This window comes from Lygodium microphyllum, chromosome 1, assembly GCF_053477565.2.
Source record: "Lygodium microphyllum isolate KBCC chromosome 1, Lygodium_microphyllum_v1.1.10, whole genome shotgun sequence".
NCBI classification, from domain to species: Eukaryota; Viridiplantae; Streptophyta; class Polypodiopsida; order Schizaeales; family Lygodiaceae; genus Lygodium; species Lygodium microphyllum.
Window position 1 is genome coordinate 175,232,324 of NC_141135.1, and position 72,089 is coordinate 175,304,412.

The 72,089-nt window shown below is 41.7% G+C and overlaps 1 protein-coding gene and 1 pseudogene across 1 annotated transcript; one reads left to right on the plus strand and one right to left on the minus strand.

Annotated features, from left to right (window-relative positions):
• Positions 1 to 19,120: 19,120 nt before the first annotated feature.
• LOC148041994 (jasmonoyl--L-amino acid synthetase JAR1-like) lies at positions 19,121 to 21,405 on the minus strand. The gene is made up of 2 exons (XM_087688942.1): positions 20,594 to 21,405; positions 19,121 to 19,755 (listed from the first exon to the last, which is right to left on the minus strand). The coding sequence occupies exons 1-2, from the start codon at positions 21,264 to 21,266 to the stop codon at positions 19,121 to 19,123; spliced, it is 1,308 nt and encodes a 435-aa protein (XP_087545068.1). The 5' UTR covers positions 21,267 to 21,405.
• Positions 21,406 to 71,614: 50,209 nt separating this feature from the next.
• Positions 71,615 to 72,089, plus strand: part of LOC148041995 (IN2-2 protein-like) — a 1,348-nt pseudogene continuing 873 nt past the window's right edge.

Consider the following 72,089-nt stretch of genomic DNA (forward strand, 5'->3'; position numbering starts at 1 on the left):
CAAGGCTATGATTAACGAGTCTCAAAGCCAGTCAATTATTGTTAGTGGTGAGAGTGGTGTAGGCAAGACAGAGACAACAAAACTTATCATGCAATATTTGACTTATATGGGTGGAAGGGCTGTTACAGATGGACGAATAGTCGAACAACAGGTTCTGGATTCAAATCTGCTTCTTGAGGCTTTTGGCAATGCAAAAACAGTAAGAAACGACAATTCGAGGTGAGCTAGAGCAGACATATACAGGAAATATCTTGATTGCAGTCAACCCCTTTGCTAAATTGTCGCATCTGTATGATTCACATATGATGGAACAATATAGGGAAGCTCCATTAAGGGAGTGCTCAATTGGGAGTGGCTGGGCCGCTTTTTTGGAAAAAAAAAAGCAAGGAGCGGGAAAAATGTGACTGGGGAAAAATCTGCACTCTCAGCAGCATTCTGTACCTTGAACAAGACTGTATACCCGTGAAGCTGCTGCACGAAGCTAAAGGCCATATCATCTCCATCGAGCTCAAGAGCGGAAAGATCTATCGGGGATCCCTTATCAAATCCGAGGATAACTGGAAGTCTGGAATTGCCAGCGCGAGAACATCACTTACACCACAAAGGATGGCAGAGTCTCGTAATTGAAGCTCTATCGGGGGAGCAAAGTGAAGTAGGAGGAAAAACGATGATGTGGTTGCAGTAATTGAGGCCACAGGGGTTCCTAACGAATGCCTGAGAGAGGTATTAACTCAGTTACCGAAGCTTATTTTCATAAACTCAGTGCCCCTCGGTCGAGAAGGAGAAGAGAGCGTCTTCCTGTTCGGTCAATGTCTTCTCGTCTTCGGCATAATCCTATAGAAATCATTGTTGGATACTAGGAAGACATTTCAGCAAACAATCTTAAGGATTTAAGGCATTCGGTGCTGCCCACTACTTTCTCAAGATGTAGAAAACCAATGTACTGGTTGTATTTTTACTAATTTTGGGCGGTGATTTTGTTGTGAGTCCATTCTATTTTCTACGAAGAAGGTTCAAGGGATAATGTTGGTCACATAAGGCTTCACAATTGTGTTGCGATTCTTTGCCATGATGTGGCAAATGGCCCGAAATTTTTCAAAAGCCTCCAGATCTTGAAATTCAATGCTACTCCTGTTGAGAAAGAAGTCCTCTCTATGCTCACCGTTCTTACTTCAACAATCAAAGAGGTAGACCTCATCTGCCTGCAGCCTAGTGCAGAATGCAAAGGGGGCTCTATCCAGCGCTTATTGGTGAAACATCTTCCACTTTCTGGTTATGATGCAGCTATCTGCACTTCTAAGTGGCAGAATTCTGGCAAAGTGCCTGGGGGAAGAAAAAGCAAGGATAGATTATGATGTGGGAATTACTGAACAGCCATAACGAATTCTACTTCCAGATGATAACTGCCAAGGATTGATACAATGATGCTGATTGGCGCATTACTTCTGGTATTGATTAAACACTCTTTCCACAGTAATCCTTCACTGCTTGCAACCAAGTTCTGCTTCCCCAAGGCTTAAACAATTGGATCAAACCTTTGGAATTGTGCGAAATTGACAATTACATGCATGTTTACCACTCATTACTTCCAAAAACCCTGAGAAACCATTGATGGATCTGGTTTGATTTGCCATTAAATCACTCTTCTGTACCTGAATACAAAGATGTCTTCTCGATCCTATTCTAACCTCTTAGATCTTACTTCAGATTACTTTGTTCCTTTGGGAGAGACATGCTGCTTATTGTTCCAATGGATATGTTGAATCAGTGGTTTTTTTTTTAAAATTCCGAGAGAAGCTTCATAGGAATTCAGATTACATGAAAAATTTGTTGACATGAGTTTTTGTCAAGCCATTTATTGGAGATACTCCCAATCAGATGTAGCTGATTGTATGTCTCATATTATCTGAAATTGAGCTTTCAAATTGAATCTGATCTCGCTAGATTGATCTTCTATCTTGAAATTTGTCAAGGTCTTCTGTAGATGCGACTTTGTTTTAAAAAAACCTTCGACATCTTTGGTGAACCCGATGTGTCGCATTTAAATTTCAGGATGAGAGATACTTTAGCATCAGTTTCAGCCTCTTCTACGATTCTTGCTTTGTCCTCTACTTCAGCTTCATCATCGACTGCTGCTTCAAATACTTCTACGGATGATTGGAAGCAAATTTTGCAGAATATGTCTATGTATATGCAGCTTCAAAATCAGCAAACACAATTGTATAAGCAGCAGCAGCAAGAGTTGCATCAACAACAGTTGTCTCAACAAAGGCAACTATATTCGGAGCAAGAGAATGCAATCAACGCAACTAAGGCGATTGAAGCAGTTGAGAATGAAAAGAAGCTATTTGATGGCCATAATGTATCGGCTTATTTGAAGACGTATGAGATCAAGATGGGATTTTTTGGAGTACCAACAGGACCTATGAGTAAATATTTCCTTCGCCTTGTCACACCTACCTTGAGGATAAAAGTGATTGATCTTTTCCTTCAAATTTCGCATTGGCAAGATTTTAAGAAGGCCCTGAAAGAGGAGTATTTTCTTGAGGACTTTGGGATGGCTACACGGCGGTCATTCCGAGAGTGGGTCTACATGCCAAACAAAGGTCTAGCTGCTTCAGAATTGATACGAGAATTTGAAGAGAGGTATAGTCAGCTTGATGCCATTGAACAAAGAGCATTAGATGTTGAGAAAGTTGAGCTTTTCTTGTAAGCTGCAGATCCTGCTCCTCAAGAAGAATTAGGAGAGCTTCTTGAGGATCGCACGAAGCCTATGGGTCTTAAAACGGATCCAAGGGGGAGAGAATGTAATGTTCTGATTTTTTTTCCCACGTGTGAACTACTTCTATAAGACATAGGGATAATTTTTCTTTTTATTAAATAAAGGTAAAATTTTTTCCCTCTCCTCCAGCCAACTGTCGAGCTGGAGGAAGAGGGGAATAGAATGTGAAGCAATCTCCTTGTTGGAGCTTGCTTACACTCTGAGGCATGCAGCTCGACGCGTGGGGAAGGGAGGATCTTATCTCCTCCCCCTATTTAAATCGTAGCCTTGGAAGAGAAGCGGAGGGAGGCGCTGGCCTTAATGCCATAGGAGGAGGCTCTGTAGCATCGTGAAGGGCGAGAGAGATCGAGGTCGGTGACTCCCTGCTGCTCCTGTGAGTGGAAAGGAAGTGCTGCAGAGGCCGATGTAGTTCCGCCATCTGCCACCACCAGCGGTCCGATTTCCGCCGCCGTCCGTCGACAGCCTCCAAACCCCCCCACGTGGAGATCTGAACCTCCCCCCCCCCCCCCCCCCCCCCACGTGGCTGTCGTGAGGCCTCTGGAAGCCTTGGAAGATTCCAAGGGTGGCCTCTGAAGCCTCCTTCCCGTGGCCTTTGAAAGTATCCCCCCTAAAATTCCCCCCTTAGGCTTCATAAACCCCCCTTTCCCCCCAAAAGAAGTCTGACCTTAAAGGTCTTATTCTTAACCCCCCTTTTAAATTCCTCTCTAAGGCTCCCTTAGGGCCTTTCCCCCCATAGAAGGTTTTCCCAAAGGGCCTTTTCCTCCCTCGTATTTTAAATCCCCCTTAGGCCCTTTCCTATAGCCTTAAGACTACCCCCCCCCCCCCCCCCCCCCCCCGGAATTCCCTCCTAAGACCTCCCTAAGCCCTTTTCCTTCCACCCCCTCAAAATTCCTCCCTAAGGGTTCCCTTAGGCCTTTCATGTTCTTTTTTTCTTTTCCCTCCTAGCCGTGGTTCGTGAGGGATTGTCAAAACAACCCCTACCCCCCGGAATTTCAAAGCCTTCATGTGCCCTTGCATATAACACCCATCCATGAAATTTCCTCCCTAAGGACCCTTATACTCCCTTTTCCTTTACACCTTTTATTCCCCATTCGTGTGAGTCTTTATAAGGCCACTAAGCCTTTCCCATGGCTTTAATGGGTCTTATCCGTGAAAGATTTTGAAACACCCCCTTTTTCGAAATCCCTGCTTCAAGGAGGAAGCCTTCTAAAACCGCTTTTGACGGACGGTGCAAGTTATTGCAAAAGGGAGCCACTGTGGAATTTCAAAAAGGAGTTGTAAAGCTGCATCCACGACAGAACGACTGCATTCGCGATGCCTCCTAAGAAAACCCAAGGCGCCACAGGGGGGTCGTCTCCTAGCATCCACGTGGATATCTCACCCCAAGTCCAAGTTTTCCTTCATCATTTTTATTTGGCATCGTTATAACTCAATCGTGCAAAGGATAATTGTTGAAAATAGGATGCATTTTTTTTGTCTTTAATGCTTTAGAAAAATTAGCTCACGACGAAGGAATTTAGTCGTTAATATTTTCAATAGAACAAGCAAAATAAAGAGAGCATAAATGCATTTCTAGTAAATAGCTTTATGCAATGCAATGAATTAAAATTAGATTAATGACCATTGTTATAAAACGGAATTAAAATAGTATACCTCGTTTAAACATGGAAGTGTAAACTGCATATCGCATTATTAACCCATATCCTCTTCGCAATGAATCATCATGGAAAGTGCTAGGAATCCTTAGGAAAGTGCAAGGCATGAAATGATTCTTACAATGCATAACTCTAGGCAATTACCGTTTGTCAACTGCATAAATTATCAAGTAAAAGGTTGCTTGTTTAGCATGAATTTTTTTGCAAGTTATAGGAAGATTAGTTGGAATCAACCTAACCTATGCCTAACCTTAATCGATAAGTTAAGGTTGAAAAATCAATTTATGTGTAGACAATGAGTCATGTGTTTATGAAATGTTAACGTAAATATCTTCAAGAGTTAAAGAAATTGGCACAAACCTAAACACCTCAACCCCGGAGTACTTGTTTAGAATGAGTTAAATTCCAAGAAATTCACTAGGTATTAATACATGACCTAATCATACGTATTGCTAAAACTAAAACTCCTATACCTTAAATACTTGCCCACATTCACCGAATGTAGGGACACTGAAACATATTTGGAAAGTGATCTAAGGTTTACCCTAAGAATCTTATGAGATGGAACTTGGAACCCTAGGACTAATGAGGTCAGCGTAGTGTAATCATAAACAGATTGTTTCGTGACTCCATTCGATGAGTAGAATAGTCTCATAGTTTGATGCGACACTTGCGCAACAAGTGCGGAGTCGTATAGTCTTGTGATTGGATCACAAGGGAATGGCCAATTCTCACCATGAGGATGGTAGGTCCTTACGCAAGTTATCTTGCAAGAGGATGAATTATCATCCTAATTTAGTATCTTTCTTGAGTAAAGAAGATTGCTTGGAAGCAATAGACCACCCGATAAATTGGAATAATCTTAAGGTTTGACCATGTCATGTTAATAGGGTACGCCCTAACCCAGGATATAGGGGATCATGCCAAGTCGCAAGTCATCCCGGATCAAGTGCTGAATGCATTCGAAAGGAAGGATTCAGTCCTTTGAAGTTTGCCAACAAAAACGACCAATGAAAATGTTTGTGTTTGTTACAGATTTAAGAGCACTGTTTGGATTTGTATGATCAATGAATAAAAAAGATAAATGGATATCTAATACTTCAGGTTGAAGGCCTGAAGGGAGAGGTAGCTTCAGCTACCCCCGACTGCCTGCCTAACCCTAACCAAGGGGGTTGTTAACCGCACCGGGAAAGTGGACTGAACCCGCCGTGAGAGGTCTCTCTGTTGAGTGCTACTTGGTGTAGGAGGACGCTTGGGTGCCAGGGGGGCTCTGGCCGTAAATCCCTTGCCTTCTGGGCCGTGCATAAGAGGCTAACTTGACTCGGGATTAGATCTTGAGGCCCACATACTAGTCTAGGGGGGAAACTTGGATTGGTAATCCTTGTGGATTGCTGGATAGCCTTCGGGCGGATTGTGGATAAGTCTACGGACTGGACTTTTTGTATTTCAAAGATAAATATGATAACCCGTTAATAAGGAACTTGTTTGACATTGTTTTTCTATATCAAGTGATATGATTACGTGAAAGAACCAGTGCCTAACGGGCTAATTAAAGAAGCTGATTGTTACATGTCCAACTAAATGTGCTAGGTAATAAAATAACTAAAAAAACCCGAGAAAAGTGCGGAGGATGGGCCATAGGTCCGTCCTACGGATGGGTGGTCCCGATTGGCCGAGAAAATTTCTCAAATGACGATGGTAGCCAGAAGATCATCAACGAACACAAACAACAAGAGCGTTGACCTAGAATTATGATTGATCCCGATTTACGTTATTTTAGGGGAACGGAATGGGACTATGCCTTATGGCAGAGAGGTTGAGCTTTGCATCCCTCTCGTTTTCCATTCTCCTTGAACCAAGTGCAACGTGAATCCGATTCGGACCTAGCGTTTCTACGTAAAGTAGTTCACTTGGGTCCGACGTTAGTTGCCATTGGAAAATGATCAATAAGGAAAATCCTAATTCAGGTCGATCCTAAGTTGGAACGGTCGGAATACTTCTGCTACGTGGCAGACGTGGAAAGCCCTAGATCGCAAACCCCGTAACATTCCATGGGAGTGCCGGGCGGAGCTTTCTAGACATCCTTTCCGATAGATTGCTAAGACGTGTCTTGAAGATACAAGTGGACACGTTACAGGAAGAAGGTAAAGATGAATCTTCAAATGATCATGGATGCAAATTCTTTGTAGCTTCCCATATTAGAGATATTGAGAGGATTCTTTGCAGACTAGAAATAGTAAATTTGACATTGTCAAGGTTGAAGTCTATTTTTAGTGCCATAGAAGTTTTGATTGTTGGTCATATGTGTGGATATTATGGCAAGAAGCCTTCTCCTGGGAAGGTTGATGCTATAGAAAAGGTTGTGGAGGCTTGCTCCTCTACTTTGAAGGTTCGTAGGTTTCTTGGAGCTTGTGTGTCTTATCTTATTTAGATTTCTCACTTTGCTCATATTATAGATGATCTTTATCAGGTCTTGAGAAAAGGACAACGTTTTTCTTGGGAGATAAAACATACTAAATCCATGCAAAAACTAAAGAAATTATTGAGAGCTGCTCCGACTCTTCGAAATGCAAATTATGAGTGCGGAAGACCTATTTTGCTTACTGTTGATACTAGTCCTATTGGCATTGGATGGGCTGTTGGCCAAGATGATGAAGATGGGAATAGGTATGCTATTCGGTTAGGGGAAAAAGTTCTAAATGAGCAACAATGAAGGTATCCTCAAGTTAAAAGAGATCCCTTTAGAGTTGCCACGGCTCTCAATAATGATAGAGAGTACTTCATTGGAGTTGCTGTGGTGGCTGAGACTGATTGTTTACCTCTTCTAGGTATGATCATAAGTTGTTCTACTCTAGATATTGCCATGCTTAGGTGGATTGGGTACATATAATCCATGAGTCCTAAGTTCACGCATATAGCAAGTAAAGACAACCCAGTAGCCAATATACTTTCAGGAGTAAGATATGATGATATGGATTTTTCTTATATTCAGGATGCTAATGATGGGGAAAATATTTCATCCATACATGCTGATCATATTTGTCATGCGATTGCTGTGGAAAGCTTTGATGAGACTGTGTATTCAGGAGAGTATTTGCAAATTGGTCGTTCTTTGACTACTATATACTGATGGAAACTTCAAGAAGATTAGAAGAAAAGCTTATGGTTTTTTCTTGCGAAGTGGGCTACTTAGGAAGCATCCATGAAAGCGAGGAGGTTAGCCATTGAGAATTGTTTGTGATAAAGCTTCACAGGTGTGTATCATGAAAGAATTCCATGAAAGTCTTTGGGCTGGGCATCGAGCTATTTGGGCGACCTATAAGAAGATCAAAGAGCACTATTGGTGGAGAGTAATGTATAGAGATATCTCATAGTTTGGTTAGATGTGTGCTAATTGTTGGTTGTTCTCTTCAGTGAGGCATAGAGATGAGCTTCATCCTACATAATTGCTATGTATTTATTACAAGTGGGTTCTTGATTTGATTACTATGCCTGTTGGTTTATTGCAAATGCACTATATTGCTTTGGCACGAGAAGATCTCACAAATCAAGTGGAAGGAAGAGCATTACAAACAAAGTCTACATCTGTGGTTTGTAAGTTTCTGTTGGAGGATGTTATTTGCAGGTATGAATGTATTGGAAAAGTTACTGAAGATAGAGGTGAGTTGGATGCTGATGAGGCTAGGGAGTTTTACCATGGCAGCAAGAAGACATGTCTAGAGAAGATATTTGGACTCTTCGTATTTGTCACGACCCGAAGATATTGAGAGAGCAATTCAAAAGCTCAAAGAGGCTAGAATTCACAACAAAGGCCACTTCGATAGTAGACACAGATTAAGGCCTAAAGAGATTAAAGAGGGAGATTGGGTGTTGGTCTATGATAGCGGTCTAGATGATTAGTATAGTGCTATCCGCAAAGTTTCCAAATGATGGTTTGGGCCTTATTTAGTGCAACATGTCCATGACAATGCTGCATATTCCTTAGCATAACTTGATGGTATGGCCTTCCAGATTCTGATTGCGGAGAAGAGAATCAAACCGATCAAGAGAAGAGATGCTACAGCCTTAGTCGAGGAGTCGGATGATGCAAATTACCAAGGACTTGAGCCAAGAGAGCATGTGGACATCAAAGATGCTTTTGCAAAAGATGATGAGATTGTATTGACCATCCAATGTGATGGTGATGAGGATGGGTAGTTGTGGCCCATCCGGAGGATGTGCAGCTTGGAGGGGACGAATGTTGTGACATTGTGCATCTACCACTAGAAACGTGAGGGCGGAATTTTTTGCCAAAATTTTGGTCTCTTCTGTAAGTGTCATTATGAGTTTATTTTCCTTGTGTGTATCTTTTGTGTTTTGCATCTGCATGATGCACAAGCACATATAGTTAAGCTAGGCATAATTTCTTCAATGCATTCATAATTTTTGTGTGGAAGCATCACTCGATTGATTGCATAAGCATGGACTCTAAATGCAAATTGCATGAGTGATTAGACATGAAGTTCTTTTCTAGAGTATGTTCTTGATAGGGCACAATGCATGGAAAAATGGATCACATGAAGGTTTTCCAGTCTACAAAAGTGCCTTGTGTAATATGGACCGACAATCGATTGAAGCATTCTTCACATGACTATGTGATGTTTACAAGAGGACAAGCTCTGACTCCTCGCCATGTGACATCTCAAGTATGTATATTGCCAAATGATGCATTGATCTTGAATGGACAACAAAATTGAGTGGTTGACAAAACATCCTACCCTATTAAGATAGAGAAGCTTTTCACTTATGAGCCATGATCTTTGCATATGTAGGAAGAGTCTCACTATGATTTAGAGATCCAAACCCTTACAGTTAGACATTTCATTTGTCAAGGTTTTACTTGAATTTGTCAAAGAAGGTTGGGGCAGATTTCGTGTAGCAATTAGACTCTGTGAGCATGGTTTTAATACTATTCTCATCTTGAAGTTGTTCCCCACATGATCCTACACAACTACTGCATCAGGGAGGCATAGATACTGTCTTGGGAAAAATGACACAAGATGAATGGAGGATGGATCATTGCATCGAAATTTGATCTTAATGAACAATATTTGCTACTGGAGTGTAAAGTAGGGCTTACTCTTAATAACAATAGCCAAAACATGCATAGGGGAGGACGACAATGACATGATTGCACGTGTTGGCCTGCATGAGGATTTGGAGTTATTAATTCCATCCAACCGAAATTTATGGTACCGGATGCTTGATCATAGAAGGTGGCATTTTATGCAACAATAAAGTGATGAGGTAATTGGTGATGATAAATGAAAACGAAAATAAGGGATGCTTTTAAAGCTTCTGATTAGTGCTCCAAACATGAAAAAAAGAACAGAACGATAGTATTATTGCCATTCATTTCATGAGCAAGGAAGCTTTTCAGAAGCTTATAGGGTGGTAAAAATTTATAAAAGAGGACACAATTAACGAGCCCTAGAGTAGTGGAAGGGCGGGGTAAGCATGGACGAGGGACCTTTGAAAGTCAAATTCTTTATGTCGATGTTGCGACAAAGGGAAATGAGGAAGCGAAAGGGTGGGACAAAGCTGCTATAGAGGGAACGAACAAAAGGACGAAGAAAAGGGAGAAGAGACGAAGAAAAAGCTGCAGACGAGGATAGGATGGTAATCACGAGGCTACCAACAAAGAGGAAGGCATCAACGAACACTGGTTGAGGGACAACATGATGGTGATGCGACAGCGGAGGAGAGTAGTTGCTGTGACGAAGCCAAAGACAAAGGTGACAAAGCAAAAGATGACGACGAAGCTGAAGGAGAAGCCGGGAGAGACGACAACATAAAATAATAGAAGAACAAGAAGAGTGACAACACAGTAGGCCGACGGAAGAAGTTGTTATGAAGACAAAGCTTTGCATCATCAGCGAAGATGGCAGGCCAAAGGATGAGAAGACAACGGAGTGGGGAGGTCGAGCTATGAAGGTGAAACTAGGAGGGGGTCGGCCACCTTGCACCTTGACGCATGTGCGGCTCTCTTATGAAAATTATTCTATTGAGAAACCATTGGTAGCAGCAATCTCTGCAAGACTTGAAGCTAGCACTAAGCTCTACAAGGACTGCAGCACTATTGATGCAAGAAGATAGCAGAAAGGCGTAACCTACAAAAAGTCTGGAGTAGTTACCATGACACTAAATGCAAGAGCACCAAAGCTAAATTATCCAAGTCGAAGATCTAGCCCTCCCAAAGTGCCAAGATCTGCATTTCTATTTTGACAGATGCGACTTTTGTTTTTTGTTTCTCCTTGATACAATTTCTTCTCTTGGATCATGAATGCACACTTTCTTTCCTAGATTGTTGATTTATACTGAAGCGGAGCTATTGCTTTCTTTTTTCTGCGAGTCCAACTAACCTTGTGGCCTTGCCTTCAATTCAATTCTTTCACTATGGTGATGAAGATGTCTCATAAGTTTGAATTTAAGATGCCTCCAAACTGAAAATACTCCAAAATTTGGTCTTCAATTATCCACTGTCAAGGTTAAATGCCGTGTGAGAAGTCTTGATCCATTGAGCATAATTACAAAGGCAGCTCTCGTAAGAAGGAAAGGCGATCTCTTTGCCTTCAGCTTGCTCCCAATCATTATCAACAACAATCAAAACAACTTCTTTATTATGGTCTTCAATATGTACAACAAGTATACTCCATGCAATTATCTTGATTTGAGTACTCTTGATCCATTATTCTCATCTCCACTACAACAAAAAGGCTCCATAGATGCGCTTGTAGACGCAATATTTGAACTGTGTTAAAAAATGTTAGGCGCGTTTATTACCACATCTACTGCTGCGTCTAAAATTTCGCATCTACAAGCACGCTTATAGTAAAACCTACACGCACATATAGACACACCTATTGACGCGCTCCGTAAATATATAATCATATTTATAAAAAAGTAGATATATTCATATTCTGTGTCTATATACACGTGTAACTGCATGTCTAAAAACGTGTGTACTCTGAAAGTTTTTAACGATAATAGACGCACATTTTTCCTGCAATTTAGATACGCTCATAGATGCGCAAAATAGAGGCATTAACATCAAATTGTATGCTTATGGAAAACAGAGAAAGATTATTTCGAAGATTTTTGTAATGAAAACAAAACAATGTATGTAGAACACGAAATGTCATATATATAGATGAAACATTTTCACATGATGAGTTCTAGTGCTTGTGACCTCAAGCATAGTCATGGTCGCAAGCACTAGCTAAAAGTAATACATATCAAAAATGAAAACTACAAGCCAAGGGGAGGCATGCATGCATGGGGCTCCTCTACATCTCCTGAGAAGAGGCATCATCGTCGCTACCACTATCGGTGTCGGTGCCGCTACCGCTGCCGCCACCGCTACTGCTAGTCCCCCCTTCGCTATCCTCAACTGCATCAAGGTTAGCCTACACAAGGGATTAAGGTATATAAATACCATTACAAACAATAAATTAGAGTTACCTATACTTTTCATGTAAAAAATAAAACATACCTCTTCTAGTTGTGGAATCCTCATGGCACGATTATATTACTCCTCCATGATGAGTCCCTCCTCATAGAAATGCTGCCAAGTGGATGCCCGGTTAAGACCTTGATGTTAGCCTACCTCTCTAGGAGAAGACATCCTACCAATGATATGATACTATAAAACAACTTGAACATACAACATATTAGAACACACTACATAATGAATTGAAACAAATTACAAAATTTAATTTTAAAAAAGAAATCAAATAATACTTACAAACTCAGCCTCCCATGACTCCCTGCCACCCGATCCATAATGCGATGATCCCATGATTGCCATCTGGATACGTTGCGCCTCTGCATGTTGGCGACTTGTCCTTTTCTCTGCTGCTCTCTTCTTGGCCTCTTTCCACTCCCTGTAGTGGCAATTGGGTAGTTGACCATATCTAGGGTGCCCCTGCTCTTCTCTTTGCAGTGAATCCTTGGCGCGCGTTATAAGGTGAGACCTCTTGTTATGAAGCGCGTCTCTCACCTTTGACCATCCCCAATCATCTGAGAATCGTGAATTCTCGAGATTAGGATACCTTCTATGTAGTGCCCACAGCACCTCTTGCCACAAACCATTTTTTTGGTGCTTGAAGCGAATCATACAATCTTTATATGTTGCATGTACGACACTCCTCAAGTAGGCTATCACTTCCCTCCCCTCAGGGTTATGCAAGTTACCACCAACATCAGTGGACAGAGTAGTACATTTGTGGAGGATTACCTCTCTCATTTCCCGGTGAGGGTGATCAAGAGCCACCTCCTAGGCAACCCCCACAAAGCCCTCGACCTCCTCGTCCTCCTGCACGATTCTCCCTCCTCCCTCAACAGGCACTACCCTCTATCTCACTCGATGCATGTGCTTCTACAAATGCACGTGCTTCGACCCATCCATGTACTTTAATTGATCCATGTGTATCAGCTGATCTGTGTGTATGCATAGCGTGTGGAGTACCTGTTAGTAGAGGTGTACCAAAGTTTGGTGTGCCAAGGTTTGGTGTTTGTGTGGCAGTGCTAGGCAAAGATGTGATAGGTGTCCGAGACATGACACTAAAAACCTCCTCTGTAGTGGAAGGATGACCATGATAACTGGTCATCTCCCCCATGAATTACTCCTTATTCAGAAAACCTCCAAAAAAGCTACTAACACCTATAGAAAACTCTGCTAAGGTGTTGTTAATGCGTTCCAACTCAGGATCAGTGCTGGAAGATCCAGGATTCCACATCCACACAAGCAAAAATCCATTACTACCCTGTGCAAATAAAACATATTACATGCTGCCTTTATACCTGTATTTATAACCGCGTCAGTCAGCGCGTCTATTCCTACGTCTATACATGCGTCTACACTGTAATCTAGACGCGCTGACAAATGTGCACAGTCAGACCATATTTTGCAAATTGTTATAAAAAATGCGCAAAAAAACCTCCATAGATGATAGTCTATAGTATGTAAAGAGAGAGAGAGAGAGACAAACAGACAAAGAGAAAGCAAAAAAGATTGAGAGAGAGAAGAAGAACTCACCTTCTTTGCTTATTCCAATGGGTGGCGGCTAGGTTGCAAGCTTCTTGTCCTACTTCTCCCTTCCCTTGGTAGGTTGCTTGATTCTTCTTCTCTTCCTTGCTATTTGGCTCTTCCTTCCTCCTATCCTCTTTTTATTCTTATTTCCTTCCATCATTGTCTTCATGAAGTGATAGATAGACATGATTAGTGATGTCGAGCTCGAACTACACAAAACGCGCAAAAAATGTAGGAAAGCACTGGTTTGAAAAGAAAGCCACAACTTTTTTTAATTTTTTTTAATATTTGCATGGCGCGTTTGTAAGCGCGTGTAATTACACGTGTATATGTGCAGATAAGACATATTACACATGTTGATAGACACGCAATTATAATTAAACTGATTAGATGCTAGCTTTTGGTTGTTTTTAGATCAACATGACTTTCGTAGTCTTTCAATATCAAAATGTTTGCCTCCATGTTATAAGTATCAATGCATTTAGGGAATATGACATACATACCAAATGAAATCATATATGTCCTTATAATTCAGGTGTAATTATGTCATCATCTTCTACTAGTATGGGACATGCTGAGTCAACAAACAGTACATCCTCTAGTGAGGATGAGACATTGATTCTTCACAATCAAGACGCTTGGCTACGACGAAAAATCAAATGTATGTGTGATCGTTGTCGAGGATGTTTTTTTCGAGCACGTCAAATCACAATGTCACACCTCAGCATGTACGGAGAGTGGGACCAAGAAAAAGACCCAGTAATTTTTACTACTTTATTTGCACAAATATTATTGGTCTATGTTGCGTCTTCACCATTAAACAAAACCTCTTTTTTTTAATTGAGTAGGATGCGGTACCACATCCTCAAATGGTCCCTCCAGGGCATGGAGAGGCTGCAAAGCGTCGATACGAGGAGGCAGAGTCCTCAAGAAGAGTAGAGACTGATGACAATGATAGCAGCCCTTTTCAAATAACCCATCAAGTTTTGGAGGAAGAAATGGTCCCTCTAGGGCATCGAGAGGCTAGAAGCGTTGACTCGAGGAGGCAAAGTCCTCAAGAAGAGTAGAGACTGATGACGACAATAGCAGCCCTCTTCAAATGCCCCATCAAGTTTTGGAGGAAGAGATTTTGGACAACATGGTGCACAATTTATTTTCCTATGAGGTTTGGGGGGAGGGTGCCACTAGAGAGACAAATGACCCGCTACACATAGCGTCGAAAACTTTATTGTACGAAGGTTGCACCTACTCTGTTCTATGTGTATCTCTCAAGATACTGAACTTACAAACCATTTATGGATGGAGTAATGCTAGCTTGAATGCATTATTGAAGTATGTATCATTTGATATTAATTCATAAATACTTCTAGACAATATTCGCAGTTTGTTAACTTTGTTTGCACAATATAAGCAGGTTATTATCACAAATGCTTCCAAATGGAAATAAATTACCAACTAAAAGGGAGAAAGCAAGGTGTTTCTTGACATCTCTTGGAGGTATCGATTACATTAAAATCCATGCATGTTTCAATGATTCCATCTTGTTTCGTGGGGATCATGCATCTGCACGACAGTGTCCTATTTGTGGTGAACCACGATACAACCAGGAGATGAAATCAATGGATGTGCCTCGTAAGGTTTTGCGACATTTTCCTATTATTCCAGGTATTCAACTTATGTTTAAGTGTGAATCTATTGGGAGACTTATGTGAGTGCATCATTGTCCTATAGAGATTTCACTTTAAAGGGTATGTTGTTGTGGACCATGCATGACTTTCCAAGCTATGGAGAGTGTTCAGGTAGTTGCATACTCTATTTTATTCATTTTTAACCTTAATCAAATATATGTCATCATTAATCCACTTGTTTTTACAGGTTTAACTACATCAAGATATCATGCATATCCAATTTGCGGTCCCTCTCTGGTTTCTTCTAGACGAACACGCTTGAATAAGGTTATCTATGACAATCATAATCATTTTCTTCCTATTGACCACCCCAAATATGTACCCCCCACTAATGGAAGAACTCCATAATCTCTGACCATTCAAGATTGGAAGGACACTAGGACACACGCCAATGATCATCCTCCACTCGGCATGAGTCGGTAACTAGTTTACTTCTTTTGTTTGTCTTTAAAGTATACTCCATTATGAGAAGGAGAACTAATATATTGTTTGTGCCTTAGATTCTCTATATTTTTTCGTCTCCCATATTGGATTGAACTCAATATCAATCACCTGTTGGACCCCATGCATATATTCAAGAATGTTGCCTCTACATTATGGGATCACTTAATCGGGGCTCGTGATTCTGTCAATGTAAGGGAGGATTTATGTAGCATTGGACGTATGAGATGAGCCTGGCCACACATCGGACCCAGAGGAAAGATCGAGTTACCGCGTACACCTTGGATGTTGTCGAAGACCGAAGAAAAGATGGTGAAGCAGCAAATATGTAGCTTTCGAACTCCCATAGGATATATGAGATGCCTCAAGGGAGCCTTCATAAAGAAAAAGAAAAGAGATGTGGAGCAACTATCACGATTGGCACAAAATGATTCAAGTAAGGATTTTCATAGCCATAAATATATTAATTAGTGGAGTAACTATGTAGACTAATTAACAATGTATGAATATTTACATAGAGTTCATCCTTCGTACTAGCATATTCCATTGTGTTTTGAAATATGTGCATGATATCATTTACAAGATGGGTGAGCTCGCGAGGTATGTATACTTTATACTTATTTTTTAGTTTACATATTATGTACATTACATAGTAAACCCACTTGAATTTATGGACAAAACTAATCAATATTGTTCTGAATTGCATGTTGATAGATTTGTGAGTTTGAAGGAAATCGATCCAAATACATTGCAAGAGGCTCGAGTATTATCCATTGAGGTTGTTTGTTTGGTGGAAGAAACTTTTCCTCGCTCCATTTTGACTACTCAAGTACACTTACTCGTACATCTAATTGATGAGATCGCAATTTGTGGGGTAGTTCATACAAGGTGGATGTTTTTTCTAGAGCGCTTTATGAAAACCCTAAAAGATTTTGTAAGGCAAAATGCATGGCCCGAGGGAAGCATGGCTGAGAGTTGGTTAGTGCAATCATCCCTTGTACAAATCTCTGAATATCTTACTAAAGTGGACCCCTCTTTACCATGACTATGGAAAGATGATGAAGACTTGAGGATGACCTCTATAATACCTCAAGGAAAAGGAAGGAGCAAAGTGCTAATGAAAGAGGAACTTCGTAAGTTAAATGTATTTTGTGTGCTTAACAGCGAAGTAATGAGCAAATGGGTGACACTATATAAAGAAGCAAGAGCAAGAAGAGCAAGCGAAAGCCAAGCATTTCGTGCTAGACATGGACGTAATGTCCCATATCCAGAACATTTAAGTGCGCTTCCACGTCATGTTGATATTGATTGGCTACATGAAGAAATGGAGAAGATGAAAAAAGAGGAGGCGATGGATATATCGCAAGAAAAGTGGGAATAGGCACGAGGTTGCTTATCAAAGGTGAGACATACTTAATATTAAATTATCTTTAGTTATATATGATATAATAATTTCACATGTTTCATCTTTAACTAAATCATTAATATGATCTCAACAATGTACTACTAGTGCACATTGTTCAATGCTATTTGGTGTGAAGGCAAACATTTTCGAACTCAACGTATAGATGATAAGATAAATACCCAAGATTGTGGTATCCTTGAAAACTTCCAGGATACCAATGGCACCATGGAAGGTTATTGTGGCTTGATCCAAGATATTTTGAAGCTTAACTTTAGGCGATTTTATATATATGTACTAGATGTGAAGTGGTTTAAAAAGAAGTAGTAACAACGGGCGAGCATTGCAAATTAGACGTCATCCAAGTGGTTTTGTAGTGATTGACTCTACAAAATTTCACCAAGGCAAAAATGACACATTCGTACTACCTCAACAATGCGAGCAGGTATATTAGAAGCTATTTATTTTCATATATATTAGTTCTTGATACATTCTCAAAATACAATAAACATCTAATTGCTTACTTTTTGTTTTTTAAATGCAGGTTGTGTATCACCCAATGGTAAACAATAACCGATGGTGGCACGTCATCCCCATATCTAATCGTTCAAAACCAATATATGGCAATGCTACCAACATAGAGATAGTTGATGACAATCCAACAATCAATGATGATGCCATGATCGATGATATACATGATGCAGTGTAAGATGATCCCCGTGAGGATGTTCAAGGAAGTGTAGAAGAGGATAACAATATGGTTGCAGATGATGATGAAGAAATTGAGCATAGCAATACATCTGACAGTGGGATAGACTTATTTGTTTCATTGCCTATTGGTAACGTAGACCTAGAGGTAGATAGTATAGCAAGGGCCGATCTCATTGAAGATGAGATTGATCATTCATTGTAGCATATATAATTAGCTTTGAAAGATTGGATGTATATTTGTAATACTCAGAAAGAAGTAAAGTTGGTAATGTATTTAAAAAAATACTAGTTGTTAAGATGTTTGGTCATATTTAGGGACTTTATGAGAAATGAAAAATATGTACGTTTATTTTCGCATCTATAAGTGTGTTTAAAAACGCGGGTATATAGATGTGTTTTATATACTAGAGTCAATAGACGCGCTGATAAATGCGGCCGCTATTTCGCGTGTATAGTGCACGTCTATAGGGCCTTTCTCTTATAGTGCTCACTTAGTGTCCTTGTGACGAGCGACATTCATGAACCCTTGCACGAATCCCATGTGACAACGTCTATCTGTAGTAGACCAGCTTCTAATTCAACAAACTCATTATTTTTACTTGCATGGATTTAGTGTATTAACATATCATAAGCTTCCAATGGTCATGCATCAGAATGACCATTCAGGATATACACATATTTACTAATTTTACATGCATAGATTTGAGCTTAGTAACCATCTTAAGAACCTTATAATGGTCCTGCATAACAATGACCATGAATAAGAATTTCAATTTCTTTAAGAAAGTAACTAGATAATACCACCTAAGAATGAGCTTCTAACTCATTAGAGGATATACTTATGATGCTATGCATCACAACATGGGTTTAACTTTTAAATTTTTTACACATAGAGCAAAAAATCCATAAAGAATTGTGTTACTAATTGTGAAGTCATGATAGCACATTCATGATGAAGACTTTTAAGAAATAATGTTTGTAGTGAAAAATACATTGGTTAACTTGGTCATCATGACAATAACCATGTAAACTAAGTGAGATCAAATTTCTAGGCTTCCTTGAAAGAAAACTAATATTGCACTATGGGTTTGAATGTTCGACACATTGCATACTATACAATGATAAATCTAGTTATGTTAATGGAATGTGGCAAAGCTAAAATGTCCACTTGATGTGTTTTTTAAAAGAAATAAAAGGATATCTTTTGAGACAATACAACAAGGGGTTTTGTATTGTGTTATTGCAGCTCATTTGAGACAATGCAATAACCATGTAAACTAAGAGAGATCAAATTTATAAGTTTCCTTGAAACGAAACTAATATTTTAATGTTGGACACATTCCGTACTGTACAATAAGAATTCTAGTTATGTTAATGGAATGTGACCGAGCTAAAATGTCTACTTGATGTGTTTTTTAGAAGAAATGAAAGGACATCTTTTGAGACAATACAACGAGGGGTTTTGTATTGTGTTATTGCAGCTCCTTTGATGGCCATATATCGATCAAGGAGCCTTGAGAAAGTTCCCTGCCGTAGAACACATAACTCTAATGCACCTATGCTCTTCATTCTTCTTGAAGTGACATAGCCAGGTTCAATGAAGGAGCTATCCATTATGGTGGCACATTCATCAAACCAAGTTGATTGGACATTGTGTTCTTGGTTAGGAGTCTTGTTGAATAGTGTATTTTGGATGTTGTTATGATTATTAAGAGGATAGAGTGGCTTGCGTTGTGAACCTTGGACCTCCCAAAAGATTATATAATGGCCTGGTGCTTCCTTTTGATCAGCATAACTTGAATAATCTAATATATCCATGGTGTGTCCACTTAATGCAGCCAATCTAGTAGCTGCCTTTTTCATCACTATCTTCAAATCCTTTTCAGTGACCTTGTCAATGTTGACACTTAAGATGACATTTCTTCTACGCACATAGCTAAATTGGGGTGATTGGTTGAAGAAGCCGGTCACCTTGAGGACATCACCTAGCCTGTATCGATAGAGACCTATAAAAGCAAGCAGATAAACTAAATGTTAGAGCATGTAATAGAAGCTATATCCAAACACTATGGTCTATGCTAAGATTAATTAAGGTGTGTAGTTGTGCAATGCCGAGAAATCGTGGGATGTTTATCAATAATTAGTGCTAAGAAAGCATACATGTCAACTCTTGGCACTCATTTTGAAAGCATGGGAGCAAGTCTCTATAGAAATGAAATGCATGGGAAGCTATACAAGATGTCACAGTATTGTGTGCTCTTGAGTTCTTTGGGTTGATTTCCTACAACTAGGAACTTCCTAGATCTTTTGAAGCCCCCAAAATAGAACTGGCATGATGTGGCACCTTCTCTAGCTTAAGATTTTTTTTTTTGGTTAGACTTCAAGAAAGTCTAACAAGTCATACAACAACACTAACCTCATAAGGGAATGAATTAAAGGTCAAATGTGGAGCGAGGATGGTTCTACAATTTGTTAACATGTTATTTTTTGTCCCACTTGAAAGAAGGAAGACAAATGGGTAGTGTTTGTAAAACAACAATATCTTTTTTTTTGTGTATTGACTACAGTGTTCACGAAAAATCAAGGTCTAATGAACTATGAATTGCCAAAATTTCAATAGAACCTTCAAAATTTAAAGAAAATCTTTTAAAACTTCAGACTTTGTAATCGTTGAGTTATATGAACCTTCAAATTTTGAAATTGTTTAGCTATAAAAATGAGAGTATATTTACATCTAACTATATATTTCAAAAATCCTTTCAAAATTTGAGGTTTTTGTATGTGCTCCCGATAGTCATACCAGAAATGTCCTTTGTGAAGATTGAAAAAGGGGGGCATGTATACCTCCAGTAGTAGTCATGACGATTTCGTACTCTTGACCCACTTTGACGTCAGTTAAGCAAACCGGCTCACCGCCCTCGCAACGATGGGGCCTTGACAAAGGTATGAACTCAAAATAAGCCAGGCTGGGGATGACTGTGAAAGAGACGTCGGAAGGGCTCGACGTAGGGTCCAGGTTGACGCCGACCCAGCCCTCCGAGGCACCGTAGTCAGCGCTGACCACGGGAATCTCGGAGCCCGCGAAGTGCCGCAGTCGGTCCACGTAAGGTTCCATGGCTCCCGTGTTGATGGACAGCAGATACTTACACCGTGGCCACAGGCTGCGCACAGCCCCGAGCCAACACGTGTCAGCGCTCTCGGCTCTGGAGCATATCTCGCTGAGACGCGCCGCGAGCTCCGGGTTGGGCACAAGCAAGCCGGATACCGCCACTCTGAGTGACGGATCGGTGACGATGGAAGGGCTGAGCTGACCGCACCTTATGTCGTCGCAGAGGTCTCGCCATTGCCTCTCTAGCGAGCGGAAGGCCTCCAGGAGCGTGTAGGCGAAGATGGCGCTGATGATCTCGACCTGGTGCCTTTGCAGGAGGCCGCACAGCAGGTGGCAGTACATGGCCTGGCGGCAGTCCAATGCCAGCACAACCTCCTGAGGGCTGCATGGTCGCGCCTTGTTGCACATGAGCTGTCGTTGCTTGAATGCGTCGCCTCTTATGAGATGTGTCGTCCCAGTTCCGGCTCTCAGGCCGCCCTCGGTGGTGAAGAACTTGCCGCAGAAGGTGAACTCCAATATGCGTGCATCGGGAGAGAGCGGATACACCCTGGAGAGATGGGGCGATAAGATCCTTAGTAGGGAAATAAATATACATGAAGAAGAGAGCATGAGACCTCACGCGATTGGAGCATTGCTTGTTAAAGGAATTTTCAACTATCTTTTTATGTTGATTCAAAAAGTTCAGCTGACTCCAGCTGGCATTATTGTTTGAAGCTTTGACGAGCAAGACCAACAAGCATTCGTTCAGTATATTTCTCTGGTCGACGTTTATTTTACAAACAGCGATTTTCTACTCAATCAGCAATTTAAGCTGAGAAATACAAAGTAAATACTTGTTGAGGATATAAGCAGAGCTTAGGGTGAATAGCTTCAGCTACGAGTAAGACTCAATTGGGGGTCGTGCTCGTCGTAATTATGCATGCCTTCATGTTTACTTACCGCTCTCGCAGTAGGCCGCAGCGATTACTTGAGCTTACTTAATGGGCAGTGCTGATATATCATTACTAGTATTTGTCTAACAAGCCAGCAAATCAAGGTGAGCTGTATTACAGTCGATGTGTCTAATACTAGGCCGAACTTAGGTATTGCGCGTGGTGCTGGAGCTAAGATAATTACGCATGCCTTCATGTTGGCATCTTTACTTACCGCTCTCTGTAGGCCGCAGCAATACTGGCAACCTCAAGCGTGCCCTTCTTCAAGCCTTCGTAATAGGGGATGTACTTTCACGCCATCCGTAGTTCCGGAGCTGCAGTGTAATCAAAGCATACGATTCAGCACGCGCGTAATGCTTATTTCTTAACAAGAAAAAGTTGTCGACTTGAGCCACGCAATAAAAGTTTAAAGAGAACTTTAGCTGAAGAAGTGCATGTTGTATTCTGTCAGAAAAGTGTACAGAGAACTCTATAAGCATAAATGAGTGCATATATAGGATCATATGCTCAGATGCTGAAGAATACCTGCTGAATCTGAGGGCTTCCTGCAATAAATAATATTACCTTAGAGACATGGCGTCTATGGGAGCTCCCGTAAGGATCGCCGACCGATCCCCGTTGACGATCCTGTCGATGAAGGGCTTAACGTCTGCATGCGTGACCAGTGGCACCAGGCGCTTGAAGGAGGCCGCGTCCACCTTCTGCCCCGGGCGGAGGCCGCAGTTGCGCAGATACTCGCAGGATACGTTAGCCTCCAGGATTCTCTGCAGGACCCTCTTCTGAACCACCGCTGCATTTCCGGTCATGGCCTCGAAGCGACAGATGGCGGACTCCTTGCTCCTTAAGTTAAGAGATTGATCGCTGGGTAAGTTAGATACAGCAGAAGCAGGAAGCACACTGTTATTCCTATCATGATCGGCCGGCCGCGGGATCTTGCGATGAAGATGCAGGAGCTCGCGGTCACGATCATATGAATGGCCATCATCTGGTTTCATCTTGTTGGTATCGTTAAGGTGGTAACGGACAGCTGGGTCGGATGTAGCGACGTCGGGCACCAGGGGCGCAGGCATTGTTTATGCTGTGAATCAGCGAGATGACACGGAATAGAAAAGCACGTCCTTGGAATTGTAAGACGATGACACGGAACAGGAAGAAGCTCTTTCTTGCAAAGCTGTCTGTGAGCTGGGAGCTGAGACGATGAAGTGAGATCGGAGTGATATGATGTCTCTGATTATATACAAGATCTAGGCTGAGCATATGGCAGCCGTCAGCAGTCCAGCATATGGCAGCCGTCAGCAGTCCATTACGGGCTGCCACTGATCAATAGTGTCAAAACGACCCTCCAATAGTCAGCTCACCGGCCATTTCGTATGATAAACTAGTGCGGCTGCCTGCATCGCCAAAGGGACCCTGCTGGAGAGAGAGAGAGAGAGAGAGAGAGAGAGAGAGAGAGAGATATGGCTATAGATTAATTACCCATCTCATAGACAATGAGCCGCACTGAGCTGCACTGTGACGCACCGACCTGTTGGCTTCAACGAACGGCAAAGCCCCTGTTGGCCTCTTCTTAGTCCGTTGCCTACGGAGAATTCAATCTACTTTTCAATGCCAATAGCTTAATAGGAAAAGGCGGCTCTGCTTTATGAATACGTGGAAAAAAGATGATCATTGGTCTTGTCCATGGGCATTACTTTCCTAGAAATTTTGAGGGAAAGGAGAACTTGTGGGACCAGGCCTCGATTCTCAAGGGTGGCTGAACTTTTCCTTACAAATATTCTCAAATTGACGACAATTCGTTTGAAGGGTAATAGATTTGAAACTTTCTCTAAAAGGGTAATATCCTTTTTAACAGTAGCCTTGTAGTAGGAAAAAAGCCACTTTTGTAGCAATCTGGGCCCTCAATAAAAAATCCAAATTCTCAATCAAAGAGAATGATTAAGAGAAAATAGTTTCAAGGAGATGTAATCAACACAAGAGAGTATCAAAATTAGTAGAAAGGCTCTACATAAGCTACGAACTATATATTTTTATGCCCATCCTTAAGACCACTTTCACAAAAAATAAAAAACTTTTAGTGCTTCTTATCAAAACCACATCAAAATTTTCTTTATCAAGCTAAAACTTTCATGAAAGATAGATTGATATGTATTGCATGCATTCCCATCAAGAGAATTGCATTAGATAAAATTTGTTTATTTTTTAAAAAGCAGAGGCACCAAATAACATTATTGAGTGTTGTTCTGATAAATTTTCATGCACATTTGAACATCTAATTTGAAAAAAAGATCAACTTGAAACTTATTTTAAATATTTTATTGTTTTATCTTAAAATACTAATAGCAAATATAAAAATCTTGAACTCAAAATTGAAAATCAATCTTTTATTAATTTACATATAATATTCATTTGTATAACTATAAATTTTGTATAATTCAAGGACTTAAACCCTCTTCTTTATATTTTGAAGGTTCTTTTAGAAATTCTTAAAAAAAATTTCACATTTGACTGTGATTTTTTAGGAATATTATTATTTTAAAAAATCCACAAACCAAGGGAGTTAAACTGACAGGCTATTATATGAGGTCTTTACTAGTGAAAGAGCTCAGTTGAGGTATTTTGGCATTGTATGAGAGGGTTGTGGGCAAAGTACGGACACCAAAGGGCCTCTCGGCACCTATTTACTCCCACTACAAGGATTTGGGCCATTAGCGACACCGATTAGCGACGGCGGATAGCGGCGTCACTATTTGCGCAAATAGCAACGCAAATAGCGACGGGCCGCAGGGAAAAAACGCGGCCGAAACCCGAGCACGGTTTTCATTTCTTTTGGTTCATTGAGAGTTTTGAGAGCGAGAGCGAGGGAGAGAGCGACCGTCGTGAGAGAAGAAGAGGAAGAAGACTTGCCGCCGCCACAATCGCTACCGCCATTGTTCGCGAAGGAGAGGAGGAGCCTTCATCGCAAAGAGAAGCCGCCCCACGCTCGCCATATCTCATTGGTGAGTCTCCCTCTCTCTTTCTTTTGCTTGTTCAAGGTTTAAATCACTCTCTTTTGCTTGTTTAGGAGAGGAAATGAAAGAGAAAGAGAGGGAGAGGGAGAGAGAGGGAGAGGGAGAGGGAGAGAAAGAGAAAGAGAAAGAGAGGGAGAGTGCATTCTCTCTCTCCCTCTCCCTTTTGCTTGTTTAATGTTTAAATCACTTTCTTTTTTGCTTGTTTAGGAGAGGAAACGAGAGAGTAAGAGAGAGGGAGAGGGAGAGGGAGAGGGAGAGGGAGAGGGAGGGGGAGGAAATGAGAGAGGGAGAGAAATAGAAAGAGAGGGAGAGGGAGGGAGAGTGCATTCTCTCTCTCCCTCTCCCTTTTGCTTATTTAATGTTTAAATCACTTTCTTTTTTGCTTGTTTAGGAGAGGAAATGAGAGAGAAAGAGAGGGAGAGAAAGAGAGGGAGAGGGAGAGAAAGAGAAAGAGAGGGAGAGTGCACTCTCTCTCCCTCTCCCTTTTGCTTGTTTAATGTTTAAATCACTTTATTTTTTGCTTGTTTAGGAGAGGAAATGAGAGAGAAAGAGAGGGAGAGGGAGAGGGAGGGGAAGGAAATGAGAGAGGGAGAGAAAGAGAAAGAGAGGGAGAGTGCATTGTCTCTCTCCCTCTCCCTTTTGCTTGTTTAATGTTTAAATCACTTTATTTTTTGCTTGTTTAGGAAATGAGAGAGAAAGAGAGATAGAGAGGGAGAGAAAGAGAAAGAGAGGGAGAGGGAGAGGGAGAGAAACAGAGGGGAACGGAGAGGGAGAGGGAGGGGAAGGAAATGAGAGAGGGAGAGAAAGAGAACGAGAGGGAAAGGGAGAGGGTGAGAGAGAGAGAGTGCATTCTCTCTCTCACGACGGGTTTGGTTGTTTGTTTTTTGAATCACTTTCTTTTTTGCTTGTTTAGGAGAGGAAATGAGAGAGAAAGAGAGAAAGAGAGGGAGAGGGAGAGTGAGGGAGAGAAAGAGAGGGAGAGGGAGGGGAAGGAAATTTAAGATAATAGACTTATTGATAATGGTATGTAATGTGCTTTGCCATGGGCCACGTACATTGGTGACTCTTTAAGATGGCTTAAAAATGGTCAATTCCTTCATAATGTCCAAGTAGGGGATCTAATTGTGATATGCATAATTCATTGTTTTTGTATTAACTTTATAGGCATAACAAATTAGAAATCATTCCAACTAGTCAACGGAAGGACTAAAAGAAAATGATACCCTAGCTAATGGTCATTACGGTACTTCATCAAAATGAACCCAAAAGTATTGTTATAGAAGAAGAAAACCTTAAATTGAGTATATGATATTTTCTCTCAGGTCTTATGACTATGAGTAGAATTGATTGAAATAAATTTTATTACTATAGTTATTAAATTTCATAGATGGCGCGCATTAATTTTAATACGCGATCCTAAGACAAGAAAACCACATTTCTAAGATGCTTTTTGTTGAGACTGATTTATTATTAGACTAAGAGATCCTCAATGATGCTCAAAATGGATTACTTATACTCAAAGCCGAGATATAACAAATAATTATCTACCGGGACAAACAAATCCTTGAGCATGATACAAGGCCGAGATATAACATCGGAAAATCTCTCAACTACTATATACAATGCAAGATTTATGGTCAACTTGCAACTTGACGTACATCTCCATAAAGCTATCCATTTAAGCCTCGTTTGCTGTAATGTAGATAAGATGGAAAACGAAGAAGGTCTTATTGTTCAAGACCGCAAGACGTATCTTAATCAGCATGTCCCATGTCCTTGCTCTCAATGCAAGTTGGCAATTAGACGAAAACGTCGATTGTCTATAGAACACGTACGATTATTTGGCGAGTTTCAATCTGAGATCATTGATTAGGCGATTGCAGATTTTCAACAAACGGTAATTTGAAGTTAATATTAATCATGCATTGTACTCTCAAGCTAATTGAAAACCATACACAATAAGATTGGGTCTTGTTGGCAAATTTTCTATCCAGGGGGGTGATGTCTCGACCCAAGGGGGAGTGCACCCTTTGCGGCCAATTAGAAGAGTTCATGGACGTGCGATGGATGGATTGCAGGAGCCAATCCACTACTCGCAAGGCCCATCTATACCGTCAATGCCAGAGGAGACAGACAACCTTCCCGACCTACCTACAATCTTGGAGCCTGAGATGGAGGCAATGATCGATGCATTGATTCCCATGGATGTTGAGACATCTGATCCGCTTAGAGAGGAAGCATCCATACCATTATATGATGGGTGCCGAGTATCTCGGTTGAAGACATTTCTTGCACTCTTAAGTGTGCAAGCAAAATACGGTTGGAGCGATACGAGTGTGACTGAGTTATTCAGGTACCTTGCACATAGGCTTCATTGATTTTTTTTAAAACAATATTATTGCAAACATTTGTGTTTTTTCAAGGTGTTTTATGATTTTTTTCAGGTTATTGAAATATCATATATTACCACCTGCAAATACCATGCCTGAGTCTCGTGATGATGCATGACATGTTTTACGGAAGCTTGGCATGGACTACAATAACATCCATGCATGTATCAACGACTGCATATTGTTTCGAGATGAATACGAGACTATGGATACATGTCCAAAGTGTGGTGCTCACAGGTATCGACAGGACTTGCAAGGGCAAGCCATCCCTCAAAAAGTTCTCAGACACTTTCCGCTCATTCCCCGCATAAACCACATGTTTCGCACGTTTGCCATGGCAAGCTTGACAACGTGGCATGTGCAGAATAGGTCCACGGATGGAGTTCAATGAATATCAGCAGATTCGCGTGCATGGAGCCACATTGACTCTACCTTCCCAGGCTTTGCGCGAGAGCCAAGGAATCTTCGGCTCGGTCTCGCCATGGATGGTGTGAACCCATTCGGTCTGCGCTCGACTTCTTACCGTGTGTGGCCTATAGTGCTTGTCAACTACAACATCCCTCCATGGCTTTCTACGAAGAAAGGGCATCTCATCCTTAGCTTGATTGTCCCGGGCCGCTACAAAGTAAAAAATATGGACGTGTATCTTCATCCATTAGTCGATGAGCTTAAGATTTTGTGGGAGGAGGGGGTCACTATGCAAGATATGAGCAGGCGCGATGGTCGGCGGTCAGCCAACATTCGAGCCATTCTCATGTGGATGATGCATGACTTTCCGGGATTGGGAGAGTGCTCAGGTGAGCAGACCTTTGTTCTCGCTGATAATATCTATATTTTATTTCATTCAATCAAGTATTCACTAGGTCGTGGCTCGCCTTACAGGTCTGGTTACCTCAGGTTATCATGCATGTCCATTGTGTGGGCCACAGTTAGACTCTCGAAGGTCACGAACCATGAAGAAGATGGTATATCAAGGACACGCCTCTTTCTTGCCGGAGGATCATGAACTCAGGGAAGGTTTTCTTGGACGACCTCCAGCACGTATGAACGCTGCAAGCTGGTATGAGCTGAAAATGGTAAACCAACCACTTGTTGGATCCCATGCATATTTTCAAGAATGTGGGCAGCTTGCTATGGGACCACATCACAGGAAAGAGAGACACTATAGGGTCACGAATGGATTTAAAGGAGGTAGGTAAGATGGAGGCGCTTTGGCCGCAGTCGAGTGCTGAAGGGGGAGTGCAGCTTCCTCGCACTCCATAGGTTTTGTCTACCAAAGAAGAGCGCATTGTGAAGTAAGTAATCAAGTCTATCCGCACTCCGACGGGTATGATGTGTTCTCTCAGCTCCGCATTTTCTAAAGATGACCAAATGTTTGGGCTAAAATCCCATGATTGGCATAAGATATGTCAGGTTTGTGAACAGAATGGATTTTAATTAGAGTGGACATTTTGCAATTTGAAAAGTGACCATTATTCATAATGCTTTTTCATTTGTGGTAGTTTGTCCTACCGATCGCGATCGTAGGATGCCTTACTCCAGAAATTCGCGGGGCCATTTACAAGTTGTCGACTTTGGTGCAATGGATCTCACAGAAAGAGATTAAGATGTCCTCTATTGAATCCGCAAGGCGGGGAGCAGTTGAGACGGTCTGTCACTTTGAGAAATACCTGCCCACTAGCATGCTCACGATACAAGTTCACCTTCTTGTGCATCTTGTGGACGAAGTGGAGATTGCTGGACCTGTCCATATGCGATGGATGTTCTTCCTGGAGCACTTCATGAAAACCCTGAAAGGCTTTGTGCGACAACGAGCTCATCCAGAAGGTAGCATGGCAGAAGGTTGGTTGGTGTCAGAGGCGTTAGTGCTAATCTCACAATGGCTACCAATGGTGGAACCAGACAATGAAATGCTATGGACGCTGAAGGATGATGATAGGCTGACTGGAGATGTGGTGGTTGGAAATGGGGTAGAAAAAATAATGGATGCCTCAATGGAAGAGAAGGTGAATCGCTTTTGTATGTTGCACCATGCCTCCATGGAGACGTGGCTCGCCAAGTACCAGATTGCAAGGCAAGATCGTGAGGAAGCGCGAGCTGAATTCCGATGCAGTACGCGTCACCGACCGATTCGATATCCCGAAGGCATGGAGGAGATGCCGCGGTTTATGTCAACACGATGGTTGCATGGAGCCTTGACCGCAGCATCCAGCGAAGGGACAGAGGTCTCAATGGAGGAGTGGGAGTTCTCGAGGGGATGTAGTCCAAAGGTAATGAGGGGTTTAGAATGTGTCGTATCTAAATTTGCTTGCTACATCTAATTTGAGTGTTTCAATGTATAGTACAAAATATATAGTGCAGCGTGGTCACACGGACGGCATTTTCGCATGGAGCGTATTGACAAAATGCGCTCCACAATGGACTGTGATGTCATGGCAAGGTTTGAGCAAGAGAGCCGACGACAAGCAACGGATCCAAACATGGTTGTGGATGAGATGGAGTATTTTGAAAACTTGGAAAGTATTATTACGGTGGATTACCGTAGCTTCTCCATGATACTATTCGATGTGCAATGGTTCAAAGTGGTACTTGGAGGAGCTGGAGCAACAGTTCGACGAGGTCCATCTGAATTTCTCGAAATAGATTCCGAAAAAAAATGGATGGATTTGCGCGATACCTTTGTGTTGCCGGCCCATTGTGAACAGGTGCAAAGAGTCATTTGCTTGCTAATTGTAATACAGCATGGTTTATGTCACAATGGTTTGAACTCGCTTTGTAAGTGTTTGTGAACATGTAATCTTCTATCCAAACCCCCGACAACCTCGATAGTGATATGTTATACCTTCAACTCCTCGAGGTGCGAGAGTATATGATCAAAGCGATGTTCCAGGCATAGATGAAGAAAATATGCAAATAGAGGGGTCGATATTACAAGGGGTGGAGGCCACCCCAAGCTTGGAGCCCGCATCAGCTAACAATGATGGAAATACAGAAGTCCTAGAATTTTTTGAGAATGAGGCAGACTCGTTCTTTTGTGGTGACATGTCTATCGACCTTCCAGTGTATGCAGAGTTGTGTTAGGAGATTAACATGGGACCATAGAATACTTCATTCTTGGAGAATTGTATTACTCAATTCGTTGTTTAGATCTTCCATAAAGGTACATAAGATATGCATTTTAAGAGGGATTTTTCAAAAATGATTTATATTACTATGCTTTGTATAGTTTAAATTGATTATTCTAACATGATTTTTTATATGTGCAGGTGACATTTTCAGGATGAGTCAAGGGATGAGCGATGAGGAGTTTCAGGACATGATGGCACGCATGTCTCCAGATCAGCTCGCAAGATTCAGAGAGATGGCAGACCAGGAGTTGTCTCGTTCTTCATCAGGGCGCTCTGCTAGATCTGCTTCAGCGCGATCAGATGCTTCAGCTTCGAGCAGACGATCTCGACGCTCACGACTTGGGCCAGAGGGAGGGACTACAGGAGGATCATGGGGGTGCTGCTGTGGAGACACGGACGTGGAGTCTCCATCTTGTTGTTTAGCTAGAGCTGCGTCACCTCCAGGATTTGTCACACCTGTGGGAACGTCTACTCCAGTTACTTCAGCTTTTGCGCAGCCGTCAGCAGGTGGCATGCCTTTTGGTGGCACTCCTTTTGGTGGCACCCCCTTTGGTGGCACCCCTTTGAGTGGCACTCCGGGAGAGGGTACCCCCGTTTGTACACCAGATGTACAGGGGTCTCCTCGATATGCCCAGGAGCGTGGACAGAGATGGGAGAGGGCCCATCTTAGGTAGACTCCTAGGGGTTATGGATACCTAGTTGATAGTAGGTCAGGAGCCATCATCATGAATGATGAGGGGGGGAGGGTGATGGCTCGCATGAGGGAGTTGTGCCAACAAGTTTTTCGGCACAACGTCCTGGATTATTGGAGGAACATACCGGAGGGGAGCAAGGACTACATAGTAGCATCCTTGCACGAGGAGTTTCCGGTGCCAGCCGCAGTAGATAGATTCTCTACGGGCTGGATGATGGATTGCATGCGTGTATACATATCACATAGACGATCCGATGCACGCAAGGCAATCAAGAGTGGGGCTCCAAAGCCCGAGTGGTTAGATGCAGACGACTGGCGCCGACTGAGGAAGGAGGCTACAGATTCGCCAGGACGTTGGAGTGAGCAGCAGCAGGAGGCGGTGAGGGCATAAAACGAGGCCGGAGCAGTGCATCATCTTGGGAGTGGCGGCCACAGGACATATTTGGAGGACTTTGTAAGTTTCTCTTTTGTTTTGCTTATTTGTTTTTTTGAAATATTCTTTGTACTGACAATCATGTTTCTAACAGTTAGCATTTTGTTTTCTTTGCAGCACTCTATTACAAATCGCGATCCGCAAGGCCTTGAGACTCGATATGCAGAGAGGCACGGTCTCAGGGCATTGATCGACCGATTGTATAGACGCGGCGGCCCTGTAAGTCACTCATCTTTCTTGTCCGTAGTTACCATGAGATATTTGAATGAATTATTGTATGGTGGATTGATATGTTGTTTCTTTTTCTGCAGAATCCGTTTGATGCTCCTTTGTGACGGGACGAGCTTTCGGGGGACGAGGATTTCTAGCTCGCCCTTGGATCCTTAGAGCTCACACACCTTTAGTTTTTAGTCGCCTGATCTATGTAGACATTTTCTATGTATTAGTGATATCCTTTCATGATTGTACCAATCGCATTTTATGCGATCATGTATTTATTTCATGTATCAGTTTTATGATTTCAGTATACATTCTTTTTGTTTGCAAGCGCTTTGTATGCAGCAGTGCAGAAACTATTTTATATGGCTCTCATACATCACACAGTGCTATATGTGGTAGGGCAGCTTGCTGCCTTGCCACAAATTTTTTTTTCCCTGTTACCGTCGCTATTTGCGTTGCAAATTTACTGCTCGCGTCGCTATTGGCCTCGCTATGAGCGTCGCAACTTTACTGCTTTCGTCGCTATTTGCGTCGCATTTTTTCGTCGCTATATATAGCAACGCATATAGCGACGTTTCTATGGCGTCGTCAATAGCGACGCTTTTTGCGACGACGGGGGCAAATTTTGTTGTTTGTATTTTCGTCGCTTTAAACGTCGGTATAAGGTCTATATCTTGTAGTGTCCACTATTCGATTGAAGCAGGGTTGCCCTCTCTCTTCGAAATAATTGGCCTGTACATTGATGGGATTGTTGATTATATTTCACATGAAGGAGATACAGGAGCTCTACTAGTGGCACCGAGATACCTATCCTATAGTATGTAGATGACATTGTATTGATAGTTGACTCTCTAGAGGGTCTACAAAGACACTTGGATGCATTACACTCCCATACTTTGGAGACTGGGCTTTCAATGAATCTTGGTAAAACCAATGTGATTTTATTTAATACTACACCATAGTGGGTCACGAGATCAGCCCCTAAATTCACATGTGGACCTTGGGAGCTAGAGTATGTGGATTCTTATGCATACCTTGGAGTCTTACTCACATGGCCTATCTTTTCTACACGAGAGGTAGAAGACACTAGACTTACTCTTGTGGTGGATACACAACACTAGGTAGTTTGGAGAGGATGTGCTCACACGTGCACTTCCAGGAACCCCGCACCAAGCTATGGAGGACACCCACACTACTCTATGGAGGACATATCTGGGAGACCAGTCTCGACCACCATAGCAGACCAGGGCACACTTATGACGGATGAAGGTCAATGGAGAAACCCCTAGTGTCCATGATATCCAAGAAGATCGGATGTAAGGCCTTAGTTCCACATGAGATCATCAGAGCTAAGTTGGCAAATACATCGATTGTGGTAGAGGGTCTCACCCGATCGATCGCATACATACATAGCCTATGGGACTTACCCCCCAGACATAGATATGCATAGTTGGATCTTGAGCCCTCTAGGCAACTTGCTAGAGAGGGTGATACTTCATGTTGGTATGCACAAATGTTGGCTTGGTTTGAGCTACATGGCTTTACCATGGATGTCAAGTTAACCCCCTTCCACTACCCCCTTGATGCACCATCTCTTGATTTGAGCAGGCAAGAGATTCGCAGGATCATCACAATGGATATTATCTAGTTGGATATCATGTGAACATGGTTGATGCCAAGGGGAAGAGCTAGGGACAACGATGGATTTCTACCACGAGCATTTCTTTCGTAGTATAGATGATGGATTTATTGTTCGCCCGAGATATATGGACACCCACCTTTTCCATGGGATTAGGTGTTCTATTGGCCAGTGTTGTGCGCCACCTTCTCACATCACCTAGAGATTGAGATTGGCAGATATAGATCCATCCCACTAGGGGATCTCATATGCCAAATATGTCAGCTAGAGCCAGAGATAGAGGAGCATTATATATGCTCCTGTGGCTGCCTACCGTATTATGAGATCCGTGATCATTTCCACTATCTCTTTCAAGACAAATTTGGACCACTATATCCAAAGTCATGGATTTTACTGATCAACGATGCCTCGGCCTCTTTCTCCTTTAGATACAATGGCTTTGTGATTACAGCCACTTGAGGACATTGAGCCCCTTTATAGAGGCAACTCGTAGAATTCTTTGCAAAGGAGACTCAAGAGACTTTGGTAGAGTTACAGCCTCAATCCACATGAGAGAGTCTCTCATTGCCACAGTCCACACACAAACAAGGAGTACTGATTGATCAGGTTGGTCAACTTAGCTGATGTAAATGTCCTAGGTCTTGACATAGACACTGATGACACCTTCATAGGCAGATACAGGGGATTATTGCTTGAGCTAAGACTAGGCCCTCCATACCCACATGAGATTGTACCATGTGGAGCTTATTGTTACTAGATAGAGCTCTATGTTTTACACAACCATAATTACTTTCCTTTCTTATTTTTCTTTGTGCTACATATTTTACCCAAATAGTTGTACCATCGTACGCATGATTGTAACTCATGGTATCATATGTCATTTCGACCTTTTTACGATGTTATTATATCATTGCATTTCATTTCATTTATTACTTTCTCTCTCTTTGTCTCTCTCTCTCTCTCTCTCTCTCTCTCTCTCTCTCTCAAGCTTCGAGCTTCTTCAATCTCTGATAGAAAATATTTCAAGAAAACCAATGATTTTATTCATGTCCCATCTCCATAATTATACATAAAAATTCAGTATTTCTTGCCAACTAGTCCCCAACTTTATCTCCTATGGAGGCCGGTCCATTAAAGGAAGTGTGCCCCACAAGGCCAAACTAGTCAATTATCCCTTGCACGGTATGCTTGCAAACTCTTTTCAGTACATGTAGTAGATCTTTTAGATATAATGGACCCTCATCTCTTTGCACCAATTTATAAAATTGATAGAATAATAATGACGACCCAGAATAACTCCTAATGAAACACCAAAGACACATTTGTCGGGGTTCAGAGAAATCCCATACTCTCGGCATCTGTCAAAACATTGCTCTAGGTATCCCTAGTGCTCACGGATCAAACTATAGACACAAAAGTCATCAAGATACACCTCAATGAAATCGTGCAAATGATTCTGGAAGGCAGCCATCATTACTCATTGGAAGGTGGCAGGAGCATTACAGAGCCCAAATGGCATCACTCTGTAGGCATAGGTCCCCCATTCTGTGGTGAAGGTTGTTTTGGATTTGTCCTCTTCTGCAATTTGGACTCGGTTATATATGTTGAATCCATCCAAGAGGGAATATAGTTCATGGCCTGCCATTGTGTCCAACAGTTGGTCGGTAAAAGGGATAGGTAAATGATCCTTCTTTGTCTTCGAATAGAGCTCTTTCAAAAATTGACACATATTCGAAGTTTCTCATTCTTCTTGGATACTACCACAATGGGCGAAACCCATTCACTGTTAGCCACGGGATAAATGAACTCTGCTTCAAGAAGTTTCAATAATTTGGCCTTCAACAGAGCAGAGTAATTAGGATTCTTTCATCTTTGTCTTTGCCTTACAGGTTTGCAATCAGGCTCTAGGTCAATGTGATGTTGACATACTATGGGATCAATCCCCTTTAGGTGTTTGTATGACCAAGCTAACACATCTAAGTTCTCTTTAAGTAGGTCTCGCAGGACCACTAGTTCTTGTTCTTGAAGATTGAGACCCACCTTCAGGTGACGTTCCATACCGTCAGTATCCAGGAATGTCACTTGTCTTTCACCTTCCACTTCGCAGATGAATGGCCCACAAATGGCTTCTGACTCTTTCAAGAGAGTAGTGTCCTCGTCTGATATTCCGCTAGAACTAGTGTCCTCCTTCTGAAAGATGACTCATTTGTCTGTTGAGGTTGCTGGAAGGGTATCAGAGCTTTGTTTGCTTCTATGTGAAAGGTGATTTCTTCTGGACTTAGGTATTCATCTTCAGAGGATGCGTCCAAGAATATCACATAGCACGGACCTTCTAGGGGCCGTGGCTCTACGAGTTTTGGCTTCTGTTGGTAAGGGGCATCATCATCATCTTTTCTCCAGAATGAATGGTCAGGGCGACAAGAGCCATTGGTAAACTTAATTTTTATGCTTTTGATCCATTGCTTATATAGATTCTGCATTCTTTGTGGTCCATTGATCAACCTGAATGGAACCATGGTCATTTCATCCAGTACCGGGAGATCTTCGGCTTCTGACGTCTCTCTAGGGACATCAGCAAGATCATCCGTTATCAGAGGAAATTCTTCATCTACACTTTCATAACCTGCTTCGTTTTCTTCCTCATCATTTTCATCCTCTTCCTCTGGAGGCTCTGTCTCTACTTCTGTAGAGGCTCTGTAGGAGAAGAGTAGATCTTCTGCCTCTGCATCTGCTTTTGTTTCTGTCACAGCTTCTGACTCTGCTTCTGTCTCTATCTCTGGCTCTGTCTGTTACTGTCTATGTGACTGTCTCTGTATCCGCTCTATCTCTGTTTTGCCTCTGTTCTGTCTCTGTATATGTTACTGCTCTGTATCTATTCTGCCTCTATTTTGTCTCTACGACTGTCATGTAACAGGGAGAATAGTACATTCATGCTTCTATTTCATTGTCAGAGGTGATTTCAGAAGTAAATTCTAGTTGCGGTAGGAGGTATTCTCCCATTGACAAGGATTTTATTTCCCTTGGCAGTTGTCTTACAGTGCCCACTGTTAGGGACTGTGCCTCTGTTTTCTTAGGAAAGATCTGCTTAACAGTCTCTTCATCTCTAGATGTCCCATCTGTTATCTCATTGGAGAAGTCAATTATGACTTCAATGGATATGAATCCATTGCCTTTTTGCGATCCATACAGCTTCAACACCACTTTGTTGGGTCCTCTATCTAGGGTCAGGGTTCCTTTGAACTAGTCCGTCTTGGCTCTCGCTTCAAAAAGCCAAGGTCTTCCCAACAACAGGAGGTATGAGGTCCCATTGACCACCAGATATGTCAACCAATAGTCTCTTCTTGCAAGGGTTGTTTTTATGTATGGGAGGATGCCCAACGGTTTGATTCTACTTTGGTCCGCCAATCTGATAAGCCACTGTTTAGGCTAAGCTCCTTGCAACCCTAAGTCCTTCATTGTCACATCTATCATTATGTTTACTGATGAGCCTCCATCAATCAATGTATCTGAAATAAAACATCCTTCTATCCATACACTAATCTCTGGGGTTCCAGGATCTAGGAAGGCATTAGCCACATCTACTTCCTTTACAGGCTCCGAGGCCTTATTGGTCTTGGTTGCTATTGAAGGAGCGATCCTTAGTCCATGTCTTCTTGTCAAGATGCTTTTGAATTTCTTTGAGCAGCTAGGAGACATCATTAACAACTATCGGAATGTTAAGTTTGGTTTAAAACTGTCTAGGTCTTTGACCAAGTCATAATCTTTGATAGGATCCACAGGCTTCTCCAGCCTGCTAAGGAATGGGGCTACACCCATTTTCACATCTGTCATTATGTTTACTGATGAGCCTCCATCAATCAATGCATCTAAAATAAAGCATCCTTCTATCCATACACTAATCTCTGGGGTTCAAGGATCTAGGAAGGCATTAGCCACATCTACTTCCTTTACAGGCTCCAAGGTCCTATTGGTCTTGGTCGCTGTTGAAGGATCCATCCTTAGTCCATGTCTTCTTGTCAACATGCTTTTGAATTTCTTTGAGCAGCTAGGAGACAACATTAACAACTGTTGGAATGTTAAGTTTGGTTTAAAACTGTCTAGGTCTTTGACCAAGTCATAATCTTTGATAGGATCCACATGCTTCTCCAGCCTGCTGGGGAATGGGGCTACACCCATTTTCATGTTTCCTTTTTCTTCTAATAATTGTAGCATCGGCACTTCTTCTATTTTTGGAAGTGCTTCTGTCTCATCTATCTCCTGGGCCTCTTATCCTGCCGCTAGGACTATCTCTATGATGCTTTGTGACACTACAGTGCTCTATACTACACTGTTCTGTTCTGTATTGCTCTAACCCTCTGTTGGCAGGTTGAAATTCACAGTTTTGGCAGGAGAGTTATTTTCATTCTGAACAACTGGTTCCTTCTTCTTAGTGCGCATGACAGTGGCAACTTTCAACTCTACCAAATTGGAGGCCGGCTCTTGTGCCTTTTGTTGGCTATCAGTGGCATTGGCCTTTACAAGGGATGGATTTGGACAGTTTTTGCAGTGTGGCCTTCACCTTTGCATCGATTGTATAAGGGCTTGTAATCCATAGATCGTTTATGGTTTGGACAATTCGGGGAGATATATCTCTTTTCTCCACACCTGTAACATACCACTTTTGATCTCTGACCACTGCGAGATTGTCGTCCTCTATAACTTTGAGAGGGAAACCTCCTTGGACTAAAATTAGGACCAAACTCCCTAGGCTTTGGTCAAATATCTTGTGTTGTCATTCTGGATTCTAGCAAGTTGAATCTTGCATTTTCATCCTTCTGTCTTCGTTCATGCATCTCTTTCAGAGAGCAAATATCCTCTATGGTTCTTCCGCAAATAGTAGGAATAGAAGGCTCCAGGAATGGTTGATTTTCAAGTACATTCAGTGGTTGTCCCACTTGATGACACTTTTCGCACCATGTATTTTAGCGCATCAGAGTGGATATATTGGCGGTATTCACCTTCAGCGTCTGTAGCTGCTCTGTAATCACATCCATAAGCTCTTTCTTGATACTTGCTGAGTTGGATAAATATTCCTTCATATTTTTACCTCCTGAAGTCCTTGTAGTAGGATTTTGGGAAGCTTCTATAATTACTGCATACACTGGTTGGGTTGATCCAGAAGTTTGTCTGTTCTGGTTTTGATTCAGAGCTCCTGTTGAGACTTGGGGTTGTTGATTCTAGTTGGTAGGGTTCCACTGTTATTGAGTCGCCATTGGAGGAACTGTTTGGGTTGATCCAGAAGTTCCTCTATTCTAGTTCTGATTCAGAGCTCCTATTGAGACTTGGGGTTGTTGATTCTAGTTGATAGGGTTCCACTGTTGTTAAGTCGCCATTGGAGGAACTGTTTGAGGCCACTGTTGTTGTGGTTGAACCATCATTTGAGGCACTTTCGTCTGTGGTGACCATAGTGGATTAGGTGCATTATACTGGGGCACTGTTTGCATCTGAGGATAGGGGTAAGGAACGATCCCTAGGACTGTATTTGGTGGGTATACCATTCCAGGCATGGGAGGAGGTAAGACTCCTCTTCCTGGAGTCATTGACAGCCTTGCTTCAACTTCTTCATACAATCTTGCACGTTCCACTGCAGCTTGCAGATTGACTGGTCTTCTCAATTCCACGAACTTGTAAACTTCTGGTTGTAGGCCTCTAAGGAACACCCCTTTCTGAATCCCTTCGTCCAAATGATGGTTAGTCTATCTCTTCAGGATGGATTCCATTCGTGAGACATAAGCTTCTACTCTTTGTCCAGAGGACTGACTTAGGTTCATGAACTCCTCTCGCATCCACTCTTCAAAACCTTCACGCCTGAATTTAGTAAGGAAGGCAAACTTTAGATCTTTCCAAGTGCCAAAATTTCCTACTGCTTGTCTCTCATACCACTGAAACAATGCGCCTTTGAAAGTGGTGGGGAATATTGCTAACCAATGCTCAAGGGTTCTCGAATTGTTAGCCACACATGCTACCATGAATTCTGCTACATGAAGATCATGATTTTCATTGTACTCTCCCTTAAAAACTGGCAATGGGACTACATTTGCTAGCCTGTCTTCCATATTTCTAGGACGAATCTGTCTAGGAAGGGGACCTTGAGTTGCCATGGGGACTTCTGTAAAGAGTGCTTTTAAGGCGTCAAAGGAAGCTTCTGCTGCGAGCTCGTTCTCAACTTTGATTTTTTCCTTCTCTCTTCTCACGTATCTCTAGACTCGTTCTAATGCTTGTCTCTTGATTGTGTCACTCATCAGGTCTTGGCTCCAACCAGTTGGTCTCTACTCACCAGAATAGAATCAGAAAGGGGTTTAGTCTTTGGGGGATTCTCTGGCCAACATCTCTTCTACTTCCGTCTTTTCAGCATCTCTGAATTCGGCTTTCAAACCACTATAGAGAGGAAGATATTCTGTTCTGAAAGTAGTTGTTGTGCCATTATAATAATGCTAGCTTCTGAGGGTTTCAATAGTGTATGTTGTGAAAAACACTCTATCTACCAACTTCCAATGGGTTGCTAATTGGACAAACATGAGATTGTCAGTGCACCAAGCATCCCACGTATCCTGCTATTGAGCATCCAGGAACAAATTCCAACTCTTTTCCTTCTTGTTTTCGTGAACCTCCACTGACCACGACTCTTGAAGCTTCTTCACAATCTCCCACCAAGTAACACAATATTAGTGAGTTTGGGAATCTTCCAATTCCCATTTTTTGAATACTAAAAAGGTGGCACGCGGATAACACGCCCATAAGTTTCTCAAAACCATATGATGTGACCTATCATTGGAAAGTGCTTGAAAAATGGAATCTACTGAGCTATAGACCGCCCGATTTGGAGTTATAGTGTTCAAGTTATGACAAATCCAAAGATTTGACCACGTGTCCCAAACTTATGGAAAATTCCCATATTCCCCAATAGTCTTGATGATGTCTGGAAACTTCTCAATGAATGCCAAATCTTCCATGGGTAGTCATTCTCTCTGTTTTTGCTCTTCATTTTGTTCCCAAACAGTTTGCCACCAAGATGCAAGTTTCTACTGCTTCAACAGGGAGAGAAAACTGTCCACCACATAGAGCATGCATCATGATGGTAATATGTTTCCGCCATTGTGGGATGAAATTATTGTGGAAAGTGGCTTTGATAATGAGAATCTCCAACTCTTCAGTGGAGGAAGGAACTTTGCAAACATCCATTGAATTCTCCTCTTCTTGGCAATGCCATTTCCTTGATTTTCAACCTTTGCTGATGCTTGCTGATGGCTAGTTTCCCCGGTTGTGCACCAAAAACATGGATCCCCAAGAGAAACACCAAGAAAAAGTGGATTCTACTACAATAAAATCTATTTTTTAACATCAACAAGCTTCTATTTTGTTCTTTTGATGACCAAAACAAAGAAAACAACAATTCTTCACGCAGCATCATAGTAGATATCTCCCATGGATTTGATAGAATCAACCATAATCTTCAACATCTTCATAGAATCCATCAATAGAAAAATGAAAATAAAAGAATACACCATTTTTTAATGGAGATCAATCACATAGTATTCATCTTCAATGTCTTCATAGTTCTCTCTCTCAATCTCTCATATATAGTTACACTGTTTTGATAGAATTTGGCTATCTCTAGCTCTCTCTCTCTCTCTCTCTCAATAGTACATCATCTCCTCACTATAATACTCTCAATAATCCTTCTTAGGTCATGGATGCACCTCCCAAGAGGTATTTCTGATGTGAAGAGGCACCAGAGCCACTATAGTGTCTCTTCATAGCTCACTACTGTCACTGTCACTTCAGTTTTCTTCAGTCTTCAGTAGCTGCTTCTTCCATTTTGTTTAGCTCTTTTGAACTTAGATTCATCCTTTCCAAAAGTTAGAAAACTTTCCCAAAGTTACACATACTTTCTAGAAAACACTTACATAAGATCTACAGAACAATACAGTACATTACCAGAGCAGTTATAGAGAAGAGACAGAGCAGAGACAGAGGCTCTACAGAAGGTCTACAGAGGGTTACAGAAGGTCATCAGAACCTCATAACTCATACTAAAACCATTCCAAACTATAAAAAACTATTCAATAAGCTTCCAAAAGATTTCAATCTTCATCAATCATCAATCCATGCTTCATACAGAAGAAAATTAGAACAAAATAGAAGCTATACAGAAGGTATACATAACCAATCAGAACCTCAACAGAACCTATCAAAACATCACAGAGCTTCATATCTCTACTGAGAATCATCATGAACTTCCAAAACATAATCAATATCATCTAAAAAACTCTCAAACACTTCCTTTATCAACCATATATCACTCTAAATCCATCAAAAATCAATCATTCAAACCTCAAAAACAACAAAAATCAGTCAAAAATTTAGTTTTTTTCCACTCTCAAGACAATTCTGTCACTATGGTAATGAAGATGTCTCACAAGTTTGAATTTAAGATGTATCAAAAGTGAAAATACTCCAAGATTTTGTCTTCAATTATCCACTCTCAAGGTTAAATGCCGAGTGAGAAGTCTTGATCCGTTGAGCATAATTACAAAGGCAGCGGGTAAGAAGGAAAGGCGATCTCTCTGCCTTCAGCTTGCTCCCAATCATTATCAACAACAATCAAAACAACTTCTTTATTATGGCCTTCAATATGTAGAACAAGTATACTCCATGAAATTATCTTGATTTGAGTACTCTTGATCCATTATTCTCATCTTTCTTAGCGTCCTTGTGATGAGCAACATTCATGAACCCCCACACGAATCTCCTGTGACAATGTCTATCTCTAGTAGACCGTCTCACAACAAGCTTCTTATTCAATAAACTTGTTATTTTTACTTGCATCGATTCGAGTGTATTAACATATCATAAGCTTATAATGGTCATGCATCAGAATGACCATTCAGGATATGCACATATTTACTAATTTTACGTGCATAGATTTGAGCTTAGTAACCATGTTGAGAACCTTGTAATGGTCATGCATAAAAATGACCATGAATAAGAATTTCAATTTCTTTAAGAAAGTAACTAGATAATACCACCTAAGAATGAGCTTTTGACTCATTAGAGGATATACGTATGATGCTACGCATCACAACATGGGTTCAACTTTTAAATTTTTAACACATAGAGCAAACAATCCATAAAGAATTGTGTTACTAATTGTGAAGTCATGATAGCACATTCATGATGAAAACTTTTAAGAAATAATGTTTGTAGTGAAAATTACATTGGTTAACTTGGCCATGATGACAATAACCATGTAAACTAAGTGAGATCAAATTCGTAGGCTTCCTTGAAAGAAAACTAAGATAGTTTCTTCATTGAACCTGGCTATGTCACTTCAAGAAGAATGAAGAGCATAGGTGCATTAGAATTATGTGTTCTACGACAGGGAACTTTCTCAAGGCTCCTTGATCAATATATGGCCATCAAAGGAGCTGCAATAACACAATACAAAACCCCTCCTTGTATTGTCTCAAAATATGTCCTTTCATTTCTTCTAAAAAACACATCAAGTAGGCATTTTAGCTCGACCATATTCCATTAACATAACTAGACTTATTATTGTACAGTATGGAATGTGTCTAATATTCAAATATTAGTTTCGCTTCAAGGAAACCTACAAATTTTATCTCACTTAGTTTACATGGATACTATATTGTCTCAAATGAGATGCAATAACACAATACAAAACCCCTCGTTGTATTGTCTCAAAAGATGTCATTTAATTTCTTCTAAAAAACACATCAAGTAGACATTTTAGCTCTGCCACATTCCATTAACATAACTAGATTTATTCATCAAACCAAGTTGATTGGACATTGTGTTCTTGGTTAGGAGCCTTATTGAATAATGTATTTTGGATGTTGTTATAATTATTAAGAGGATAGAGTGGCTTGCGTTGTGAATCTTGGATCTCCCAAAAGATTATATAATGGCTTGTTGCTTCCTTTTGATCACCATAACTTGAATAATCTAATATATCCATAATGTGTCCACTTAATGCAGCCAATCTAGTAGCTGCCTTTTCATCACTATCTTCAAATCCTTTTCGGTGACCTTGTCAATGTTGACACTTAAGACCACATTTTTTCTACGCACATAGCTAAATTGGGGTGATTGCTTGAAGAAGCCAGTCACCCTAAGGACACCACCTAGCTTGTATCAATAGAGACCTATAAAAATAAGCAAATAAACTAAATGTTAGAGCATGTAACAGAAGTTATATCCAAACACTATGGTCTATGCAAAGATTAATTAAGGTGTGTAGTTGTGCAACGCCAAGAAATCATGGGATGTTGATCAATAATTAGTGCTAAGAAAGCATGTATGTCAACTCTTGGCACTCATTTTGAAAGCATGGGAGCAAGTCTCTATAGAAATGAAATGCATGGGAAGCTATACAAGATGTAACAATATTGTGTGCTCTTGAGTTCTTTGGGTTGATTTCCTATGACTCGGAACTTCCTAGACCCTTTGAAGCCCCCAAAATAGAACTGGAATGATGTAGCACCTTCTCTAGCTTAAGTTTTTTTTTTTTGTTAGACTTCAAGAAAGTCTGACAAGTGGTACGACAACACTAACCTAAACCAACCTCTTAAGCGAATGAATTAAAGGTCAAATGTGGACCAAGAACGGTTCTACAATCTGTTAACATGTTATTTTTTGTCCCACTTGATAGAAGGAAGACAAATGGGTAGTGTTTGTAAAACACCAATATCTTTTTGTGTGTATCGACTACAATGTTCATGATAAATCAAGGTCCAATGAACTATGAATTGTCAAAATTTCAATAGAACCTTCAAAATTTAAAGAAATACTTTTAAAACTTCAGACTTTGTAATCGTTGAGTTATATGAACCTTCAAATTTTGAAAATTTTTAGCTATAAAAATGAGAGCATATTTACATGTAAATTATATATCATTCAAAAATCCTTCCAAAATTTGAGGTTTTTGTATGTGTTGCCAATAGTGATACCAAAAATGTTCTTTGTGAAGATTGAAAAAGGGTGGCATGTATACATGTAGTAGTAGTCATGATGATTTCATACTCTTGACCCACTTTGACGTCAGTTAAGCAAATCGGTTCACTGCCCTCGTAACGATGGGCCCTTGACAAAGGTATGAACTCAAAGTAAGCCAGGCTCGGGATGACTGTGAAAGAGACTTCAAAAGGGCTAGATGTAGGGTCTAGGTTGACACCGACCCAGCCCACCAAGGCACCATTGTCAACACTGACCACGGGAATCTCGGAGCCCGTGAAGTGTCACACTCGGTCCATGTAAGGTTCCATGGCTCCTGCATTGATGGATAGCAGATACTTACACCATGGTCACATGCTGCGCACAAACCCGAGCCAACACGTGTGAGCGCTCTCGGCTTTGGAGCATATCTCGCTGAGATGCACCACAATCTCTGGGTTGGGCACAAGCAAGCTGGATAATTTTTGCGTGGAAGCATCGCTTGATTGATTGCATAAGCATGGATTCTAAATGCATAAGTCTTGACAGTCCTTGCACTCATGGTCTAGACTATCACACCATATGCAACGGAGAATACGATCATTTCTGGAAGGATTCATAGGAGTAGAAGAGGATGTGATAGAAATTGGAGCTGGGTTAAGTGGTTAATGATCTCTTCTGGCCATCTTTATCTGAAGATCCTTCAAACTCTTTAAAATTTCTTACACCATGTCTTGGACAGTTGGTTTGGGAGATGGCCTGAAAAATTTTCATGCAGGAATAGGCATAGGCATAGACATAGGATGAGGGGTGGAAAAAGTGGAAGGAGTAGTAGGAGAAGTTGAGGTAGGAGAAGATATCATTAGGGGAGTTTTCATACCATTTTGTAGATGAGCCTTCCATCTTCGACTGTTCCTTAATGTGGAGACCACATTAATAGCATCTTGTCAATCCATCTTCAATCCCATAGGCTATGTATGGTCTTCAAGAAGCTCTCCCAACTCAACTTGAAGTGCAGGATAAGCGGCTTGCAAGAATAACTCCACTTTCTTCATGTTTAGGGATTTTTGTTCAAGTGCATCCAACTGGTTGTAACGTTCTTCAAAATCGTGCAATAACTCGGAAGCAACAATTCCTCTGTTGGGCTATTAGACCCACTCTCTGAACGTCTTCTGAGTAGCAATACCATAATCCTCCAAGAGATATTTATCTTTCAGCGCCTTCTTGAAGATGTTCCAATTTGAATCTTACACAAATAAATCTATCACTATAACCTGCAAAGAAGGCATGACAAGCCATAAGAAATAATTGCTCCAGTTGGTAGAAACTCCAAAGAAGCTCATCTAGCTTTCGAAAGTTTTAAGATAAACTGAGACATTTCGGTCATCAAATAATCTACATTCACTTACCACGGCCTCAATCACTTTGGTTGTGACATGTGTATGCTCTTGTTCTTGATGTAGCATTCGTTGTTGATCCAATTGTTGTCGATTTAGTTGCTCTCGCTATTGCATAGATAACTACATCCTACTGATTGTGCATCATAATAGCCATAGATAGGGTTTGCAATAAATTCTTCATCTCAACGGTTGAAAAGGAAGAAGCACTCAATGATAACGTGGGTGGAGTATTTGAAGAGTCTTCTGTCTCGACAATCAGAAGTGACAGTTTCACGTCGAGTTCACTAGGTGTCACATGAGATTCGCACAGGGGTTCATGAATGTGGCTTGTCACAGGGACACTAAGCGAGATGAGAATAATGGATCAAGATCAAGATAATTTCATGGAGTATACTTGTTGTACATATTGAAGATGATAATAAAGAAGTTGCTTTGATTATTGTTGATAATGATTGGAAGCAAGCTAAAGGTAGACAGATCACCTTTCCTTCTTATGAGCTACCTTTGTAATTATGTTCAATGGATCAAGACTTTTCACATGGCATTTAACCTTGACAGTGGATAATTGAAGACCAAATCTTGGAGCATTTTCACTTTGGAGGCATCTTAAATTCAAACTTGTGAGACATCTTCATCACCATAGTGATATATTTGAAATGAAGGTAAGGCCACAAGGTTAGTTGGACTCACAGAAAAAAAAATGAAATAGCTCCTCTTCAGGATAAATCAACAATCTAGGTCCAAATCTTCAAATAATCTTCCTAGAGAGGTCGTTTGAGGTTCAAAGGAACACTAACTTAATAGGTCACGAAAGAAAGTGTGCATTCGCGATCCAAGAGAGGAAATTGTATCAAGGAGAAATAAAAACCAAAACTCGCATTTGTCAAAAGAGAAAAGCAGATCCATGCAGTTTGGGTGCGCTAGATTTTCGACTTGGATAATTTAGTTTTGGTGCTCTTGCATTTAGTATCATGGTAACTAGACCAAACTTTTTGCAGGTTACGCCTTTCTGCTATCTTATTGCAGCAACAATGCTTCAGTCCTTGTGGAGCTTAGTGCTAGCTTCAATTCTTGCAGAGATTGCTGCTGCCAATGGCTTCTCAATAGAATAATTTACATAAGAGAGCCCCACATGTGTCAAGGTGCAAGGTGGCGGACCCTCTCCTGGCTTCACCTTGATAGCTCACCCTCCCCAATCCGCCGTCTTCTCGTCCTTTTGCCTGGCATCTTCACTAATGATGCAAAGCTTTGTCTTCACAACAACTTCTTCCGTTGACCTTTTGTGTTGTCACTCTTCTTCTTCTTTTTTTATGTGATCATCTCTCATAGCTTCTCCTTCACCTTCGTCATCATCTGCTGCTTTGTCACCTTTGTCTTTGGCTTCGTTGCAGCAACTACTCTCCTCCTCCATCCCATCAATGTCCTTTAGCCACTCCAACAGTGTTGGTTGATGCCTTCTGCTTCATTGTCTGCCTCCTCATCACCTTCATGTCCTCATTTGCAGCTTCTTCTTCGTCCCTTCTTCCTTGTCTTCGTCCTTTCGTTTCTTCCCTCAGTAGCTTTGTCCCGCCCTTTCGCTTCATAATTCCCCTTTGTCGTAGCATCGACACACAGAATTCAACTTTCACAGCTTCCTCGTCTATGCTTACCTTCCCTTTGGCTCCTCTAGATCTCGTTAATCGTCTCTTTTATATGTGTTTACCACCCTATAAGCTTCTAAAAAGATTCCTTGCTCATGAAATCAATGGCAATAATATTATCGTTCCGTTTTTTTTTCCTGTTTGGAGCACCAATCGGAAGCTTTAAAAGCATCCCTTATTTTCATTTCATTTATCAGCACCAATTACGTCCGCTTTATTGTTGCATAAAATGCCACCTTGTGTGAACAAGCATCCGATACCATAAATTCCAGTTGGATGGAATTGTATAACTCCAAATCCTCACGTAGTAGGCCAGCACGTGCAATCATGGCATTCCCATTGTCCCCTATGCATGTTTTGGCTATTGTTATAGAAAGTAAGCCCTACTTTATGCTCCAGTAGGGAATATTGTTCATTGAGCCTGAATTTGGATGCAATGATCCATCCTCCATTCGTTGTGTCATTTCCCCAAAACTGTATTTATGCCGCCATGAGCAGTCGTTGTGTGGGATCATGTGGTGAAGAACTTCGAGATGCGAAGAGTATTAAAACCATGCTCAGAGAGTCAAATTGCTGCACAAAGTCTACCCCAACCTTTTTTAGACAAATTTGAGTAAAACCTTGACAAATCGAATGTCTAAGTGTAAGGCTTTGGATCATTGAATCATAGTAAGACTCTTCCTAAACATGCAAAGATCATGGCTCATAAGTGAAAAGCTTCTCTGTCTTAATAGGGTAGGACGTTTTGTCAACCACTCAATTTTGTTGTCCATTCAAGATCAATACAGCATTTGGCAGTATATGTACTTGAGATGTCACATGGTGAGCAGTCAGAGCTTGTCCTCCTGTAAACATCACATAGTCATGTGAAGAATGCTTCAATCGATTGTTGGTCCATATTACACAAGGCACTTTTGTAGACCTGGAAACCTTCATGTAATCCATTTTCTCATGCATTGTGCCCTATCAAGAAAATGCTCTAGAAAGAACTTCATGTCCAATCACTCATGCAATTTGCATTTAGAATCCATGCTTATGCAATCAATGGAGCGATGCTTCCATGCAAAAATTATGAATGCTTTGAAGAAATTGTGGCTAGCCTAACTATATGTGCTCATGCGTCATGCAGATGCAAAGACAAAAGATACACATAATGAAAAATAAACTCATAATGATGCTGACTTAAGAGATGAAAATTTTGGCAAAAAATTTTGCCCTTAGGTTTGCAGTGGTAGACGCACAGTTTCAGGACATTCGTCCCCTGCAAATTTGCACATCCTCCGAATGGGCCACAACTACTCATCTTCATCACCGCCAAGCTCAATGGTCAATGCAATCTCATCATCTTCTGCAAAAGCATCTTCAATGTCCACGTGCTCTCCTGGCTCAAGTCCATCGTAATTCGCATCATCCAACTCCTCGACTGCATAGGCTGTAGCATTTCTTCTCTTTATACAATCAGAATCTGCAAGGCCATACTATCAAGTTCTGCTAAGGAATATGTAGCATTGTCATGGACATGTTGTACCAAATAAGGCCCAAACCATTGTTTGGGAACTTTGTGGAAAGCACTATACCGATTGTCTAGAGTGCTATCATAGACCAACACCCAATCTCCCTCTTTAATCTCTTTAGGCCTCAATCTATGTCTACTATTAAAGTGGCCTTTGTTGCAAATTCTAGCCTCTTTGAGCTTTTGAATTCCTCTCTCAATATCTTGGGGTCCTGACGAATATGAAGAGTCCAAATATCTTCTCTAGACATGTCTTCTTGTTGCCATGGTAAAGCACTCCAAGTAAGCGTGCAAATCTCCGTAGGCATGAATGGCTTCTGTAATATTTTGACTTTCCTAGAAATACACATGAACCGCCTCTAAAAAAACGAGGCCAAAGGATAAGTGGTGAGGATAATAAATTATGGCAATTTTTTTTTAAATTTTATCCCTCTCCTCCAGCCGACTGTCGTGCTGGAGGAGAAGGGAATTAGCATGCATGAGCAAAGCACCTTGCTGGAGCTTGCTGGAGCTTGCTGAGGGTAAAAGGACATGCAAGACTCCACACAGGGGAGGAAGGAAATCCCTTCCCTCTCCCTATAAAAACGTTACAGTATGGGAGCTAGAGGGGGGAGCCGAATCTCTATCATGAGCTAAAAGCACCATGTGACTGCGTGAGCTAGGAGAGGCTAATGCCATAGTGCAAGCAAAAGAGGGATAGAGCGCTGCCATAAAGCCGAATTGGCCGCCTGTTGTAAAAGCCTGGGGGAGGAGTACGAGATGGAGTGGGACACTGAGGGAGAGAGAGAGCTTGAGGGAGGGTTAATCCAACACCGATGCCGCCTCTGCACAGACAAGGGCTGTTGAACCGCCACTGCCGCCTGAATTTGCCGCCGTCGGACGGCCCAAAATACCCCCCTAAAGCTTCTGGAAGCTTAGAAGCTTCCAAAGGGGGGGTCTTCTAAGCCCCCTTTCCCTTGGGTTTTAAAAACCCCTTCCCCTCCGTGTTTTAACTCTTAAGCCCCCTTTCCCTTGACTTTGGAGTCACCTCCCAGTTTTAACCCCCTATAAGCCCCCTTTTTCCTAATAAGAGCTGGGCTTAGAGGTCTTATTACCCCCCCTCGTGCTTTTAATCTCTCTTAAGCCCCTCTCCTTGGGCTTTGAAGGTACCCCCCTAGAATTTCCCCCTTAGATTTTACAAGCCCCCTTTTCTCCCCCCCATAAAAGGGTTTTTGACCTTTAAGGTCTTATCTCCCCAGTTTTTTTTTAAAATTCCCTTATCTCCCTTCCCTTATGGCATATTAAAACCCCCTATCGTAAAAACCCCCTTAAGTCCTTCCTTTGTGCTCTTGAAACCCCATGCAAAATACCCTTGGGCCTTTGTTTTTTTTTTCCCCACTCGTAAAAGGAAAGAGAGTGTTGAGGGTCATTTAACACCTCCCTTTCCCACTCAAAAACCCCCGTAAGGGATTCCACACTTTATTTATTCCCTGTTTGTGTGAGTCAGTATAAGGCCATTAAGCCCCTCCCATGGCTTTAATGGGTCTTATCCGCAAAAGATTTTGAAAACCCCTTCTTTCGAAATCCCTACTTCAAGGAGGGAGCCTTCTAAAACTACTTTCGACGGACGGTGCAAGGGAGCGACGGTGGAATTCCAAAGAGAAGTTATAAAGCTACTTCCACGTCCGAAAGACTACAATTGCGATGCCTCCTAAGAAAGTCCAAAGCGCAGTCACAGGAAGGTCCTCTCCAGGCATCCATGTGGACATCTCACCCAAGCCTAGGTTTTCCTTCCTAATTTTTATTTGATATTGTTATAATTCAATCATGCAAGGTTTGTTAGAAATAGGATATATTTTTGTCCTAAAATGCTCACAACAAAGGAACTTAGTCATTAATACTTTCAATAAAACATGCAAAATAAAGAAAGCATAAATGCATTTCTAGCAAATAGCTTTATGCATTGAAATGAATTATAAACTAGATTATTGTCCATTAAAATAGTATACTTCGTTTAGGCCTAGAAGTACAAACTACATATCGCACTATTAACCCATATCCTCTTTGCAATGAATCATCATGGAAAGTGCAAGTCATGAAATGATCCTTACGATGCATAACTCTAGGTAAATTATCATTGTCAACTGCATAAACTATCAAGAAAAAGGTTGCTTGTTTAGCATCAATTTTATTCGCAAGTTATAGAAGATTAGTTGGAATTAACCTAATCTATGTCTGACCTCAAATCGATAAGTTAGGGTTGAAAAATCAATTTATGCATAGACAACGAGTCATGTGGAAATGATCACGAAATTATCTTCTAGAGTTAAACAAATTGGCATAAACCTAAAACACCTAAACCGTAGAGTACTCGTTAAGAAAGAGTTGAATTCCAAGAAATTCACTAGGGAATTTAATACGTGACCTAATCGCACGTATTGTTAAAACTGATATTCCTAAACCTTAAATACTTGCCCACATTCACTGAATGTAGGGACAATGAAAATGAAATTGGAAAATGAACTAGGCTTTGTCCCTAAGAAATCTTACAAGATGGAACTTGGAACTCTAGGACTGACAACGTCAGTCTAACGTAATCAGGAACAAATTATCTTGTGACTTCGTCAATGAGTAAAATAAGTCTCATAGTTCGATGCGACACTTGCGCAACAAGTCCGGAGTCATACGATCTTATGATTGGATCACAAGGAAATGGCCAAATTCTCGCAACGAGGATGGCAAGTCCTTACGCAAGTTATCTTGCAAGAAGATGAATAATCATCCTAATTTAGTATCTTTCTTGAATAAAGAAGATTGATTGGAAGCTAATGACCAGCCGATAAACTGAAATAACTAATGAACTTAAGGATTGACCAAGTCGGGTTAATAGGGTATGCCCTAACCCAGGATATAGGGGATCTTGCCAAGTTGCAAGTCATCTCGGATAGAGTACTGGATGCATTCGAAAGGAAGGATTCATTCCTTAGCAGTTTGCCAACAAAAACGATCAATGGAAATGTTTGTGCTTGCTACAGATTTTAGAGCACTGTTTGGCTTTGTTTGATCAATGAATTAAAAGATAAATGGATATCTATACTTCAAGTTGAAGGCCTGAAGGGAGAGGCAGCTTCAGTTACCCCCGATTTCCTGCCTGACCCTAACCAAGGGGGTTGTTGATCGTGTCGAGAAAGTGGACCGAACCCTTGCGAGAGGTCTCTCCATTGAGCGCTACTTGGAGCAGGAGGACGCTTGGGTTCCAAGGGGAATCTGGCAGTAAATCCCTCGATTTTCGGGCCCTGCACAAAAGGCTAACGTGACTTGGGATTGGATCTCGAGGCCCGCATACTAGTCTACGGGCGGAAACTTGGATTAGTAATCCCTGTGGATTGCTAGATAGCCTTTAGGCGGATTGTGGATAAGCCTACGGGCTGGAATCTTTGTATTTCAAAGATAAATATGATAAACTTTTAATAAGGAACTTGTCTGATATTGTTTTTCTATGTCAAAGTGATAAGATTATATGAAAGAACCAGTGCCTAATGGGTTAATTAAAGAAGCTGGTTGTTACATGTCCCACTAATGTGTTAGGTAATTAATTAACTAAAACAACCTGAGGAAAGTGCAGAGGATGGGCCATAGGTCCGTCCTACGGATGGGTGGTCCCGGTTGGCCGGGAACTTTTCTCAAATAACGATGGACAGCAGGAAGATAGTCAAAGAACACGAATAACAAAAGCGTTGACCTAGAGTTATGATTGAACCCGATTTACGTTGTTTTAGGGAGAACGGAATGGGACTATGCCTTATGGCAGAGAGGTTGAGATTTGTGTCCCTCTCGTTTCCCATTCTCCTTGAACCAAGTGCAGCGTGAATCCGCTTCGGACCTAGCGTTTCTGCATAAAGTAGTTTGCTTGGGTCCGACGCTAGTTGCCGTTAGAAAATGACCAATCAAGAAAACCCTAATTCAGGTCGATCCTAAGTGGGAACGGCCAGAATACTTCCGCTACATGGCAGACGCGGAAAGCCCTAGATCGCAAACCCTGTAAGATTCCATGGGAGTGCCAGACGGAGCTTTCTAGACATCCTTTCCGATGGACTGCTAAGACGTGTCCTGAAAATACAAGTGGACACGTTACAAGCTTCTGTCCATACATAAACTCAACTAGCATAGAGCCTATAGTCACACTATGAATAGTGCGATCAGCCCATAAGGCATAAGGCAACAACCTAGGCCACTCTCGAACTCGTCCACCGTATGCTTTGGCTAAGGCTTTCACAATCGGCGGATGGCCTCTTTCCCTCTTCCCATTGCCTTCTGGATTATATGCTGAAGTCAGATCAAGTTTAATACCAACGAGAGAGAAAACCCCCCAGCCTCATCAGCATCCAACTCAGCTCTATCTGCATTAACTTGTAATGAATACATAGCAGGTAGGTAGGATAAAGCTCATCTCTATGCCTTACTGAAGAGAACAACTGACAATCAGTGCACGTCTCAACAAACTATGAGATATCTCAATACATTACTCTCCACCAATAGCACTCTTTGATCTTCTTATAGGTTGCCCAAATAGCTCGATGCCCAGCCCAAAGAATTTCATGGAATTCTTTCATGATACACACCTGTGAAGCTTCATCACAAATAATTCTCAATGGCTGACCTCCTCGCTTTCTTGGATGCTTCCAAAGTATCCCATTTCGCAAGAAAAAACCATAAGATTTTCTTCTAATATTCTTGAAGTCTCCATCAATCCATCCATCCTATCTAGACATAGTAGTCAAATAACGACTAATCTGCAAAGACTCTCTTGAATACAAAATCTCATCAAAGCTTTCCAAAGCAATCACATGAAAATTATGATCAACATGTATGGCTCAAAGATTAGCCCCATGATAAGCATCGTCAATATAAGAAAAATCCATATCATCATATCTTGCTCGTGAAAGTGTATCGGCTATTGGGTTGTCTTTACCTGCTATATGCCTAAACTCAGGATTCATGGATTTTATGTACCCAATCCACCTAAGCATGGCACTATCTGGAAAAAAGCAACTCATTATTATACCTAAAAGAGGCAAACAATCAGTCTCAACCACCACAATAGATCCAATGAAGTACTCTCTATCATTCTTGAGAGCCGTAGCAACTCCCAATAGCTCTCTTTTAACTTGAGGATACCTTCATTGTCGCATGTTTAGAACTTTTGCCCCAAACCGAATAGCATGCCTATTCCCATCTGCATCATCTTGGCTAACAGCCCATCCAATGCCAATAGGATAAGTATCAATAGTAAGCACAATAGGACTTCCACACTCATAATCTACCTTTCGAAGAATCAGAGCATCTCTAAATAATCTCTTCGCTTTCTACATGGATTTAGTATGTTTTATCTCCCATTATGTTTCCCTTTTCTCAAGACCTGATAAAGATCATCTCCAATATGAGCAAAGTGAGGAATCTAAATAAGATAAAACACACAAGCTCAAAGAAACTTGCAAACCTCAGAAGTAGAGGAGAAAGTTTCCCCAATCTTTTCTATGGCATCAACCTTCACATGAGAAGACTTCATGCCATAATATCCACAGATATGACCAACAATCAAAACTTCTCTAACACAAAAAATAGACTTCAACCCTGACAAGTTCAAATTTACTTCTTCTAGTCTGCAAAGAATCCTCTCAACATGTCTAATATGTGAGGCCACAAAGAATTTGCATCCATGATCATCTAAAGAATCATCTTTACCTTCTTCCAAACAACCCTTGATAGGTAATTCATCAATGAAAGGCATATAAAGCTCATGAATAAAATCCCATATAACCTTATTCATCCCATTCATCATGTGAGCAACCGAATTAGTAGTTCCTTGTGGAAGCTTACACATTCAGACAAGGCCTAAAGGTGTCTTCATTGTAGTCAAATCTCTGCTTTCAAGGGCAAGCCGAAACTGATCATATTTGGAATAAATATCACAAAGAGAATAGATAGCACGACCAGTAAAAGCCTCAGCAAACTCATTCACAATAGGTCTTACACCAACATTTGGAATAGTGACCTTGTTTACTGCTATAGGTTCTGTATATATCTGAGTGTCACATTCTTTTTAGGAACTGTGAACCACCTGTTGAAATATGGAGCTGAAGATGGCTCGAGAATTCCCATCCTGATCTACTCATTCAAGAGCTCTACCAGTTTGGGAAAGTGAGCCCTCAGCACACTAGTAGGCCGTAGATTCCAAGGGACATGTGGAATGGTAAAAATAACCATAGGCATCACAACCCTAGGATCAACACATCCAATCTCATGTGGAAAGAAAGCAAAATCTTTTTCATGTTTGTATAACATCTCTTCAAAACATCTTACCTCTCAAGAAGTAGAAAATGTTGGATCCCAATATTCATCTCTTTCAATGTCTCATCTTAAAACTTATGTCCAATACCTGCAAGATCTCGCAAAGGAGGTTACATAGCAGCTCTTTTAATCATCTCATCAGTGTCTAAAGGTAGTGGTCCTACAATTGGTTGAACCTTCTTGTCAACTGTCTTATATTTTGTCTGAAATCTGGCTTCATTGCTACAACATGCAAATTTCATTGCTATACCCAAATCTTTTTGCTAGAATATGTCAACACGGAATTCTTTTTTCTGAGAATCCATAGTACACAAAATTGTTTTGAAGCATAAAATGAGAAATCTCACAATACATCGACAGAGAATGAACCCATAAGACATGATATTTCTTGATTGTTAGCATTTAGCAAAACCAAAAGTTATTTCATGATATCTGAGCATGAAAGGCTATCATAGAGACCATCTATTCGGTCTTCTTCCTACAAAATACCTGCAATCATTAATTATTTTTCTTTTCTTTTTACATACTGCCTGGAAGCTCTAGGCATATTAGAAATATGCTGAAAACACAAAGTACTTTCACTGGCTACACCATAAAAACAAGAGGAAAAACTGCCACTGCCAGGAGGTGAGAGCTTTCCCTAACTTGTACCACCATCCTCTCGCAAGATAGTGGTACTTAGCAAAAATCTCGCTCTCCTGATAGAAGAGGGGAATCCCTCATAGAATCTTTATTCTACTGATGATTAATACAAACATTCATGAACTGAAAAACTCTCTTTCCATCCTTGCTTCGGATCCGTGCATAGGAAGACCCATCATCCATAACCTTAGTCTCCATCCGAGACTCAACAATAAATGGTTGCCCCAAAATAATAGGATAAGAACAAGAGTTTTGTACAAAGAAATGATAAGACTCGCCCACCCTCCAATAGAAATCTTCAAATTTGGACAAGCAGCATATAAATCTCATGTAGTATTGTTGGCCGCACGCATGAGCCAACCATGATCAACATCAATTGGTGATATACCATTATCATATAAATCTCGCACAATTACATTAATCTTGAAACCATGATCCAAAAGAGCAACACAAGGAGTCTCAATCTCACCAAGCTTGATGACAATTTCGATAGTCGCATGAGCCTAGTGACTTCGAGAAAAATGGCTATGAGGCACCAATCTAGGCGCATCTTCGCTCTCATCATACTGTATGGGCTGACGTAAAGGATGAAAACTTCTTGAACTGCATACATAGAGCTCCATATGTAGATTCCTCGATGATCTCTTTTTTAGAATCAACCTCCTCAATCTGTAATCCTTAGAGAATAGCCTAGGCAACAACTAAAGCCTCTCGATGGATCATATCTTTCAATGGTTCTTCAATAATTTCACGCTTTCTTTTTATGATGTCATTGACAACATCATGGAACTCTCTCTTGGCAATCCCCAAAACTTCTCCAAGTGTAAATTTAATTTTGAAATTAAGAATTTGATCCTCGAGTACCTTTTTCAAGTCTGTGGAAGTCTCGATGTCAGATAGCAGCTTGAATCCAAGTTGCTTCTTTGGCTTCAAATCCTTTAAGTTTGGGGCCTTTTGATCTTCTTGCACTTTTGGCTTTTGCACGTCAGCCATACTTTGCTCGGATCTTGAAGAAGAAGGCTGAAGAACTCTCTCACCCCTCCTAGTTGTCTTCTTTGATCCTTCAAGTTGATCATTATCTCTTTTGCACTTTTCTTCAACAAGTGCTTCAAATCCTTGAGATTTTGCAATATAAGCATAGATAGAGAAAACATCTATGCGATCATTCCATCTAGTTCCTTTTCTAATTATAACATCTCCTTTGAATGAAAGTTTAGATAAATAAGCTTTATTTTTCTTTTTTGCATTTAGTGCATAGCACCATAAAGGAGAGTTATCTTTTGGCAACTGCTCCAATTGAAGACCATAGGCAGCAGCTTCTCTTGCCGCCTCTTGCTTCACATAAAAAGAACGTAAGAGAGTTTCCTCCATTAATTTCTTCATACTCCTTTGCCAAAAATTCATTTTGAGTGGTTTCTCTCTATCTCTGAAACATATCACCCTGCCCTTCCACACCACCAACCTCAATCTTTTCGCCTCTTCGAAGTCTTGACAGTCCTTGCGCTCATGGTCTTGATAATCTTCACGATCATTTCTGGAAGAATTCATAGGAGTACAAGCACTACAAGATATAGGCCTTATACCGACGTTAAAAGCGATGAAAATGTATTAAAAAAAAAATTTCCCCGTCGTCACAAAAAGCGTCATTATTGGCGATGCCATAGAACAGTCGGTATCAGTGTGGCTATTAACATCGGTATTGGCATCGGTATCAGTGTCACATTTAAATGCGACACTGATACCGACGCCAATACCGACATTGATAGCGATGGTTTGTGACAAAAATAACGATGCCAACAATGATGGGAGTAGTAAAATTTGTGATGCTAATAGCGACGGTAACAGGGAGAAAAAAAAATTGTGGCAGGGCAGCAAGCTGTCCTGCCACATATAGTACTGTGTGCTTTATTTGAGCCATACAAAATAGTTTCTGCACTTTGTACAATGCTCATGAAAACCAAAAAAAAGTATATTGAAACCATGACACTGATACATGAAATAAATACATAATTGCATAATAAGCGATTGGTACAATCATGACAAGATATCACTAATATATAGAAAATGTCTACATAGATCAAGCGAACAAAAAATAAAGGTGTGTGAGCTCCAGGGACCCAAGGGCGAGCTACATATCCTGGCCCTCCAAAAGCTCGTTCCACCGCAAAGGAGCATCGAATAGACTTTGCAAAAAAAGAAACAACACATTAGTCCACCATACAATAATGCATTCTAATTAAACATGGTAACTACGAACAAGAAAGATGAGTGACTTACAGGGCCACCACATACAATCGAACGATCAATGAAGTGAGACCGTGCCTCTCTGCATATCGAGTCTCAAGGCTGATCGAATCGCGATTTGTAATGGAGTGCTGTAAAGAAAATAAAATGCTAACTGTTAGAAACATTATTGTCAGTGCAAAGGATATTGCAAAAAAAACAAAATCTTACAAAGTCCTCCAAATATGTCGTGTGGCCGCCACTCCCAAGATGATGGACCACTCCGGCCTCGAGTCGTGCCCTCGCCGCCTCGCGCTACTGACTCCAACGTCCTGGAGAATCTGTAGCCTCCTCCCTCGGTCGGCACCAGTCATCCGCATCTAACCACTCGAGCTTTGCAACCCCTTGCGTGCGTCGAATCATCTGTGTGATATATATACACGCATGCAATCCATCATCCAGCCCGTAGAAAATCTATTACTGAGACTGGAACTAGAAACTCCTTATGCAAGGATACTACTATGTAGTCATTGCTCCCCTCCGATATGTTCTTCCTATGATCTAAGATGTTGTGCCGAAAAACTTATTGGCACAACTCTTTCATGCAAGCCATCACCCTCCTCCCCTCATCATTCATGATGATGGCTCCTGACCTATTATCGACTAGATATGCATATCTCCCTGGGGTCTATCTAATATGGGTTCTCTCCCATCTACGTCCACGCTTTGGGTATATCCAGGAGATCCCTGTGCATCCAGTGTACCGACCGGGGTAATATCTCTCGGAGTGGCACCCATAGGGGTGCCACCTACTACTGACGGCTGAGCAAAAGCCGAAGTAACTAGAGTAGACGTCCCCACAGGTGTGATAAATCTTGGAGGTGATGCAACTCCAGCTGAACGACAAGATGGAGACACCGCGTCTGTACCTCCACAGCATCCACCTGAGCCCGAGCCACGCTCCCTGCAACGGCCACGAGAGCGAGGAGTTGCACCTATATCCCATGTCGATCACAGGCTCACTACCTCCGTATCTCTGCAGCATCCCCTTGACCCTGAAGCACTCCCTCCCTCTGGCCCAAGTCTAGAGCGTCGAGCTCATTTGCTCGAAGCTTAAGCATCCAATCGCACTGAAGTAGATCTAGTAGAGTGCCGTGATGAAGAACGAGACAGCTCCTGGTCTACCATATCTCTAAATCTCGCGATCTGGTCTAGAGACATGCGTGTGAAGATATCATGTAACTCCTTATCACTCATCTCTCGACTCATCCTGAAAATGTCACCTACACAAACAAAAAACGATGTTAGAATAATCAATTTAAATCATATAAAGCATAGTAATATAAATCCTAAAAAAAAGATCTCACTTAAAATGCATATCTTATGTACCCTTATAAGCGATTGGTCAATGAATTGAGTAAGTGGATGCTCCAAGTATGAAGTATCCTATGGTCCCATGTCAATCTCCTAACAAAACTTCACATACACTGGAAGGTCGATAGACATGTCACCACAAAAGGATCAGTCCACCTCATTCTCAAAGAATTCTTTTTATCATTGTTAGCTGATACTGGCTCCAAGCTTTCGGTGGCCTCTACTCCTTGCAATATCGACCCCTCTATTTGCATATTATCTTCATCTATGCTCGGAACGTCACTTTGATCATATACTCTCGCACTTCGGGGAGTTGAAGGTATAACATACCACCATCGAGGTTGTTCAGGGTTTGGATAGAAGATTACATGTTCACAAACACACATAAGAGAGTTTAAACCATTGTGATATGTACCATGTCGTAATACAATTAAGAAACAAATGAGTCCATGCACTTGTTCACAATCGGCCGAAAACACAAAGGTGTCGCGCTAATCCGTCCATTTTTTTTCGGAATCCATTTTGAGAAATCCAGATGGACCTCATCGAACTATTGCTCTAGCTCCTCCAAGTACCACTTTGAACCACTGCACATCAAATAGTATCATAAAGAAGCTACGGTAATCCACCGTAACAATACTTTGCAAGTTTCCAAAATACTCTATCTCATCTACAACTGTGTTTGGATCCGTTACTCGTCATCGGCTCTCTTGCTCAAACCTTGCCATGATACCATAGTCCATTATGGAGCGCATTTTGTCAATACGCTCCATGCGAAAATGCCATCTGTGCGACCACGCTGCACTATATATTTTGTACTGTACATTGAAACACTCAAATTAGATATCGCATATAAAATATAGATACGACAAATCCTAAACACCTCATCACCTTTGGACTACATCCCCTTGAGAATTCCCACTTCTCCATTGAGACCTCTGTCCCTTCGCGAGATGCTGCGGTCAAAGCTCCATGCAACCATCGCATTAACATGAACCGCGGCGTCTCCTCCATGCCCCCGGGATATCGAATTGGTCGATGACGCGTACTATGTCAGAATTCAGATCGTGCTTCCTCTCGATCTTGCCTAGCGATCTGGTACTTGGCGAGCCACGTCTCCATAGAGGCATGGTGCAACATACAAAAGCGATTCACTTTCTCCTCCATTGAGGCATCCATTCTTTTTTCTACCCCATTTTCAACCACCCCAGTCACTCTATCATCATCCTTCAGTGACCATAGCATTTCGTTGTCTGGATCCACCGTTGGTAGCCATTGTGAAATATGCACTAGTGCCTGAAACACCAACCAACCTTCAACCATGCTACCTTCTGGCCGAGCTTGTTGTCGCACAAAGCCTTTCAGGGTTTTCATGAAGCACTCCAAGAAGAACATCCATCACGTATGGATAGGTCCAACAATCTCCACTTCATCTATAAGATGCACAAGAAGGTGGATTTGTATCGTGAGCATGTTGGTGGGCATGTATTTCTCAAAGAGAGAGACCGTCTCCATTGCTCCCCGCCTCGCGGATTCAATAGAGGACGTCTTAATCTCCTTCTGTGAGATCCATTGCATCAAAGTCGACAACTTATAAATGGCTCCACGTATTTCTGGAGTAAGACATCCTGCGATTGCGATCGGTAGTACAAACTGCCACAAATGAGAATGCATTATGAATAATGGCTACACTCCAAATAGCAAAATGTGCACGCCAATTACAATCCATTCATAGTACAAACCTAACATATCTTATGCCAGTCATGGGATTTTAGTCCTAATAATTAGTCGTCTTTAGAAAATGCAGACCTGAGAGAATGCATCATACCCATCGGAGTGCGGATAGACTTGACTACTTGCTTCACAATGCACTCTTCTTTAGTGGACAAAACCTAAGGAGCGCGAGATAGCTGCATGCGACCATCAACACTGGACTGTGGCCAAAGCGCCTCCATCTTACCTACCTCCTTCAAATCTATTCGTGCCCCTATAGTGTCTCTCTTTCCTGTGATGTGGTCCCATAGCAAGCTCCCCACATTCTTGAAATTATGCATGGGATCCAACAAGTGGTTGACCTATAATTGGGTCCAATATGGCAATTCGTAGAAAACTGAGAACCGCCACATTCCGTTTTCAGCTTGTACCAGCTTGCAACATTCATACGTGTTGTAGATTGTCCAAGAAAACCTTTCCTGAGTTCATGATCCTCTGGCAAGAAAGCGGCGTGTCCTTGATATACCATCTTCTTCATGGTCGTGATCTTTAGGAGTCTAACTGTGGCTCGGGCACAATGGACATGCATGATAACCTGAGGTAACCAGACCTGTTCCAACACCACGATCTAGTGAATACAAGCTTGAATGAGATAAAATATAGATATTACCAACGAGAACGGAGGCATGTTCACCTGAGCACTCTCCGAATCCTGAAAAGTCATGCATCGTCCACATGAGAATGGCTCGAATATTGGTTGACTGCCGACCATTACGCTTGCTCATATCTTGCACGGTGACCCCCTCCTCCCACAAAATCTTAAGCTCATCAACTAATGGACAAAGATACATGTCCATATTTTTGACTTTGTAGCGATCGGGGATGAGTAAGCTAAGGATGAGATGTCCTTTCTTCGTAGAAAGCCATGGAGGGATATTGGTTGACAAGGACTATAGGCCACACACTGTAAGAAGTTGAGTGTAGACTGAATGCGTTCACGCCATCCATTGCAAGACCGAGCTAAAGATTCCCTGGCTCTCGGACAAAGCATGGGAAGGTAGAGTCAATGTGACTCCATGCGCTTGAATCTACTGATATTCGTTGAACTCCATCCGTGGACCTATTCTGTGCATGCCATGTTGTCAAGCTCGCCACGTCGAACGTATGAAACATGTGGTTTATGCAGGGGGATAAGGGGAAAGTGTCTGAGAACTTTTTGAGGGATGATTTGCCCTTGCAAGTCCTGTTGATACCTGTGAGCATCACACTTTGGACATGTCTCCATAGTCTTATATTCTCCTCGAAACAATATGCAATCATTGATACATGCATGGATGTTGTTATAGTCCATGCCAAGCTTTCATAAAACATGTCGTGCATCATCACGAGACTTAGATATGGTATTTGCAAGTGGTAATATATGATATCTCAATAACCTTAAAAAAATCATAAACACCTTGAAAAGCAGAAATGTTTTTAATACTAGTGCCGAATAAAAAATCAACGAAGCATATATACAAGGTACCTGAACAACTCAGTCACACTCGCATCGCTCCACCCGTATTTTGCTTGCACACTTAAGAGTGCAAGTAGTGTCTTCAGACAAGATACTCAGCACCCATCATATAATGGTATGGATGCTTCCTCTCTAAGCAGATCAGAAGTCTCGACATCCATGGGAATCAATGCATCGATCATTGCCTTCATCTCAAGCTCCAAGATTGTAGGTAGGTTTGAAAGGTTGCCTATCTCCTCTGGCATTGATGGTATAGATTGGCCTTGCAAGTGGTGGATTGGCTCATGCACTCCATCCATCACACGCCCACGAACTCTTCTAATTGGCTGAAAAGGGTGCACTCCTCCTTGGGACGAGACATCACCTCCCTGGATAGAAAATTTGCCAGCCAGACTCAATCTTATTGTATATGGTATTCAATTAGCTTGCGAGTACAATGCATGATTGATATTAACTTTTCTTACCGTTTGCTGAAAATTCGCAAACACCTGATCAATGATCTCAGATTGAAACTCGCCAAATCGTCGTACGTGTTCTATAGACAATCGACATTTTCGTCTAATTGCCAGCTTGCATTGAGAGCAAGGACATGGGACATGCTGATTAAGATACGTCTCACGATCTTGAATAACAAGATCTTCATCATTTTCCATTTTGTCTACGTTACAACAAACAATTTATTTTTGTTATTAGACTTTTTTTTCTTAAATTGTTATCCTCTCCTTCCATCTCTCTCTTTTTTTTCTTTCTTAAATTGTTATCCTCTCCTTCCATCTCTCTCTCTTTTTCTACATTATGACTACGACCACGACCACGACCACCATGACCACAATGACCACAACGATGACTACGACCACGACTACCACTATGACTACGATTACGACCACGACCACGATCACGACGACTACGACCACGATCACAACCATGGCTACGACTATGACCGCCACCACCACCACCACCACTACTACCACCACCACCACCACCATGACTACGACTATGACTACGACAACCACAACCACAACCCACAACCACGACCACGACTACAACGACCATGACCACGACCACGACTATGACCATGACCATGACCATGACCATGACCATGACCACAACTATGACCACGACCACCACGAACATGACTATGAATACGACTACGACTACGACCACGACCACGACCACAACTACGATTACGACTATGACAACCACGACCACCACTACGACCACGACCATGAACACGACCACGACCACGACCACGACCACGGCGACCATGACTATAGGTAGGTTGCACTCACTAAAAATAGGATTGGCGATTCACCTCATCTTCTCTCCATCATCAATAGAAGTCTCCTATACCATTTACGACTCACCCATCTTCTCTCGACACTATTGCACACTCCAATCTCTATGAGGGCATGAGATTAGAATCTCCACAGATACCAAAGCATGATCTCTAGCTTGATAGTTGCATATATACTACTACTAATCATGGAATAAACCTTAAAATAGTTATTATGCTCAAATATATGCTTGTTAGAGGAATTTTTTTTTCCTAAGACTATTATAAGGAAGAAAGTGGATTAATCATAAAAGAATGTCCCTCCTTGCAAGTGATTTTATATTATATTTATTAATTAAAATTGATAGTTGAAGATGAGTTTCCTAAGAGATATTGTGGTGATGTTGTTTTAGTTTTGCAAAGCATATGAATGATGCTTTTTTAATTTTCTGTATTTGTCTTTTTAAGAAGAGATTGATTTTTATGGAATATCCAAAGTTATTTTTTGGGATTACTTTATGAAAAATGAATGTTTTTCATACTGATAGGCTGATTGCCTTCATTGTATATTTGCATAGTGGAGGCTAGGACAAGCCCCATCACACCACCCCACCACGCCTCCGAAAACCCCGCTCGACCCACCCCACCTCGCGTCGGCCCCCCCACGACACGGCACACCCCCCACACCCCACCGCACCCCCCCACGATGCGGTGCTTCCCCCCCCGCCCCCTTCACCCCACCTCGAAAAACCCCGCTCGACCCACCCAACCCCGCCTCACGTATGAGAGGTCTCTTTGTAAGAAGAACATTATGCTAGGAGGCACAAGTATACTAGGGCTCTCTAGCCATATATCCCTTAGGTTTATTGAGGATCAGCCTAACCCCTATGAGCCTAGGATGAGCTTATTGAAAGGTCCTATTTACTTTTCTCTCTTTCTCTCCCCCTCTCATTACCTCTCCCTCCCTCACCCGGACCCTCTCTTTTTCTCTTTCCTTATTAGGTTTAATGATTTTTCTCTCTTTTTCTCTCTTCTCTCTCTCTCATTTATTTTTCTATCTCCTCTCCATCTCTCATTTTCCTTTCTCTCTTTCTCTCCCTCTCAAATTTCCTCTCCCTCTCTCACCCTCACCCTCTCTTTCTCTCTTTCTCTATTAGGTTTAATGATTTTTTTCTCTTTTTCTCCTCTCCCTCTCTCATTTTTTTCTCTCTCCTCTCCCTCTCTCATTTCCTTTTCTCTCTTTCTTGTCCTCTCTCATTTCCTCTCCCTCCCTCACCCTGACCATCTCTTTCTCTCTTTCCCTATTAGGTTTAATGATTTTTCTCTCTCCTCTCTCTCATTTCTATTTCTCTCTCCTCTCCCTCTCTCATTTTCCTTTCTCTCTTTCTCTTCCTCTCTCATTTCCTCTCCCTCCCTCACCCTGACCCTCTGTTTCTCTCTTTCTCTATTAGATTCAATGATTTTTTCTCTTTTTCTCTCTCCTCTCACTCTGTCATTTTTTTTCTCTCCTCTCCCTCTCTTATTTTCCTTTCTCTCTTTCTCTCCCTCTCTCATTTCCTCTCCCTCCCTCACCCTGACCCTCTCTTTCTCTATTTCCCCATTAGGTTTAATGACTTTTCTCTCTTTCTCTCTCTCCTCTCTCTCTCATTTCCTTTTCTCTCTTCCTCTCCCTCTCTCATTTCCTCTCCCTCCCTCACCCTCACCCTCACCCACACCCTCTCTTTCTCTCTTTTCCTATTATGAATAACATCTTCTCTCTTTTTCTCTCTCCTCTCATTCTCTCATTTTTTCTCTCTCCTCTCCCTCTCTCATTTCCTTTTGCTCTCTTCCTCTCCTTCTCTCATTTCTTCTCCCTCCCTCTCCCTCTCTCATTTCCCTATTATGTTTTCGTCTCTCCCCCTCTCCCTCTCCCTCTCCCTCTCATTTCCTCCCCCTCCCTCCCTCTCCCTCTCCCTCCCCCTCTCTTTCTCTCTCTCTCCCTCCCCCTCTCCCTCTCTCTTTTCCTCCCTCTCCCTCTCTCTCTCTCATTTTCTCCCTCTCCCTCTCTCTCTCCCTCTCATTTCCTCTCCCTTCCCCTCTCTTTCTCTCTCCCTCCCTCTCCCTCTCCCTCTCTCATTTCCTCCCTCTGCCTCTCTCTCTCCCTCTCTCATTTCCTCTCCCTCCCCCTCTCTTTCTGTCTCCCTCCCTCTTCCTTTCCCATTTCCTCCCCCTCTCCCTCTCCCTCTCTTTCTCTCTCTCTCTCCCTCCTTCTCCCTCTCTCATTTCCTCCCCCTCCCTCTCCCTCTCTTTCCCTCACTTTCTCTCTCTCTCCTTCCCTCTCCATCTCTCATTTCCTCCCTCTCCCTCTCCCTCTCCTTCTCTCTCATTTCCTCTCCCTCTCTCAATATACACAAATTATACAAAAAAGAGAGAGAGTAATATACACTCTCCCTCCATCTCATTCTCTCATTTCATCCCCCTCCCTCTCCCTCTCCCTCTCTCCCTCCCTCTCTCTCCCTCCCTCTCTCTCTCTTTCTCTCTCTCTCCATCCCTCCCCCTCCCTCTCCCATTTCCTCCCTCTCCCTCTCCCTCTCTTTCTCTCTCATTTCCTCTCCCTCTCTCAATATACACAAATTATATTAAAAAAAGTAAAAGAGAGAGAGAATGCACTGTCCCTCCCTCTCCCTCTCTTTCTCTTTCTCTCCCTCCCTCTCCCTCTCTCATTTCCTCCCCCTCCCTCTCCCTCTCTTTCTCTTTCTCTTTCTCTCCCCCTCTCTTTCTCTTTCTCTCCCTCCCTCTCCCTCTCCCTCTCCGTCTCCCTCTCTTTCTCTCTCATTTCCTCTCCCTCTCTCAATATACACAAATTAAACCCTACACAAGTAAAAGAAAGAGAGAATGGACTCACTATAAAGATTTACAGGAGGGTTTGGTGGCTCCTCCTCTCTTTCCCGAACGACAGCAGCGGCGGCACTGGCGGTGACAAGCCTTCTTCCTCTCCCTCTCTCACCCTCTATGCAAAACGGTCGCTCTCTCTCTCTCGCTCTCCCTCTCAAAAAGTTTTACGAATATGCGAAATGAAACGCGCTTGGGTTCCCACCCGCTTTTTTTTTCTCTATGGGGCGTCGCTATTAGCATCGCATTTGCGACGCTAGTAGCAATGCAAATAGCGACGCCGCTATTTCTGCGTCACTAACCACCGTCGCTATTCCTTTGTTTCCTTGTAGGGAAGAGGATGGGATAGAAATTGGACCTGGGTTAAGTGCATGTTGATCTCTTCTGGCCATCTTTACTTGAAGACCCTTCAAATTCTTTGAAATTTATTCCACCACGTCTTCGGCAGTTGCTTTGGTAGATGGCCTGACAACTGCGGCAGGAATAGGCATAGGCATAGGCATAGATAGGATGAGGGGTGGAAGAAGTGGAAGGAGAAGTAGGAGAAGTCGAGGTAGGAGAAGACATGGTTAGGGGAGTTTGTATACCATTTTGTAGGCAAGCCTTCGATCTTCGCCTCTTCGTTAATGTAGAGACTGCATCAATAGCATCTTGCCAATCTGTCTTCAATCCCATAGGCTACCTATGGTCTTCAAGAAGCTCTCCCAACTCATCTTGAAGTGCAGGATCAACTGCCTACAAGAAAAACTCTACTTTCTCCGAGTTTAGGGCTCTTTATTCAAGTGCATCCAACTAGTTGTAATATTCTTCAAACTCGCGCAATAACTCAGAAGCAACAAGTCCTTTCTTGGGCTAATAGACCCACTCTCTGAATGTCTTCTGAGAAGAAATACCATAATCCTCTACGAAATATTCATCTTCGAGCGCCTTCTTGAAGATATTCCAATTTGAATCTTGCACAACTAACACTCTAACCCACAAAGAAGGCATATCAAGCCGTAAGAAATAATTGTTCCAGTTGGCAGGAACTCCAAAGAAGCGCATCTGGCTTTCCAAAGTTTTAAGATAAGCTGAGAAATTCTGGCCATCAAATAATTTACATTCACTTACCATGGCCTTGATTGCTTTGGTTGCTCCATGTGTATGCTCTTGTTCTTGATTTAGCATTCGTTGTTGATCCAATTGTTGTTGATGTAGCTGCTCTTGCTTCTACATAGATAACTCCATTTGCTGATTCTGCATCATAATAGCCAAAGATAGAGTTTGCAATAAATTCTTCATCTCATAGGTCAAAAAGGAAGAAGCACTCGATGATAATTTGGGTGGAGTATTTGAAGACTCTCTCATCTCGACAATCAGAAGCGACGGTCATGTCGGTTCACCAGGTGTCGAATGGGATCCACGTAGGGGTTCGTGAATGTTGCTTGTCACAGGGATGCTAAGCAAGATGAGAATAATGGATCAAGAGTACTCAAATCAAGATAATTTCATGGAGTATACTTGTTGTACATATTGCAAGAGAAGAAATTGTATCAAGAAGAAAACCAAAACTCGCATCTGTCAAAAGAGAAACACAAATCCAGGCACTTTGGGAGGGCTAGATCTTCAACTTGGATAATTTACTTTGGTGCTCTTGCATTTAGTGTCATGGTAACTACACCAGACTTTTTGCAGGTTACGCCTTTTTGCTATCTTATTGCAAAAATGGTGCTGCAGTCCTTGTGGAGCTTAGTGCTAACTTCAAGTCTTGAGATTGTTGCTACCGATGGCTTCTCAATAGAAAAATTTTCATAAGAGAGCCGCACATGCGTCAAGTTGCAAGGTGGCAAACCCTCTCCTGGCTTCACCTTCATAGCTCGCCCTCCGGGGTCCGCCGCCTTCTTCTCGTCCTTTTGCGTGCCATCTTCGTTGATGATGCAAAGCTTTGTCTTCACAAAAACTTCTTCCATTGGCCTTCTACGTTGCTACTCTTCTTCTTCTTCCCTTATGTCATCATCTCTCCCAGTTTCTCCTTCAGCTTCGTCATCATCTGCTGCTTTATCACCTTTCTCTTTGGCTTTGTCATAGCAACTACTCTCCTCCTCCATGACATCACAGTCCTACAGTCGCTCCACCAATGTTCGTTGATGCCTTCGGCCTCATTGGCAACCTCTTCATCACCTTTAGTCCTCGTCTACAGCTTCTTCTTTATCCCTTCTTCCTTGTCTTCGTCCTTTTTTTTGTTCCATCTACAACAGCTTTGTCCCACCCCTTCACTCCGTCGTTCCCCTTTCTCGTAGCATCAACACAAACAATTCGACTTTCACAGCTTCCTCGTCCCTACTTACCCCCTGCATTTTCGCTCCTCTAAAGCCTATTAATTGTCTCTTCTATAATGGTTTACCACACTATAAGCTTTTGAAAAGCTTCCTTGCTCATGAAATCAATGGCGATAATATTATCGTTCTGTATTTTTTCCTTGTTTGGAGCATTAATCCAAAGCTTTAAAAGCATTCCTTATTTTCATTTCCATTTATCATCATTGATTACGTCCGCTTTGATGTTGCATAAAATGCCACCTTCTGTGATCAAGCATCTGGTACCATAAATTCTAGTTGGATGGAATTGTACAACTCCAGATCCTCACACGGTAGGCCAATACGTGTAATCATGGCATTGCCATCATCCCCTATGCATGTTTTGGCTGTTGTTATAGAAATTAAGCCCTACTTTACGCTCGAGTAATGAATATTTTTCATTGAACCCGAATTTCGATGCAATGATCCATCCTCCATTCATCTTGTGTCATTTTTTCCAAAACTGTATTCATGCCGCCTAAGTAGAAGCTCTGTGGGATCATGTGGGGAAGAACTTCGAGATGCGAAGAATATTAAAACCATGCTCAGAGAGTCAAATTGCTGCACAAAGTCTGCCCCAACCTTTTTAGACAATTTCGAGTAAAACCTTGACAAATGGAATATCTAACTGTAAGGCTTTGGATCACTAAATCATAGTGATACTCTTCCTACATATGCAAAGATCATGGCTCATAAGTTAAAAGCTTCTCTGTCCTAATAGGGTAGGATGTTTTGTCAACCACTCAATTTTGTTGTCCATTCAAGATCAATTCAACATTTGGCAATATATGTACTTGAGATGTCACATGGCGAGCAATAAGAGCTTGTCCTCTTGTAAACATCACATAGTCATGTGAAGAATGCTTCAATCTATTGTCGATCCATATTACACAAGGCACTTTTGTCGACCGAGAAACCTTCATGTGATCCGTTTTTCCATGCATTGTGCCCTATCAAGAACGTGCTCTAGAAAAGAACTTCATGTCCAATCACTCATGCAATTTGCATTTAGAATCCAGGCTTGTGCAATCAATCGACTGATGGTTCCACGTATAAATTATGAATGCATTGAAAAAATTGTGCCTAGCCTAACTATATGTGCTCATGCATCATGTAGATGATGCAAATACAAAAGATACACACAACGAGAAATAAACTCATAATGACACTGACTTAAGAGACCAGAATTTTGGCAGAAAATTTCACCCTCAAATTTGCAGTGGTAGATGCGCAGCATCACACCAATGTCCACCTGATAGATTTGAGCTCTCGATGCTTTCTATCTTGGTTAGAGATGTAGGAGAGCCTCTCACCTACGATGAGACTATGCCTAGGGGTGACAGCCACTGCTCAGAGAGGGCTACGTTGCATAAGAATATGACTTGGAATTTAGTTTCCTTGCATGTAAGCAAGAAGACACTACCATGCAAATGGGTATACAAGTTGAAATGTACCCCTTGAAACCCCAAGGCAACTTACAAGGCAAGACTTGTTGCTAAGGGCTTTAAACATGAGCATGGAATTGACTTTGATGAAGTCTTTTCTCCTGTGGTCAAGATGACCACCCTATGCTTGGTTTTGGTCTTAGTCACACTGTCGTGCCGCTATACGCTGTCCTATTGCTGCGCATTCGAGGTGTGAAAACCACCCAAAAGTTGTGCGTGAGATTTGTTACTTTGTACATACTTAGACGTAGACGTTGTGCTTTGCTTTGCTTGAACATTTTGCTTTCAGTTGGTTCATGTTCAATTTTACAGAAGAGACAAGCACTGTTTGGGATTGAATCTGATATTTGGTATAAACAAATTAGAAGGAGAATGGGTTCTAGATCTGCAATGAGTATGGTTTTTCCGAGCTTCCCAAGTTGTTTGCTTATGCTGAAGATACAAATGGTATCGACAAGGGAGTTTAAGAAGACCAGTGAATTTTCAGATGAACATGAGGCTCATGTGCAGCTTGCCCTTGAGCATGGAATCCCTGCCATTTCTGCAGTGATGGGGACTCAAAGGATTGGGAATTGATTGGAAGAAAATCAAGAATATGATGGACAAAGGGGGCGTGAAAAAGCAAAAGCAAAACAAGAACTATTTTGAAAGAGCCTTTGTGGGGGGAAAAAAGAATACTATTTTTGAACAGAGAATGGGAAAGGAAGGGAAATAGAAGATACTCTGTGGCTAATCAGAGGAGGGCCCAAAAGGAGACGATTACGGGAACAGAGGAAGAAAATAGACGAATGATGAAGAAAATAGAGGAAGGAGGAAGAGGAAAGACACACAGAAAAACAGGGAAGGGAGCTTTTTTTCAATGACGGTGAATGATATACAGTACTCTGCAGTTCAATAGTGCGACTGGTTTTGAAGAGTATTCTTGGACTTGAAGGAATGAGAAGGATCGATTAAAGGCAGCATGGAGGGGAGGACATTGAAAATGCAGTAGAACAGAGGAACGAACGGATTTTGGGAGACGACGACAAGGAGAAGCTGAAGAGCGAAATCGAGCGAGAGAGCTATGGCAACCTCCCTCCCAGCGGTGCCTCGTACCAAGCTCGGGTCACAGGGCCTGGAAGTGTCTGCCCAGGGGCTCGGTTGCATGGGCATGTCCTTCTCGTACGGCCCCCCAAGCCCGAGCAGGACATGATCGACCTCATCCACTACGCAGTCACAGAGCTGGGCGTCACCTTCCTCGACACCTCGGATGTCTATGGACCGCATCTCAATGAAATCCTTCTAGGCAAGGCACTTAAGGGAATACGAGACAAAGTCCAATTGGCTACAAAATTTGGAATCACTATAGAAAATGGACAGCGAACATTCAGAGGTGATCCCACATATGTTCGTGCCTGCTGTGAGGCAAGCTTGAAGACATTGGGTGTGGACTGTATCGATCTCTACTATGTGTATAGAATTGACACAAGAGTACCCATTGAAGTTACGATAGGAGAGATGAAGAAGCTGGTAGAAGAAGG

Bases quoted from the DNA above. Each gene is read 5' to 3' on its own strand.
- LOC148041994 (XM_087688942.1), bottom strand. From the start codon at position 21,266: ATGTGCAACAAGGCGCGACCATGCAGCCCTCAGGAGGTTGTGCTGGCA. The intron at 19,756-20,593 runs GTATACATGCCC...TTGCTTTTATAG, and splicing joins CGTCATGACTACTACTGGAG to GTCTCTATCGATACAGGCTA.